Genomic DNA, 72,089 nt, shown 5'->3' with positions numbered 1-72,089 from the left:
AGCTTTCGACCAAATTACTGAAAAATGGACTAGAGGTAGCTGGAAGTAGCTGACGAGTTGAGAAGACCAAAGCTAACTGAGTTCATCAAGCTATAACTCACCTAGTTAGCTACCAAGACACTCACCTAGCTTACCTTGAAACTAGTTCATCTCTAGGCTGCCCAATGGATGCCATGTCACCTAGATGCATGTTGGAAGCTAATTCACGCCTAGTTGTTGCCTATCTTCATTCCATGGACTTCAAGACATCATCCTATGGTTGCAACCTCATCAAAGCATAGCAGAAGACCCATGTGCATTCATAGGCTGCCATTTGCATCATTCAAGCATGTGCACTCCATGTGACAACAAATTGGTGCCAAAACACCAAGGGATGTTCCTATTCGGCCAAAGACTCTTTCCTCTTTATTTTGGCGCCAAATAACTTCCAAATGCATTCAAATCATCCTTAGGGCCGAACCAACACATAACCATTCGGCCAAGAGCATGTATTTTCATTAAAGTCTTGTTTTTTCATTAAAAATCATGTCATTTTAGGAAGGTACAAGGGCTGGCCGAACCAACATGTACCTATTCGGCCAAGTTCCTTCAAAACTATAAATAGGCCATTATATTTCAATTGTAATCAGACCTTTTATTTTAATTGAAGTGAGATTTTTCTCTTTCTTAAGTCCTGGTGACTTTTTATCGACTTATCAAGTATTTTACTTGTGGCGTCAACCCTCTTCTTTCATCTTGATACTTATGGTTCCTAGTTCATATAACTAGTGGGTCAAAGTACTTATCACCACCCCTTGAAGAAACAATATAAAGATTGGGTCTTTGCTCTCTATAGCATTGGTTCTTCTTTGAGCATTCTTCAAGATACTATCCTCACAACCATCCTTTTTTGTTTCATCACCATAACCATAACCATTTCAATCATCTTCCACTCCCATCTCATTTATTAAATAGCCTACCTATTAAACCATACGTTTACCACCCTTACCCATTCTGTTTTTGAGCCATTCACTTGTGCAGGTTATTTTGCTTCCTTCCTAGATCCACAATCAAATGAGAAGGTAGAATTACCTTACATCAAGCGGTAATCAGAGTTTTGGTGGAAGAAAGCAACGTGCAACAACAGCAACAACAAAAATACAAAAAAAAGTGGAAGTGAAGTGCAAAGTCAAAGAAATAAAAAAAAATCAGAAAAGGAATTAAGCACTCCAAAAGAAGAATTTCCAGCACTCAAAAAGAAGAAAAGCAAGAAAAGGAAAGAAAGAAAGTTGAAGCACTCATCAAACAACTTTATCACCAAGCCATTTCAAGTAAGCCTTTAAATTGATTGTGGTGATAGAAGGTTGTAAAATGACTTTGTGTAAGTAACCCCTTTTGTTCTCTTCTTTCTATTTCTAAGAAACCCTTTCATTATATTTTTTTTCCATTCCTACTAACCCTTTTGCAGCCAATGCCAAACAAGTAAAAATTTACTTGATACGATTTTGAGTAAAGTTCTCTAGAACTTGAGACAAGAGAATTGAGAGGAAAAAGGCTGAAGAGTGTGTGAGATCAGAAGAGGACAAGTAAAAGTCATTAAGTCCTAGAGTTGCAAACACGAGCGGATTGAGTGACATTCAAGTTTCCTTGGAGTGACTCGTGAGGCTTTGTGAGAGTATATTTTGTAAGGTCCACACACATTTTTTTCCTTATTGTTAACATGTCTCTTCCATCCAACATCTTTGTAGTCAAAAGGTCTTTGAACATTCAAAATCAAGAGGATGAACAAAGAGAGAACATCTTCCATACCAAATGTCACATGGGAGATAAAATTTGCGTGGTGATCATTGATGGAGGAAGTTGTACAAACGTAGCAAGTACTCACATGGTGGAAAAGTTGGGTCTCAAGACTTCCAAGCATCCTCATCCATACAAAACTTCAGTAGCTCAACGATGTGGGTGAAGCCAAGGTAACCAAACAAGTTGTTGTACATTTCAATTGGAAGATACAAGATGAAGTCCTTTGTGATGTGTTACCCATGACTGCAAGAAACTTATACTAGGACGTCCTTGGCAATTTGACAAGAAGGCTACTCATGATGGATTTTTCAACAAGTATTCTTTCCAACATCAAGGAAAGAAAATCATATTGGCGCCTCTACTTCCAAGTCAAGTTCATGAATGCCAAATGACCCTTAAGTCACGCATAAAAGAATGGGAGAAAAAGAAAGCCATGAAAAGAACAAAGGGAGAATGGAGAGCATGATTCACCTAATAACTCTTTCCTCCATTATTACTTTTGTTTTACAGGATAATCCAAGAGACATATCACTTCAAATTGAAGACTCAAAGAACATGTCTTTTAAAGAATCAATAGCGTGACTGTGGTGATCCACAAGAAATGTCCTTTGAGGTTCCAACAATTATGTCTCTAGAAGTTCAAAAAGATGTTCAAAAATTATGTCTCTAGAAGTTCAAAAAGATGTGTCACTTGAAGTGCCACAAGTTGTGATCATAAGGCTCCAAGTACTTTACAACTGTTGAAGATTTTCAGCAACCAATGGAATTTTCATCATCAAGCAACCAACACCCATTAAACATCCTCCATGGTTTGCTATTTCCATTCATATTGTTAATAGTTTTTCATTTACTAACTTTGATTTGTGTTGCAGCAACTTGTTTTATCCTTATGATGAAATACTACCAACCTTAAAGGCAATCATTCGAAGAGGCACAAAGGTGAAAGGAGACATTCAAAGAACAATTATTTTCGCCAAGCGACATGGTGACTCCAATCAAGAGACAAACCTTTACCAACAGTATGGTGAATTAAAAGGACGAATTGAAGAGATAGAGGTCATTTCCAAGCATTGTGATGGTTCAAAGAATAAAGTAAAAGGATCAAGTTGTTTCGTGAAGGGATATGCCTTTTCCATTCAAAGGACATGTGATGGTTCCCAAACATTGTGTCCTCCCATCAAAGGATGTGAAGTTACCAGATTTGAAGCCAAGATGTTGAACATATCGTGTGAATCATCTATTGGAGGAAACATAGGGAATCGCCTTCCTACAATCAGAAGGTCTTCAATTAGAAACTACTTCGATTTGAGGACAAATCGCCTAAAAGAAGGGGAGGTGATACGATCCAAACTAGCTCCAACTTTCTCCATGACTGAACACACCATGATGTTCTTCAAAGTTGTTTCTAAGGTAGTTCTCATTACCGTATCTTTATTATATCATTTATACATTCTATTCTATCATAAGCATTTTCACATGTTAGTATAAATTATATTATTATTTCATCCCATGTTTACTTAATCATGTCTTTCATATCATCAAATATATGTTATGATTACATATCATTCTTAGGATATTATTATTACATGTTTCCATTTATCATTTATGAATACCATGTTATATGATATTCATGCATAACAACATATTCACATCTTTATAATGATGCACAATGTTATTTCAAGTATGTTATATTAGTCATGCTTTCATTTAAGCATGATTCAATTCATTCGTGAAATGGCAGAATGCTTAATCATTCATTTGTTAGCTCACGTGCATTCATTTTAGCTCCTAGGTCTTAGACATTAGCTTACATATGTTATATCATTATATACTTAGCTCATGACATGCATTCATAGCTCATATCACTCAAAGACCTCACGACAGCATTCATTTTACCTTAAATGAGCTCACACATTGCTTATTTTATTTGTTTGGTGATTCCTATAGGTGAAACACAAAACAAGGCATATTATGGTAGCTTGGCTAGCTAAAAGGACAAGCACAACAGCTCACACTAGCTCATGAACATTATGGCAGCTCATTTCATCACATAAGGAGCTTAAACTTAGCTGGAGGAGCTAGCATGTAGCTGAACGTAGCTGGAGGAGAGCTTTGGACCAAATTACTGAAAAATGGACTAGAGGTAGCTGGAAGTAGCTGACGAGTTGAGAAGACCAAAGCTAACTAGCTTGAGTTCATCAAGCTATAACTCACCTAGTTAGCTACCAAGACACTCACCTAGCTTACCTTGAAGCTAGTTCATATCTAGGCTGCCCAATGGATGCCATGTCACCTAGATGCATGTTGGAAGCTAATTCACGCCTAGTTGTTGCCTATCTTCATTCCATGGACTTCAAGACATCATCCTATGGTTGCAACATCATCAAAGCATAGCAAGAAGACCCATGTGCATTCATGTAGGCTGTCATTTGCATCATTCAAGCATGTGCACTCCATGTGACAACAAATTGGCGCCAAAAACCAAGGGATGTTTCCTATTCGGCCAAAGACTCTTCCTCTTCATTTTGGCGCCCAAATAACTTCCAAATGCATTCAAATCATCCTTAGGGCCGAACCAACACATAACCATCGGCCAAGAGCATGTATTTTCATTAAAGTCTTGTTTTTTCAAAAAATCATGTCATTTTAGGAAGGTACAACGGGCTGGCCGAACCAACATGTATCTATTCGGCCAAGTCCCTTCAAAAACTATAAATAGGCCATTATATTTCAATTGTATCAGACCTTTTTTTTAATTGAAGTGATATTTTTCTCTTTCTTAAGTCCTGGTAACTTTTTATCGACTTATCAAGTATTTATACTTGTGGCGTCAACCCTCTTCTTTCATCTTGATACTTCTGGTTCCTAGTTCATATAACTAGTGGTTCAAAGTACTTATCACACCCCTTGAAGAAACAATATAAAGATTGGGTCTTTGCTCTCTATAGCATCGGTTCTTCTTTTGAGCATTCTTCAAGATACTATCCTCAAACCATCCTTTTTTGTTTCATCACCATAACCATAACCATTTCAATCATCTTCCGCTCCCATCTCTCATTTATTAAATAGCCTACCTATTAAACCATACGTTTACCACCCTTACCCATTCTGTTTTTGAGCCATTCACTTGTGCAGGTTGTTTTGCTTCCTTCCTAGATCCACAATCAAACGAGAAGGTAGAATTACCTTACATCACATGCTCTTCATACAATCTTATGTACATAATAAAGTAATATATAATACAAGTAAAATAAATATTTAAAACATAAAACACTTTAATGATACAAATAAACAATATACATATGAATCACTCATAACATAGTGACAAAATAAATATAAAGTAACATGGGTATTATAAACATTAATAAAACAAATATTATAGCATGAAACAAGTAAAATCACAATAGAAACACCATAATCGTAATAAAACCATAAATATAGGACTAAAATGGAATAACATAAATATCAGTAGCCAATTTCGAACAAATTGCATTATTATATTAGCCATGGCATCATGTGTTACATTGGAATGTTACTTATTACTTATTAATTACCTTGATCATTGTAACTTATATACATTTTGTATTTAGTACAAGGTACATTCAAGGCAATCCAATGGACAAATTCAAGTCACTCTTAGAGATCGCCATTTTTTAACATATTCCAAGAATCTTTGGGTGATTAAGTCTTCTTAACATTTAATTCCCTATCTCTTAGCTTTCCAACGCACTTTGAATTATATCAATCCAATATTGGGAACTCAAGATATGCCCAGATTAATTAAGATAGTGCAGGCTGGAAATAAGTACGGGATTTACACCAAATAAAGAGCCATGTTCACACCTGATGCATTTCCACCTTCATGAATCCATTTATGGCGCGTACAATCATACAAGGAGGCTAAAAGACTTGTTCACATTCAAGGGAGATGGATGCATTATTTTCAAACTCATTCACCAAATCCAAGTGCATGAAGGGAGCCTATGAGTCACATTCACACTTGGTGTATGCATTCCAAAGGGGGCCGAAAATATAATGAAACATTCCTCCAAATTCATGCAAGGAAATGAACCAACATGTTCACATAAAGAGATGATGAATTCGGCTATGAAGATGTATTCACTTAAATGGATGAACATTCATTTATTTTATAAGTCCATGAACTTGCATAGGGGACGTACATTGTATCTACTTAAGGATGAACATTCATCCATGAATGTTTAATCATTAAATCTTGTATGTGCATGATAGACATCTCTTAGGCCTATAAATAGCTTTCCATTTCATTTGTAAGAGGCAATTCACTTTGTTTAATCAAATATTTGTGAGAGTTTCTCTCTTTAGTTCTTAAGTGAACTTTATCGACTTATCAAGCTTATGCTTGTGGCGTCACCCCTATCTATTTCACCCTGATACTTCTGATTCCTATCTCTTTATATATAGTAGGTCAAAGTCCTTATTTACATCCCTTAAAGAAGTAATATAAAGTCTTGGTCTTTTTTCTTTAACATTGGTTCTTCTTTGAGTCTTATTTGAGATACTACTTTTCATATACATCTCCATCACCTTTATTCTACTTCCATTACCATACTTCATCATTTCCTTTAAACATATCACCATCTTATATATATTTTCCGCTGTTATATTTAGCTTTCCATTTCATTACTTCCATTTAACTATTTTTTTAGCTTTCGTGTTTGTGCAGGATCCTTGTTGCTTTCCTAGATTGAAATAATCAAAGGTACAACCTTGATTTCACCATCCATCCAAGTGAGGCTAGGTTAAACTATATCATATGGTATCAGAGCTAAGGTGGATTGCAACAAGAACAAATAAAAGCAACATCCTACCATTCAATAAAAGAAAATCAAAAAGAGAAGTGCAAAAAAATCAGCAAGTTAATCCAAACATCATCAAGGGATTCCACATGAAGAAAAACTAAAGAATGGAAGCAAAGAAAGCAAAATGCAAAGAAGTGCCAAAGGTGACAAGCAACATCATCATTCCAACCGATCCTAAAGAAGTCTTCAAGACCTTTGATTGTTTTTTCTAGGAAGATGGTGAGTATCCTTGCATAATAAGTGAACCTTTCTTTCTTTTTCTTCATTTTATAAGACCACCCTTCATTATTTAATCTTTCTACCTCTCTATATTTTTTCCTCTACACTAACGAATTTTTCAGCCGACGTCCATAGCACTTGAAAGGTCTTGAGTTAGTTCTTTTAAGAACTTTACAAGAGAGGAACAGGTGGAAAAAGGCTAATCGAGTGTGTGAGATCAGAAGGGGAATTAAAAAAGCCAATTTATATTCCTGAGTGCAAACACGAGTGTTGAGTGGAGCATCATCATTTTTTTTGGAGTAATCGTGAGGATTTGTGAGTGATTATTGGTAAGGTCCTTTCATCTTATTCAACTATTAATTTTTCACTAACAATTCTCTCATCTTTCGAATGGAATACAGACAGCAAAGGAGGAATCCATTTCATACTCGTTTTCATGTGAATGATAAAGTATGCCTTGTAGCCATTGATGGTGGAAGTTGTGCAAATCTTGCAAGCACATACATGGCCGAGAAGTTGAGGCTTATAACGTTCAAACATCCTAGTCTGTATGTTTTGCAAGGACTAAATGAAGATGAAGAGTTAGAACTCATAGAGCAAGTACTTGTGTCAATTTCAATTGGGAGATATGAAGATGAGGTCTTGTGTGATATTGTTTCCATGAATTCAAGCCATCTTCTCCTCAGACGTCCTTGGCAGTTTGATAAACGAGCATTGTATGATGGGTTCTCCAACAAATATTCATTCAAACACCAAGGGAGAAAGATCGCGTTGGTTCTAATGTGCCCAAATCAAGTCCATGAATGCCAAGTTATCATTAAATCACGTATGGAAGAATGGAATAAAACTAAAGCCATGAAGAAAGTTGAAAGAGAAGTTTCACGTGAGAAACAAATAACAGTGGAGGGAGATAAGAATGAAAATGAGAAAATTGATGTGAGAAATGTTGGAGTTAAAAATGAGAAAGTTGAAAAGATTGAATTTGGGAGCAATGGGGGAAGTGTGTGTAGAAGAGAAAATGAAAAGATTCTAAGTGAGGTTGTGGTTAAAAGATATGGTGGAGTTGAACATGCACAAATCAAAGAAGAACATTGTGAGAAAACCATGACATTTGGAGTTGAAAATGAGAGTGTGATTTTGCATGAGAAAGCCATTGGAGTATTGAAAATGAGAGTAAGAGTAATGAGAGTGAAGATGATGTGTTGAAAAACATGAGCATGAAAGAAAAGAATGTGAGGAGAAGGAAGTTTTGTTTTATACTAATCAATTTTTTCTTTTATTCATTCTTTGAATTTGCAGGTTATTCCAAGGGACATTCAAGATTATTCAAGCATCATTTCTTTTGAAATTCCAAAAGATGTGTCACTTGAAATTATAAAGAACACGTTCATTAACCTTCAAAGTACATTCACCTCATACTCAAGATCGAATGAACCTTATGAAAGGGAAGATTCAATGAACAGAACCATGGAGAACATTAAGAGTCCAAACTCATTCATTCATGAATTTAATAATTTCCTTTTCTTTGATTCTAAGTTATCTACTTCTAACTTTGTTTTATTTTTCAGGTTGTTGATTCAAAACAAAAGACTTAAACATGTGAAGCATTTTGAGCAAAGAAAATGGTGCAAGATGAGAATGAAAGAATTTCCATTTAAACGAAGATCAAAGTTGTTCCCTTATGTACCAAGCATCAATTTGGGGACAAATTACCTTAAAGAAGGGGGGAATGATGTGATCCTACCGACCACCAAGTTCAAAAAAAACTTGCTCACAACTTTGAAGTTCTTCCAAGATGATTCTAAGGGAGTTCTTCCATATTTTATTATTTATTTACTCATTTATGCTTTATATGTGTTATAAGCATGTTTTTACATTCTAAACTATGCTTGAATATATTGTCCTATCTTTGCATCCTATATGATATTCATGCATGTCACATCTTTAATTAGCTTGTTTCATGCATATGTTACACATTCCTTACTTATGTTATCATATAAATTGCATTATTATATTAACCATAGCATCATGTGTTACATTGGAATGTTACTTATTACTTATTCATTACCTTGAGCATTGTAACTTATATACATTTTGTATTTAGCATAAGGTACATTCAAGGTAATCCAATGGACAGATTCATGTCACTCACAGAGATCGCCATTTTTGAACATGTTTCAAGCATCTTTGGATAATAAGTACGGGATTTACACCAAATAAAGAGCCATGTTCACACCTGATGCATTTCCACCTTCATGAATCCATTTATGGCGTGTACAATCATACAAGGAGGCTAAAGGATATGTTCACATTCAAGGGAGATGGATGCATTATTTTCAAACTCATTCACCAAATCCAATTGCATGAAGGGAGCCTATGAGTCATATTCACACTTGGTGTATGCATTCCAAAGGGACTGAACACACAATGAAACATTCCTCCAAATTCATGCAAGGAAATGAACCAACATGATGTAAGGCTCTTATGTTGCCTTAACAATTGATTGTGGATCTAGGAAGGAAGCAAACAACCTGCACAAGTGAATGGCTCAAAAGAGAGGGTTAAGGTAGTAAACGTATGGGTGAAATAGGTGGGTTGTTTTAAAATGAGAGATAGAAGCGGAAGATGGTTGATATGGCTATGGTTTATGAAACAAAGGGATGGTTGTGAGGATAGTATCTTAAAGAAGACTCAAAGAAGAACCAATGCTATATAGAGCAAAGACCCAGACTTTATATTGCTTATTTAAGGGGTGGTATGAAGTACTTTGACCCACTAGTTATAAAGAACTAGGAACCAAAAGTATCAAGGTGAAAATAGAAGGGGTTGACTCCACAAGTATAAATTATACTTGATAAGTCGATAAAAAGTCACCAGGACTTATGGAAGAGAATAATCTCACTTTAATTAAAACAAAGGTCTGATTACAAATGATGAATGCTTTCCTATTTATAGGAAATGGAGAGACATGGCCGAATAATTACAAGGAGATTCCGCCAGCCTTGTGCCTTCCTATAGAGACATAATTTAATGCTAAATAAAGATGATGGTTCAGTTTAAATGGAGGGTAATAACCCTAGGCCGAATAGTTCTTGTGTCACTTCATGTTGGCGCCAATTTGGATGGTAGTTGATGTTTGGCCGAATAGGGAGAGAACTCTTCATCTTGGCACCTAAATGAACCACATGCAAGGCATATGGGGGCTGATCACATGGAAAACACATGGGTGTTCTAGGAAGCCTTGTGGTGCAGCCTTGTGCATGGAATGATGGTTGGTCATGTGCTCTCTCTTGGGCGTGCATGTGTCTCCTTCAAGCTAGCTTGAGTTGTGGAGCTAGCTTGCAAACATGGGCTGTTTGTGAACAAGCTTCCTATCTAAGTCCTTGTGAGCTCCTTAACATTATGTTCAGCTACATTTAGCTACCTTTGACATCACTTTTGGCAACTCAGCTCCAAATAGTCCAACTAGCTAAGTTTAGCTAGCCTTAAGCTCCTCCAGCTGAATCGAGCTTCCCTTAGTGTTCCATGAGCTGCCTTGTACTTTGTAAGCTGTTTGTGAGCTGCATATGACGTCCAAATCATTCACCAAGCTACCTCAACGTGCATCATGCTCTAATGTACCTACATGTGAAAGGAAACAAGGTAATTCCAAGGTATTGAGCTGATATGAGCTAAATACCTTGCTGCCATGTTTGTTTATGGTAATGTGAGCTAAGTTTGAAGGCCATGAGCTAATTATATCATCTCATAATATGTATAAGATTGTGCATGAGGCTTAAGAGCTAATATGAATGCATATAAACTAACGAAATGCATTATAAATATGCTGCCTTGATGTATAAATAATAATCATGCTTAATATGATTATAAAGCTATCCTAACATGCTTGATGTAAGGCGAATCTACACGTTTTGGGATAAGAGAGTAGATAGCCTTATTGTGTCCAGATCTAGGATTGGCAAGTACTGATGTCCTTGAATTATAAGCTTGGGCTGCAAATAAGATAAGAAATAAATATGTTTAGTAATGGAAGGATAAATGGAATAATAAGATAAGAAATGAGTTTAAAAGAATGGTATAGAGATGGCTACGGAATTGATGGTCTTGTTGGATGATGTTGATGGTGTTGATGGTGCAATGGAGATGGTGATGTTGTATCTCAAGCACGCCAATTGACAAATTGAATCATCATGATGGTTTGTGGAGAGTCTTAACCTTTGAAACTTCTTGAAATGCTCATGCACCAATCAAGCTTATAACGACAAATGATCTTGTCATTAACGTTTGGTAAGATAATACCATGTACATAACTCAAATTCCTTCAAAGTAAATCAAAGTTATATAAGAAATTATTAACAAGATGAATGGAAACATCAAACCAGGTGGATGTTTAATAGGGGTTGGTTGCTGAATTCTTTTCGCGATTGGCAATGCACTTGGAATGTCAATGAACACAACTCTTGGCACTTCAAATGACGTTTCTTTTGGAACTTCAAATGGCATCATCTTTGAAACATCAAGAGACATGTTTTGTGGATCAAAAGTAACAACTATATGTTCTTCAAAAGTCACATCTTTTAGTCCTCCAAAAGACATGATTCTTGAATCATCTCCTTGAAAAGATATGTCTCTTGAATTGTCCTGCAAAAAAAAAAGGAAGAATAGGAGAAAAAGTAATGTTAGATAAAATTTGTTCTTTACTCTCCTCTTTATCTCCAAATTCATCTCTTTCAATTCTCTTATTTGCAATCCCAACTTTTTCATCATTTGAATTTTCCTCCAAATGTTCTCCTTCAATTGCATTGTCTTTAAGTTGCTCGTTCATTGCTTCAATGTTCTTCTTCAAGGGTTTTGATCTTCATTTACTCGGCTAGGAGATAGTGAAGTCAAGATGATTTTCCTTTCATTGTGAAAGAAGGAGTATCGGTTTGTGAAACCATCATGAACAGCACACTTGTCAAATTGCCATGGCCTCCCAAAGAGTAAATGACTCATATTCATATGTACCACGTCACATAGAATCTCTTCTTTGTAACTTCCAAGTGAGAATGGAACAAATACTTGTTCAGTAACCTTCAATTCTTCATTGCCATGCAACCATTGCAATTCATATGGGATGGAATGTTTAATCGTTATAAGCCCCAATTTGTTCACCATGTATGTACTTGCAATGTTTGTACAACTTCCTCCATCAATAGCTACAAGACACACTTTACCATTTACATGGCAACAAATGTGAAATGTGTTTGTTCTTTGCTGTTCGTTCTCCATTGTTTGGAAAGATGAAAGATCATAAGACATTGTTAGTAGAAAGAAAGAAAAAAAATTAAAAACCCTACTAGCACACTCTCAAAGCCTCACAATCTTCACTCCAAAGAAAATTAAGAGATCACTCCACTCAACACTCGTGTGTACTCTCGAGAATATAATTTCGCTTTTAACAATTCCCCTTCTGATCTCACTCTCTCAGTTAGCCTTTTTCCACTCAATTTCTCTTGTTAAGTCCTTTGAGGAACTTACTCAAGATTATAACAAGTTAATTCCTTCCTTGTGTGCGTCGGCTACAAATAGGTTATGGTAGAAAGAGTAGAAAAAAATGGAAAGGTAGAAGAAAGGATTCAAAGGTATTAAAATAAAGAAATGGTTGAAGACAAGGAAAATGAAAGGATAGAAAATGGAAGAAGTGACTTACAATTCAAGAAACAACACTTACTGCAACCTTTCTCAAGAAACAATAAGGTTATCTTCTCATAGTGTAGATGGCCTCTTTGATGTACTTGCAATGGTAGAACACACTTTCCTTGGCTTTGCTTCTTTTTGAAATTCCTTTTTTTCTTCTATTTTGATTTTTTTCTTTTTGTCTTTTATTTCTTTTTGCATTCCAATTTTGATGTAGGAGTCTTTTTTTCTTTTGCTTTGCACGACAATGACACTTTTGTTGTCAATCCAACTATGCTCTGATTACCGCTTGATGTAAGGCGAATCTACACGCTTTGGGAGAAGAGAGTAGATAGCCTTGTTGTGTCCCGATCTAGGATTGACAAGTACTGATGTCCTTGAATTATAAGCTTGGGTTGCAAATAAGATAAGAAATAAATATGTTTAATAATGGAAGGATAAATGGAATAATAAGATAAGAAATGAATTTAAAAGAATGGTATAGAGATGGCTGCAGAATTGATGGTCTTGTTGGATGATGTTGATGGTGCAATGGAGATGGTGATGTTGTATCTCAAGCACGCCAAAGAGGAAACAATGCTAAGAAGCACAATCCCGTTCTTCACAAACTTACTTGAGGGGTGGTGATAGTGTCTTCAACCCACTAGATATCAATCTAGGAATTTTGGAATCAAGATGGAAAGAATGATGCCACAAGTATATGAATTATACTTGCTTAATCCATAAAGTTCACAAAGAACTTTGAAGAGAAATAACTCACAAAAGTATGTTTTATATAAGAGATGAGATGATTACAAATGAAATGCGCTAGCCTATTTATAGTTTTTCAAAGGGTTTAGGCTGAATAGGTACATGATGGTTCGGCTATGCATGAAACCCCTTTGAAAATACATGATTTTTAAATGAAAATACATGATTTTAATGAAGATACATGCTTGTGGCTGAATAGCAAGGTGTTGGTTCGGCCTAAGGATGTTTTGAATGCTTTTGGAAGTCATTTGGGCGCCAAAATGGAGAGGAATAAGTCTTTGGCCGAATAAGAAGCATCCCTTGGTGTTTTGGCGCCTATTTGATGTCACATGGAGTGCACATGCTTGAATGATGCACATGGCAGCCTACTTGAACGCACATGGGTCTTCTTGCAAGGCTTTGGTGAGGTTGCAACCATAGGATAATGTCTTGAAGTCCATGGAATGAAGATGGCAGCAACTAGGTGTGACTTGGCTTCCAACATGCATCTAGGTGCCATGGTCTTCAATGGGCAGCAACTTGTCATGAAAGGTCACATTTGTGGAAGGTAACCTTTCATCATTTGAGCTACTTCCCATGTGTATGAGCTGAAGATGAGCTGGCCATAGGTGAATTACATGAAGATGAGTCTTTGGCCAGCTCCTTGTGAAAAGGCACCTCTGGGAATGGAAACTCTTCAAGAAAAGGTACGAATCCACAAAAATTGTCTTAGACCATATTTGAAGTACTCTGTGTGGTGGTGGTGATGGTGCAACTCTCCAGCTGAAATGAGGTCTCTAGCTAGCTCAAAAGTCCAACTCAAGTGAGCTATTGATGTGATCCTGTTTAGCACCAACTTTCTGCATGACATACTCACATCATTAAGAACCATCAAACTCAATATAAGGGAGTTCTACCATACTTTTTATTATATTTACTTATTTATGCACTATATATATTATTATGAGCATACATTTGCATATTAGACTATACTTTAATTATCATAGTATGTGCATTCATTCATTATAACCTATGGTTTGTATCATTGATTAATATTCATGTATATAATCTATATTATAATATTAATATTCATTCATTATCATATGATGCATGAGTTATTATTATAACATATAGTTCACATCTTATGCACATCATTATATTATATGCATTATATAATTTATATACTTAGTTTATTTCTTTATGTTATGCATGTAGGAATATTCGGCCAACACTTGGGAGCTACATTTGAGCTTAACTAAGGATAAGGAGCTAGGAAAACTTACATAGAATGTCTCGGGAGATCATAAAGAACAAATGGTGAAAAGTTATCAGCTGACCTCCGAGCTCATAGTTCACTTGAGCTGGACCTTTGAGCTAGCTAGAGACCTCATTTCAACTGGAGAGTTGCACCATCATCACCACCACATAGAGTACTTCAAATATGGTCTAAGTTAATTTTTGTGGATTCGTACCTTTTCGCGAAGAGTTGCCATTCCAAGAGGTGCCTTTTCACAAGTAGTTGGCCAAAGACTCATCTTCATGTAATTCACCTATGACCAGCTCATCTTCAGCTCAGACTCATGGGAAGTAGCTCAAATGATGAAAGGTTACCTTCCACAAATGTGACTTTTCATGACAAGTTGCTGCCCATTGAAGACCATGACACCTAGATGCATGTTGGAAGCCAAGTCACGCCTAGTTACTGCCATCTTTATTCCATGGACTTCAAGACATTATCCTATGGTTGTAACTTCACCAAAGCCTTGCAAGAAGACCCATGTGCGTTGAAGTAGGCTGCCATGTGCATCATTCAAGCATGTGCACTCCATGTGACATCAAATAGGCGCCAAAACACCAAGGGATGCTTCCTATTCGGCCAAAGACTTATTCCTCTCCATTTTGGCGCCCAAATAACTTCCAAATGTATTAAAAACATCCTTAGGCCGAACCAACACCTTACCATTCGGACAAGAGCATGTATCTTCATTAAAACAACATGTATTTCCATTAAAAGTCATGTATCTATCCGAATGGACACATAACTATTCGGCCAAACCTTTGCAAGCCTATAAATAGGGCTTTGGCATTTCATTTGTAGAGGATCTCATCTCTTATATAAAACATACTCTTGTGAGTTATTTCTCTTAAAAGTTCTTTGTGAACTTTATCGATTAAGCAAGTATAATTCATATACTTGTGGCGTCATTCTTTCCATCTTGATTCCAAAATTCCTAGATTGATATCTAGTGGGTTGAAGACATTATCACCACCCCTCAAGCAAGTTTGTGAAGACCAGGATTGTGCTTCATAGCATAGTTTCCTCTTTGGCGTGTTTGAGATACAACATCACTACCATTGCCATTTCATCATCACCTTCATCCATCTTTTCCATCAATTCCGCAGCCATCTCTATCATTTCTTTATTTCATTTTATTTCATTCTTATTATTTATTTTCATTTTCTTTATTATATATTCATTTCTTAAGACCATTATTAATATCATTTCTTTCTTATATTTATTGCAGGCAAGCTTATAATTCAAGGACATCAGTACTTGTCAATCCTAGATCGGGACACAATAAGGCTATATACTCTCTTCTCCCAAAGCGTGTAGATTCGCCTTACATCAAGCGGTAATCAGAGCATAGTTGGATTGACAACAAAAGTGTCATTGGCGTGCAAAGCAAAAGAAAAAAAAAGACTCCTACATTAAAATTTGAGTGCAAAAAGAAAGAAAAGACAAAAAGAAGAGAAAAATCAGATAAGAAGAAAAGAAAAGAAAAAGAGAAAGCAAGCCAAGGAAAGTGCTCTACCATTACAAGTACATCAAAGAGGCCATCTACACTAAGAGAAGATAACGTTATTGTTTCTTGAGAAAGGTTGCTGTAAGTGTTGTTTCTTGAATTGTAAGTCACCTCTTTCTTTTCCATAATTTCATTTTCCTTGTCTTCAACCATTTCTTTCTATTAATACCTTAAAACCTTTCTTCTACCTTTCCATTTCTTCTATTCTTTCTACCCTAACCTATTTGCAGCCGACGCACACAAGGGGAATTGTTAAAAGCCAAGATATATTCCCGAGAGTAAACACGAGTGTTGAGTGGAGTGAACTTGTGAGACTTTGTGAGTGTGCTAGTAAGGTTTTAATTTTTTTTTTTTTGCTAACAAATGTCTTGTGATTTTTCATCTTCCCAAACCTTGGAGGACGAACAGCAAAGAACAAATACATTTCACACTCGTTGCCATGTAAATGGTAAAGTGTGTCTTGTAGCTATTGACGGAGGGAGTTTTACAAACATTGCAAGCACATACATGGTGAATAAATTGGGGCTTACAATAATTAAACATTCCAGCCCATATGACTTGCAATGGTTGGACGACGAGGAAGAGTTAAGGGTCACTGAACAAGTACTTGTGCCATTATCACTTGGAAGTTACAAAGACGAGATTCCATGTGATGTGGTGCCTATGAATACGAGTCATTTACTCTTAGGGAGGCCATGGAAAATTGACAAGCGGGTTGTCCATGATAGATTCACAAATCAGTATTCGTTCATCCACAATGAACGAAAAGTCATATGGACTCCATTATCTCTTAGCCGAGTATTGAAGATCAAAACACCTTGAGGAAAAATATTGAAGCAATGAAAGAGCAAATTAAAGACAAGCAACTTGAAGAAGACATTGGAGTTGAAAATGAGAGGAGTGAAATTGGATCCAAAGAGGAGAGTAAAGAACAAATTTTATCTAACATTACTTTTTCTCCTATTCTTTTTTTTGTTTTACATGACAATTCAAGAGACATATGTTTTCAAGGAGATGATTCAAGAATCATGTATTTTGGAGGACTAAAAGATGTGACTTTTGAAGAACATATAGTTGTTACTTTTGATCAACAAAACATGTCTCTTGATGTTTCAAAGATGATGCCATTTGAAGTTCCAAAAGAAACGTCATTTCAAGTGCCAAGAGTTGTGTTCGTTGACATTCCAAGTGCATTGCCAATCGCGAAAAGAATTCAGCAACCAACTCCTATTAAACATCCATCTTGGTTTGATGTTTCCATTCATCTTGTCAATAATTTCTTATATTTTAAATTTGATTTACTTTGCAGGAATTTGAGTTATGTACATGGTATTATCCTACCAACCAATAATGGCAAGATCCTTTGTGGTTATAAGCTTGATTGGTGCATTGAACTCAAGTATTTCAAGAAGTTTCAAAGGTTAAGACTCTCCAAAAACCATCATGATGATTCAAAGAGTGGAGTTGAAGATATACATATTCTTTTTAACGAATATGATGTGTCGGATCAAGGAGATATTCCAAATGATGCAATTTGTCAAATGGAGGAACCAAAAGGCGTGATCTTTGGAAGCTTAAGAGAATTATCTTCTCCAGTGCTAGAAGATATGACTTTTCATTCAAAGGACGTGATCTTTGGGAAACCAAAGAATATGTCTTTTAGAGTGCGAAAAGAAGTGATCATTCAAAACAACATGTCTTGTGATTCAAATGACATAACTTTTGGCTATTCAAAACATGAGAACAAGGAGTACAATTTTCACTTGTTCATAATTAACAATTCTCTCACTTATGAAAGTTTTTTATCTTTTCAGGTCATGGACATTCAAGGAACCTATTCAAGGGATATGACTCTTGATAAGAATCCTTTCATAAAGATGATCCATGGAAGCAAACCAGCAACGATTGAATGGGCGTACAATTTGGAGAAGTCATCTTTCTATTTGAGGAAAAATCGCCCAAAAGAAGGGGAGGATGATGTGATCCTGTTTAGCACCAACTTTCTGCATGACATACTCACGTCATTAAAGAACCATCAAACTCAATATAAGGGAGTTCTACCTTACTTTATATTATATTTACTTATTTATGCACTATATATATTATTATGAGCATACATTTGCATATTAGACTATACTTTAATTATCATAGTATGTGCATTCTTTCATTATATCCTATGGTTGTATCATTGATTGATATTCATGTATATAATCTATAGTTATAATATTAATATTCATTCATTATCATATGATGCATGAGTTATTATTATAACCCTATAGTTCACATCTTATGTACATCATTATATTATATGCATTATATAGTTTATATACTTAGTATATTTCTTTATGTTATGCATGTAGGAATATTCGGCCAACACTTGGGAGCTACATTTGAGCTTAACTAAGGATAAGGAGCTAGGAAAACTTACATAGAATGACTCAGGAGATCATAAAGAACAAATGGTGAAAAGTTATCGGTTGACCTCCGAGCTCATAGCTCACTTGAGCTGGACCTTTGAGCTAGCTAGAGACCTCATTTCAGTTGGAGAGTTGCACCATCATCACCACCACACAGAGTACTTCAAATATGGTCTAAGTTAATTTTTGTGGATTCGTACCTTTTCGCGAAGAGTTGTCATTCCAAGAGGTGCCTTTTCACAAGGAGCTGGCCAAAGACTCATCTTCATGTAATTCACCTATGACCAGCTCATCTTCAGCTCATACACATGGGAAGTAGCTCAAATGATGAAAGGTTACCTTCCAAAAATGTGACTTTTCATGACAAGTTGCTGCCCATTGAAGACCATGACACCTAGATGCATGTTGGAAGCCAAGTCACGCCTAGTTGCTGCCATCTTCATTCCATGGACTTCAAGACATTATCCTATGGTTGCAACCTCACCAAAGCCTTGCAAGAAGACCCATGTGTGTTCAAGTAGGCTGCCATGTGCATCATTCAAGCATGTACACTCCATGTGACATCAAATAGGCGCCAAAACACCAAGGGATGCTTCCTATTCGGCCAAAGAGTTATTCCTCTCCATTTTGGTGCCCAAATAACTTCCAAATGCATTAAAAACATCCTTAGGCCGAACCAACACCTTACCATTCGGCCAAGAGGATGTATCTTCATTAAAACAACATGTATTTCCATTAAAAGTCATGTATCTAGCCAAATGGACACATAACTATTCGGCCAAACCTTTGCAAGACTATAAATAGGGCTTTGGCATTTCATTTGTAGAGGATCTCATCTCTTATATAAAACATACTCTTGTGAGTTATTTCTCTTCAAAGTTCTTTGTGAACTTTATCGATTAAGAAAGTATAATTTATATACTTGTGGCGTCATTCTTTCCATCTTGATTCCAAAATTCCTAGATTGATATCTAGTGGGTTGAAGACACTATCACAACCCCTCAAGAAAGTTTGTGAAGACCGGGATTGTGCTTCATAGCATAGTTTCATCTTTGGCGTGTTTGAGATACAACATCACCACCATTGCCATTTCATCATCACCTTCATCCATCTCTTCCATCAATTCCGCAGCCATCTCTATCCTTTCTTTATTTCATTTCATTCTTATTATTTATTTTCATTTCCTTTATTATATATTCATTTCTTAAGACCATTATTAATATCATTTATTTCTTATATTTATTGCAGCCAAGCTTATAATTCAAGGACATCAATACTTGTCAATTCTAGATCAGGACACAATAAGGCTATCTACTCTCTTCTCCCAAAGCGTGTAGATTCGCCTTACATCAGCTATGAGCTCGGGGGTCAGCTGACAACTTTTCATCATTTGTTCTTCATGATCTCCCGAGTCATCCTATGAAAGTTTTCCTAGCTCCTTATCATTAGTTAAGCTCAAATATAGCTCCCAAGTGTTGGCTGAATATGCCTACATGCATAACATAAAGAAATAAACTAAGTATATAAACTATATAATGCATATAATATAATGATGTGCATATTATAAAGATGTGAACTATAGGTTATAATAATAATTCATGCATCATATGATAATGAATGAATATTAATATTATAACTATAGATTATATACATGAATATCAATCAATGATGCAAACCATAGGATATAATGAATGAATGCACATACTATGATAATTCAAGTATAGTCTAATATGCAAATGTATGCTCATAATAATATATATAGTGCATAAATAAGAAAATATAATATAAAGTATGGTAGAACTCCCTTATATTGAGTTTGATGGTTCTTCAATGATGTGAGTATGTCATACAGAAAGTTGGTGCTAAACAGGATCACATCAATGCTTATCATATTAAAATAACAATGTGCAAGATGTATTCATACTAAGTTATTCTTTAACTTCATAACTAATATCCTAAGCATGATATGTATTATAATAGTATATATTATAAGCTAGTACAAAGTGAATGCATTATAAGGATGTTCAAGAATACTCCCTTTATAGTTGAAAACGTGCTTGTATCATCCCCCCTTCTTTAGGGCGATTTGTCATCAAATTGAGTTCATTTTGTCCTTGCATAGCGTCACGTCTTTTTGCTAAAAGAAAACATCCTTTGAACGATTGTGTTTTTCCATTAGATTCCCTTTCGTAAGATTTCCCTTTAGGTCTTTCTTTGGAATATGATTTACCAACATGTACCTTTTGGGAATGATCTTTATCTAGGGATATTCGTTTTGGAAGTGACCTTTCACCTGATTTGTCCTGAAAAGTGAGGAGAGAAAAGGTTTCATATGAAAGGGTACTTACCTTTTGAAGATTAAAACCATTGGTGAAGAGTTGTGACTTTAAGTCCCAATCATCACCACTTTTCGTAGGAGACCCTTCATTTTCCAGAATTGAACCATCATGTTTCTTTATAAAGAAGTTTGGTTTCTTGTTTAGTTTCTCTTTATTTTTCGTTGGGGTTTTGTCTTTGTGCCATGCTTGTACACTCTTTCGCATATGCAATTGATCTTGTTGTATTTCTTTAGGCGTTAAAGGCATCAAGGTCACCTTGCATCCATCATGCTTAAAAGTGTATTGATTGTGAAAACAATCATGAATGGCCCTTTTGTCATACTGCCATGGTCTCCCAATTAGAATGTCGCTAGCATGCATAGGGACAATGTCACAAAGCACCTCGTCCTTGTACCTACCAACTGAAAAAGGAATTAGAACTTGTTCGGTAACATTTAACTCACCTCCTTCATTAAGCCATTGGAGTTTATATGGCGTAGGATGCTTTGACGTTGCCAATCCAAGTTTTTTAACCATAAGAGTGATGGCTACGTTTGTGCAACTTCCTCCATCGATGATCATTGTGCAAACCTTATCCTTGACATGGCACCTTGTATGAAAGATATTGTTTTTTTGAATATCATCTTGGGATGTTTGTGATTGTAGGCACCTCTTTGAAACAAGCATCTCACCATGATCTGCATTTTCTTCCGCTTCTTCTTCTTGTATTGTTTCAGGTTCCTCGTCAAAAATAGGCTCATCAGAATCTGATACAATATCTCCATTGTCAAGCAACATCATGGCATTTCGGTTGGGACATTGACTAGCAACATGCCCTTTTCCAAAACACTTGAAACATTTGATATCTCTTTGATGTAAGGGTGAATCTACACGCTATGGTGGAAGAGAGTAGATAGCCTTATTGTGTCCCGATCTAGGATTGACAAGTATTGATGTCCTTGAATTATAAGCTTGGGCTGCAAATAGGATAAGAAATGAATTTAAAAGAATGGTATAGAAATGGCTGCGGAATTGATGGTCTTGTTGGTTGATGTTGATGGTATTGATGGTGCAATGGAGATGGTGATGTTGTATCTCAAGCACGCCAAAGAGGAAACAATGCTAAGAAGCACAATCCCATTCTTCACAAACTTACTTGAGGGGTGGTGATAGTGTCTTCAACCCACTAGATATCAATCTAGGAATTTTGGAATCAAAATAGAAGGAATGACACCACAAGTATAGAAACTATACTTGTTTAATATATAAAGTTCACAAAGAACTTTGAAGAGAAATAACTCACAAGAGTATATTTTATATAAGAGATGAGATGGGTACAAATGAAGGCAAGCTACTCTATTTATAGGAAATGAGAGGGCTTGGGCGAATGGTTACAAGTTGTTTCGGCTAGATACATGTCTCTAGAAAAATACATAATGCTTGAGATGAATGAATAAGTCCTTTGGGCTTATGATGGTTCGGCTAACTCTTCATGAAAGTCCTTAATGATTTAGTCAAAGGGTGGAGAGACATCTCCCTTGGCCGAATAGTGCATGCTTGTTCATCTTGGCGCCAATTTCCTCTCCTTGGCCAAATAGTCATGTGCCTTATCATGTTTGGCACCAAAGCTTCCATGTGCAAGGCATGTGGTGTGACCGAATAGGCTTGGAGCTCTATCTCATGTCTCTTGGTGATTTAAGCTTCCAATGCTAGCAATTCCATCACCAACATGCTCCTAGATGAAAAGGCATCTTCATTGGCAGCATCATTCATGAAAGGTCACAATGTTTGAGAAAGGTGTCCCTTCATGTTTGAGCTGCTTATGGTGTGAATGAGCTAAAGGTGAGCTGGCCATAGATGACTTGTGACATGGTGGACGTTTGGGCAGCTCCTTGTGAAAAGGTACCTCTTGAGGTGGCAACTATTCGTGAAAAGGTACGATTTCACAAATTTTGACTTAGGACATATTTGAAGTGTCCTAAGTGGTGATGATGATGGTGCAACTCCCCAGCTGAAATAAGGTCATCTTGTAGCTCAAATATTCAGCTCAATCTAGCTATGAGCTCACGGCCTCCGGACAACTTTTCACCAATTGTTCCTTATGCTCTCTTAATCGATCCCATATAAGTTTCCTTGCTGTTACATGCTCCATTTAGCTCTAATGCAGCTCCCAAGTGTTGGCAGAATGTGCCTACATGCATAACATAAAGAAATAAACTAAGTATATAAGCTTATATAATGTGTATATTATAATATTATAACTATAGTATATGATAATAACTTGTATCTCATATATAAATGGATAACTTATTATCATAATAACTATAGGTATAATATATATATCAAAATAACTATCTTATAACATATGAAATAAGCATCTATAGGTATTAAGATAGAAAGTTTCTTCCCTGGAGAGGTTGGAATAGCCATGGTAAATATGATGCTGGATTGGATCACATCATCCTCCCCTTCTTTTAATTGATTTGTCCTCAAATCGAATGATTGTCTTTTCCTAGTGTCCTTCCATTCATTCTTTACAAAAAAGTTCATATCCGTTGAAAGACTACTTTGGAAGTTCTTAACCTGAAAAGAAAGAAAAATTTCATTAGAAAAAATGTGATCAAACATAACTAAAGTTAAGAAATACTTCCTGTAAATTGTATGTTCAAAGTTCATGTCTATTGAAGTCATTTTGCTTTGAACCTTTGCGCCCTTTTGTATTCCAAAAATCATGTCCTTTTGTTTTTCAATAAATGTTTGCATTGATTCGTGAAAGATGATGACTCTTGGAATGGTGATGTTCTCATAAGTCACGCCCCTTGGTTGAAAAATCGCTTCCCTTTGATTTTCATTAGGCATAACTCTTGATTCTTGAAGGATCACGTCCTTTGGATAAAGAATTACCACTCTTTGCTTTTCAAAAATCGCACCTTTTGGCTCTTGAAAGGTCACGTCCTTTAATTTCCCAAATCGATGGATTGTGTTACTTGGATCATCCTGCAAATCAAAGGAAATTCCTGCATTGTCAAAGTTAGAAAAATCTTCATTGACCTTGCGCCTCTTCAGTAAACATCTTTGTAACAAGCACTTAGATGTATAAGCACTTGTTTTTTGAATGTTTTCTTCCTAGATTAACTTCGATTTTCCTTTCCTTATGGCCTCAACACTTTGTTTCATCTTGATTTGCTCAACTTGGACTTGTTTAGGCGTCAAGGGTGTTAGGATAATCTTCTTTCCTCCATGGTTGAATGAATATTGATTGGTAAAATAATCATGAATGGTCCTCCTATCATATTGCCATGGTCTTCCAAGGAGTAAATGGCTAGAATGCATAGGAACAACATCGCACATAACCTCGTCCTTGTACTTACCAATTGAAAAAGGGACCATCACCTGTTTGTTGACATTAAGTTCACCTCGTTCATTGAGCCATTGTAGTTTGTAGGGATTTAGATGTTTCAACGTTTTCAATCCCAATTTCTCCACCATGATGGTACTGGCAACATTAGTACAACTCCCTCCGTCTATAATAATGAAACACACTTTTTCATTCACATGGCAGCGGGTATGAAAGATTTTTTCCCGTTGTGCATCGTCTTCTACTACTTGGGTACTTAGACTTCTCTTGACCACTAGGGCTTCACCTTCCACAGGAGCACCAATTTCGGCTTCTTCCTCCACTTCTGTTAGTGGTGCTTCTTCTTCTTCATGGTCAGATTCAATCTCACCATTTAAAACAACAGATGTCTCTTATTCGTTCAGGGATCTCTTTTCCTCGATTCTCCTTACCAAGTTGGGATGCATTTGATGATTCGGATTTTTCCTTGATAGGAGTAGGAGTAGACTTCTTCAAATTGTTAGGACTCCATCTCGAAGGCATGGTAGTGCGAGATATAGATCTCCTTCGTAATTGCCTCTCTATTTTCATAGCCATTTGCACCATTTCATCAAGTTTGATATAATGATACAATTCTAGTGTGTTAACAATCTCAAGATTGAGTCCAGCAAGAAATCTAGCCATGGTTGCTTCACGATCCTCCTCAATATTGACTCGGATCATTTCCACTTCCATTTCTTTATAATAATCCTCCATACTCCGTTGGCCTTGTTTCAAATTCTGTAATTTCTGAAACATGTCTCGGTGATAATGAGTATGAATGAAACGTTTACGTATGATACCTTTCATTTCGAGCCATGTTGAAATTGGTCTCTCTCAATTCCTTCTTCGAGTAATAGTAATTTGATCCCACCATATCAAAGCATAATCAACAAACTCCATGGCTGCCAATCTTACTTTCTTGAGTCTGGAATAGTTATGGCAACTAAACACATGTTCCACCTTGCTTTCCCATTCAAGATAGGCTTCTGGATCAGTTTTCCCTTGGAATTGAGGAATTTTGATTTTGATGTTGCTCATATTATCATCAACATTGGCATGCCTAGGTCCTTGTATCAATACTGGTTCTTCTTCATCATAAGGAATTGGGACATCATCTTCTGGAAGAGGTTGTTATCTCCGAGGAGTATTATTATTTCTAATTTGTGGTTGATCTTGTCTTTGGTCTAGTTTCTCATGGAGAGCATCAAATTCTATTCGAAACATTCTCATCATTTCTCCAATCAATGCTTGCATTTGCAAATTGGGTTGACCTGCATTTCCTTTAGGACTTTGAGACATGGTTAATAAATAAAACAAAAAAAAATAAACCTTGCCAGCACACTCACAAAGTCTCACAATTTCACTCCAAAGAAAAGATAAGATCACTCCACTCAACACTCGTGTTTACTCTCGAGAATATATATTTGGCTTTTAACAATTCCCCTTCTGATGTCACTCTCTCAATAGCCTTTTTCCACTCAATTTCTCTTGCTAATTCCTTTGAAGAACTTACTCAAGATTAAAGCAAGTTAACTATTTCCTTGTGTGCGTCGGCTGCAAATAGGTTAAGGTTGAAAAGAATAGAAGAAATGTGATGTGAGTACACCAACGCCACCTTCAAAGGATATGGAAGTAATGCCACAAGGACCAATAACTTGATCAAGGGCCAAACTTTTCAGGGAAGCTCTTACTACCAAATGCATTAAAACCTTTGAATCATTTAGAAATGCATCCCCAAATAATAGATTATATAATATGTTTTATGTTGACATATAATATAATCTATGAACCACATATTTATATCTTATATTACTTAGCTTATAAATGCTTTCTTTTGTAGGTACATGTTCGGCCACATCATGGGAGCTGATTTAAAGCTAGAATTGGAGTCAATGAGCTAGGAAATCTTACATAAGATGACTTGGGAGATCATGAAGAACAAATGATGAAAAGTTGTCAGCTGACCTCCGAGCTCATAGCTCACTTGAGCTGGACTTTTGAGCTAGCTAGAGACTTCATTTCAGCTGGAGAGTTGCACCATCATCTTCACCACATAGAGCACTACAAATATGATCTAGGTCGAATTTTATGAATTCGTACCTTTTCGCGAAGAGTTGCCATTCCGAGAAGTGCCTTTTCACAAAGAGCTGCCATATGACTTGTACACATGTCCTTCATCTATGTCCAGCTCAATTTCAGCTCAAATTCATGGGAAGTGGCTCAAATGATGAAAGGTTGTTTCACACAAATGTGACCTTTCATAATTAGTTGCTGCCCCATTGATGCCATGTCACCTAGACACATGTTTGATGCCAAGTCACGCCTAAGTTGTTGTTCATCTTCACACCATGGAAGAGTCCACGCCTTAAGCATTCTACACCATCCATGTGAGTGCCACATGACCAGCCACTCATGTGCTTTGCATGTGAATGAATTAGGCGCCAAGATGAAAAGGCTTCTCTCTATTCAGCCTAAACATCATCATGCTTCAAATTGGCGCCAAGATGAAGAGTTATGGGAAACATTCGGCCAAAGACATCTCCCCTTATCCAAGCATCATTTATTTTCGTTTTAAGACATGTACTTTGCCGAAAAGGCATCTATTTATTCGGCCAAGCCTTTACAAAACTATAAATAGGCTTTGGCATTCATTTGTAAACTAAACCCTTTGATAATTAAAATCCTTTTGTGAGATTATTCTCTCTTCAAGTTCTTTTTAGAACTATATCGATTAAGCAAGCCTTTCTAAAGCTTGTGGCTTCATTCCTATCCCTTGATACTTCTGGTTCCTAGTTTAAATAACTAGAGGGTCAAAGTCCTTTCATACCATCCCTTGTAGAACTTATAAGAAACGGGTCTTTGCTCCTTTATAGCATTGGTTCCTTCTTAGTTTTATAAGATACTATTTTCATCACCATAATCCATCTCCATTATCACGCCTATATCATCACCATAGTCCATCACCATTATCACGCCTATATCATCACCATATTCCATCACCATATCACGCCAATAACATCATCCTTCCATTACCATTTCATCACCATTAAATCATCCTTCATTCATCAACAAGGCATACTTCATCACAACCATTGGAGGCCGAAGTCAACATCACTTGAAGGAGATTTATTCAACACTTCCGCATCCCATCTTTGATAACTATTCTATCCCTTTCAAATCTTTCCATTTCTATTTACTTTTCATTTCTTAATTATCATATTACTTAATCAATTCTTCTTCTTTTTGTGCAGATTACTTTCAATCCAAGGTGTAGCATTTGGTGTCTCTCCTAGATCGGGAAACAACAAGGTTGCCAACTTCTCCATTATTGAAGAAGCCTGGTTAGCCTTACATCAAGTGGTAATCAGAGCTTTGGTGGATTGATAATCAAAGTGCTACAACAAAAAGCAACAAGAAAGAAGAAAAGAAAAGAGAAAAGAAAAGACTCCAACAAATTTGGAGTGCAAAAGAAAGAAAAGAAAAGAAGAAAATTCAAAGCAAAAGAAAAAGTGAAGCAAAGTTTCAAAATACACTCAAAGAGAAGCATATTACAATCTGTCCAACATCAAACTTGAAGGAGGTATCCTTGTTGTTTCTTGTGAAGGAATATAGTAAGTGTTGCAACTTGAGTTGTAAGTTATCTTCACTTATTTACTATTTCATTTCCTTTTCTTTCATCTTTTCTTATTCCATTACCTTATCATCTTTCTTAACCTTTTCTAGCCTATCCTTTATCATATACCCTAACCATTTCTAAACCGACGCACAAACTAAAGAAACTTGCTCAATCTTGAGTTAGTTCTTAAAAAGGACATACAAGAGAGAATCGAGCGGTAAAAGGCAAACGAGAGGGTAAGATCAGAAGGGGGATAAAAAAAAAAGCCAAGGATCATATCCCCGAGTGCAAACACGAGAGTGAGTGGAGTGCAATCTAAATTTTCTTGGAGAGATCACGTGAGGTTTTTGTGAGTGTGCTGGTAAGGTTTTAATTTATTCATTTATTTTACTAACCATGTCACAAGAATTGTTTGATTTCCATTCAGTTTCAAGACAAGCTTTTGTCATCAAAAAGGCTTTAAGCACTCAAATCATAGAAGATGACCAAAGAGAAAACATCTTCCATACTCGTTGTCATGTAAACAACAAAGTTTGTTTTATGATCATCGATGGAGGAAGTTGTACGAATGTTGCAAGCACTCTTATGGTGGAAAAACTTGGCTTGAAGACTTCTAAGCATCCAAATCCATATAAACTTCAATGGTTAAATGATGGTGGGGAAGTAAGAATCACAAAGCAAGTTGTCATTCCATTCTCAATTGGAAAATATCAAGATGAAGTCCTTTGTGATGTTATACCAATGGATGCTGGACATATACTTTTGGGAAGACCATGGCAATTCGACCGACGAGCAATCCATGATGGTTTTACCAACATATATACTATCATTCATAATGATAAGAAATTCACTTTGACGCCACTATCTCCTAGTCAAGTGAATGAAGATCAAATTCATTTGAAGAAAAGCATGGAGTCAATCAAAAACAATGAAAAAGAAACGACTAAAGCATTGAACATATATGCTGGAAGAAAGGAGATTCGGAAACATTTGCTGTCACATAAGGCTTTAATTGTACTAATGTACAAGGAAATTCTACTTTTAACTAATCTCCAAGAAGGTTTGCTTTCTTCTGTTGTTTCTCTTTTACAGGAATTCGAAGCCATGTTTCCAGAAGATATACCAAGAGGACTTCCACCTCTTCGGGGAATTGAACATCAAATGATTTCATTCCTGGTGCCACCATACCAAACAAACCGGCCTATAGAAGTAATCCGGAGGAAATAAAGGAACTTCAAAAACAAGTTGGTGAGTTAATGGAAAAGGGGTACATTCGAGAAAGCCTAAGTCCATGTGCTGTTCCTGTTTTGCTTGTACCAAAGAAGGATGGTTCATGGAGAATGTGTGTAGATTGCCGAGCAGTTAATCAGATCACTGTCAAATACCGACATCCAATTCCAAGGCTTGACGATATGCTGGATGAACTAAGTGGTGCCACCATCTTCTCCAAAATTGATCTTAAAAGTGGATATCATCAGATTAGGATGCGAGAAGGAGATGAATGGAAAACTACTTTCAAAACAAAGCAAGGATTGTACGAATGGTTGGTTATGCCCTTTGGACTAACCAATGCACCTAGTACTTTCATGAGGTTAATGAACCATGTACTTCGGGCTTTTATTGGTAAGTTTTGTGTGGTATATTTCGATGATATTTTGATTTATAGACATACTTTGGATGATCATGTGCAACATTTGAGGTCAGTACTTGAAACTCTCCAAAAAGAGGAACTTTATGCTAACCTTCAAAAATGTTCTTTTTGCACTAACAAGCTTACATTCTTAGGATTTATTGTAAGTTCACAGGGACTTGAAGTAGATCCAGAAAAGATTAAAGCAATTCAGGACTGGCCAAGACCTACATCAATAAGCCAAGTCAGAAGTTTTCATGGACTTTTTTACCAGAAATTTGTGCCCAATTTTAGTTCTATTGCCTCTCCCTTAACTGGGGTAATTAAAAAGAATTCTACCTTTGAATGGGGCAAAGAACAAGAAGAAGCATTCACGGCCATCAAGGAATGCTTGACTAAAGCACCGCTTCTGGTACTTCCTAATTTCGATAAAACTTTTGAAATAGAATGTGATGCTTCTGGAATTGGTATAGGTGTTGTTTTGACTCAAGAGGGACGACCAGTTGCATACTTTAGTGAAAAGTTAAGTGGTGATTCACTAAACTACCCTATTTATGAAAAAGAGATGTATTCTCTTATAAGGGCATTAGAGACGTGGCAACACTATCTATGGCCCAAGGAATTTGTCATTCATACTGATACAAGGCATTGAAGCATATTAAAAGCCAACACAAACTCAACAAACGACATGCCAAGTGGATAGAATTTCTTGAGTCCTTCCCATACGTCATTCACTACAAGAAAGGTAAAGAGAATGTTGTTGCAGATGCCCTTTCACGAAGGTATGTTCTTCTTAACACCTTAAACTCTAAGTTACTTGGTTTTTCTTTCCTTAAATATTACTATGGTAATGATCATGATTTTGGAGAGAAATACAAGTCTTGTGAAAAGGGTGCAGTGGAGAAATTCTATAGACATGATGGGTACCTATTCAAGGAAGAAAGGCTATGTATTCCACAAGGTTCCTTTCGAGAAGTATTGGTACGAGAAGCACATGAAGGAGGGCTCATGGGACATTTTGGAATTGGTAAGACATTGGAAATCTTGAAAGAACATCTCTATTGGCCTAAGATGAAAAGGGATGTTGAACGGGTTTGTGATAGATGCATCGTTTGCAAAAAGGCTAAGTCAAAGGTCATGCCTCATGGACTTTACACACCTCTTCCCATTCCTATAGCACCATGGGTTGATATTTCCATGGATTTTGTGACGGGTCTTCCAAAAACAAGAAATGGGTGAGATTCTATATTTGTGGTGGTTGATCGGTTTTCCAAAATGGCCCATTTCATACCATGTCACAAAAACGATGATGCAACCCATGTGGCTAATCTATTCTTCAAAGAAGTTGTGAGATTGCATGGTATACCAAGGACCATTGTTTCTGACCGAGATGTCAAATTCCTTAGCCATTTTTGGAGAACATTATGGAACAAACTTGGAACTAAATTATTGTTTTCAACAACTTGTCACCCCAAACTGATGGGCAAACGGAGGTAGTCAACAGAGTATTATCAATATTGTTGAGAGCCATCATCAAGAATAATATAAAGACTTAGGAAGAATGCCTTCCACATGTGGAATTTGCTTGCAATCGGTCAGTTCATTCAGCCATAAAAACTTCACCATTCGAGGTAGTGTATGGATTCAATCCCTTAACTCCTTTGGATCTTCTTCCTCTACCTCGAGAATAATTGGTTAACAAGGATGGTAAGAACAAGGCCGAGTTCATCAAGAGTTACATGAACAGATTCGGCACAATATTGAGAGAAAAACAAAGCAGTACGAACAACAAGCCAATAAGGGACGCAAACCACTCTATTTGGAAGTTGGAGATTGGGTATGGGTGCATTTGCGTAAGGAAAGGTTTCCAACTAAAAGGAAGTCTAAGCTGCTACCAAGAGGTGATGATCCCTTTCAAATTATCGAGAAGATTAATGACAATGCATACAAATTGGGCCATCATCAAGAAAAACATAAAGACTTGGGAAGATTGCCTACCACATTTGAATTTGCTTACAACCGGTCAGTTCATTCGGCCATAAAAATTTCACCATTCGAGGTAGTGTATGGATTCAATCCCTTAACTCCTTTGGACCTTCTTCCTCTACCTCAAGAACAAATGGTTCACAAGGATGGAAAGAACAAGGCTGAGTTCATCAAGAAGTTACATGAACAAGTTCGGCACAATATTGAGAGAAGAACAAATCAGTATGAGCAACAAGCCAATAAGGGACGTAAACCACTCCATTTGGAAGTTGGAGATTTGGTATGGGTGCATTTGTGAAAGGAAAGGTTTCCTACTAAAAGGAAATCTAAGCTTTTACCAAGAGGAGATGGTCCCTTTCAAATCATTGAGAAGATTAATGACAATGCATACAAGTTAGATCTTCCCGGAGAATACAATGTAAGTGCCACCTTCAATATAACAGATCTATCTCCAATCAAGGATGATGACAATTTGGGGACAAATCGCATAAAAGAAGGGGGGGATGATGTGAGTACACCAACGCCACCTTCAAAGGATATGGAAGTAATGCCACAAGGACCAATAACTCGATCAAGGGCCAAACTTTTCAGGGAAGCTCTTACTACCAAATGCATTAAAACCTTTGAATTATGTTTTATGTTGACATATAATATAATCTATGAACCACATATTTATATCTTATATTACTTAGCTTATAAATGCTTTCTTTTGTAGGTACATGTTCGGCCACATCATGGGAGCTGATTTAAAGCTAGAATTGGAGTCAATGAGCTAAGAAATCTTACATAAGATGACTTAGGAGATCATGAAGAACAAATGATAAAAAGTTGTCAGCTGACCTCCGAGCTCATAGCTCACTTGAGCTGGACTTTTGAGCTAGCTAGAGACTTCATTTCAGCTGAAGAGTTGCACCATCATCTTCACCACATAGAGCACTACAAATATGATCTAGGTCGAATTTTATGAATTCGTACCTTTTCGCGAAGAGTTGCCATTCCGAGAAGTTTCTTTTCACAAGGAGCTGCCCTATGACTTGTACACATGTCCTTCATCTATGTCCAGCTCAATTTCAGCTCAAACTCATGAGAAGTGGCTCAAATGATGAAAGGTTGTTTCACACAAATGTGACCTTTCATAATTAGTTGCTGCCCCATTGATGCCATGTCACCTAGACATATGTTTGATGCCAAGTCATGCCTAAGTTGCTGTTCATCTTTACACCATGGAAGAGTCCACGCCTTAAGCATTATACACCATCCATGTGAGTGCCACATGACCAGCCACTCATGTGCTTTGCATGTGAATGAATTAGGCGCCAAGATGAAAAGGCTTCTCTCTATTCGGCCTAAACATCATCATGCTTCAAATTGGCGCCAAGATGAAGAGTTATGGGAACCATTCGGCCAAAGACATCTCCCCTCATCCAAGCATCATTTATTTTCGTTTTAAGACATGTTACCGAAAAGGCATCTATTTATTCGGCCAAGCCTTTACAAAACTATAATAGGCTTTGGCATTCATTTGTAAACTAAACCCTTGATAATTAAAATCCTTTTGTGAGATTATTCTCTCTTCAAGTTCTTTTTAGAACTATATCGATTAAGCAAGCCTTTCTAAAGCTTGTGGCGTCATTCCTATCCCTTGATACTTTTGGTTCCTAGTTTAAATAACTAGAGGGTCAAAGTCCTTTCATACCATCCCTTATAGAACTTATAAGAAACGTGTCTTTGCTCCTTTATAGCATTGGTTCCTTCTTAGTTTTGTAAGATACTATTTTCATCACCATAATCCATCTCCATTATCACGCCTATATCATCACCATAGTCCATCACCATTATCACGCCTATATCATCACCATATTCCATCACCATATCACGCCAATAACATCATCCTTCCATTACCATTTCATCACCATTAAATCATCCTTCATTCATCAATAAGGCATACTTCATCACAACCATTGGAGGCCGAAGTCAACATCACTTGAAGGAGATTTATTCAACACTTCCGCAGCCCATCTTTGATAACTATTCTATCCCTTTCAAATCTTTCCATTTCTATTTACTTTTCATTTCTTAATTATCATATTACTTAATCAATTCTTCTTCTTTTTGTGCAGATTACTTTCAATCCAAGGTGTAGCATTTGGTGTCTCTCCTAGATCGGGAAACAACAAGGTTGCCAACTTCTCCATTATTGAAGAAGCCTGGTTAGCCTTACATCAAAATGGAAAGGTAGAAGAAATGTTTTAAGGTATTTAAAAGAAAGAAATGGTTGAAGACAAAGAAAATGAAATTATGGAAAAGAAAGAGGTGACTTACAATTCAAGAAACAACACTTACTGCAACCTTTCTCAAGAAACAATAAGGTTATCTTCTCTTAGTGTAGACTCTTTTTTTTTCTTCTTCTTTTCTGAATGTTCTTCTTTTTTGTATTTTGAACTACTTTTGTTGATTGTAGGAGTCTTTTTTTTCTTTTCGAACTTCTTTTTCTTTTTGTTTTTTTTGCTTTGCACGCCAATGACACTTTTGTTTTCAATCCAACTATGCTTTGATTACCGCTTGATGTAAGGTGAATCTACACGCTATGCTGGAAGAGAGTATATAGCCTTATTGTGTCCCGATCTAGGATTGACAAGTACTGATGTCCTTGAATTATAAACTTGGGTTGCAAATAAGATAAGAAATGAATTTAAAAGAATGGTATAGAGATGGCTGCGAAATTGATGGTCTTGTTGGTTGATGTTGATGGTATTGATGGTGCAATGGAGATGGTGATGTTGTATCTCAAGCATGCCAAAGAGAAAACAATGCTAAGAAGCACAATCCCGTTCTTCACAAACTTACTTGAGGGGTGGTGATAGTGTCTTCAACCCACTAGATATCAATCTAGGAATTTTGGAATCAAAATGGAAGGAGTGACGCCACAAGTATAGAAACTATACTTGTTTAATCAATCTAGGAACCACATATTTATATCTTATATTACTTAGCTTATAAATGCTTCATTTTATAGGTACATGTTCGGCCACATCATGGGAGCTGATTTAAAGCTAGAATTGGAGTCAATAAGCTTGTAAATCTTACATAAGATGACTCGGGAGATCATGAAGAACAAATGATGAAAAGTTGTCAGCTGACCTCCGAGCTCATAGCTCACTTGAGCTGGACTTTTGAGCTAGCTAGAGACTTCATTTCAGCTGGAGAGTTGCACCATCATCTTCACCACATAGAGCACTACAAATATGATCTAGGTCGAATTTTATGAATTCGTACCTTTTCGCGAAGAGTTGCCATTCCGAGAAGTTTCTTTTCACAAGGAGCTGCCCTATGACTTGTACACATGTCCTTCATCTATGTCCAGCTCAATTTCAGCTCAAACTCATGAGAAGTGGCTCAAATGATGAAAGGTTGTTTCACACAAATGTGACCTTTCATAATTAGTTGCTGCCCCATTGATGCCATGTCACCTAGACATATGTTTGATGCCAAGTCATGCCTAAGTTGCTGTTCATCTTTACACCATGGAAGAGTCCACGCCTTAAGCATTATACACCATCCATGTGAGTGCCACATGACCAGCCACTCATGTGCTTTGCATGTGAATGAATTAGGCGCCAAGATGAAAAGGCTTCTCTCTATTCGGCCTAAACATCATCATGCTTCAAATTGGCGCCAAGATGAAGAGTTATGGGAACCATTCGGCCAAAGACATCTCCCCTCATCCAAGCATCATTTATTTTCGTTTTAAGACATGTTACCGAAAAGGCATCTATTTATTCGGCCAAGCCTTTACAAAACTATAAATAGGCTTTGGCATTCATTTGTAAACTAAACCCTTTGATAATTAAAATCCTTTTGTGAGATTATTCTCTCTTCAAGTTCTTTTTAGAACTATATCGATTAAGCAAGCCTTTCTAAAGCTTGTGGCGTCATTCCTATCCCTTGATACTTTTGGTTCCTAGTTTAAATAACTAGAGGGTCAAAGTCCTTTCATACCATCCCTTATAGAACTTATAAGAAACGTGTCTTTGCTCCTTTATAGCATTGGTTCCTTCTTAGTTTTGTAAGATACTATTTTCATCACCATAATCCATCTCCATTATCACGCCTATATCATCACCATAGTCCATCACCATTATCACGCCTATATCATCACCATATTCCATCACCATATCACGCCAATAACATCATCCTTCCATTACCATTTCATCACCATTAAATCATCCTTCATTCATCAATAAGGCATACTTCATCACAACCATTGGAGGCCGAAGTCAACATCACTTGAAGGAGATTTATTCAACACTTCCGCAGCCCATCTTTGATAACTATTCTATCCCTTTCAAATCTTTCCATTTCTATTTACTTTTCATTTCTTAATTATCATATTACTTAATCAATTCTTCTTCTTTTTGTGCAGATTACTTTCAATCCAAGGTGTAGCATTTGGTGTCTCTCCTAGATCGGGAAATAACAAGGTTGCCAACTTCTCCATTATTGAAGAAGCCTGGTTAGCCTTACATCAAAATGGAAAGGTAGAAGAAATGTTTTAAGGTATTTAAAAGAAAGAAATGGTTGAAGACAAAGAAAATGAAATTATGGAAAAGAAAGAGGTGACTTACAATTCAAGAAACAACACTTACTGCAACCTTTCTCAAGAAACAATAAGGTTATCTTCTCTTAGTGTAGACTCTTTTTTTTTCTTCTTCTTTTCTGAATGTTCTTCTTTTTTGTATTTTGAACTACTTTTGTTGATTGTAGGAGTCTTTTTTTTCTTTTCGAACTTCTTTTTCTTTTTGTTTTTTTTGCTTTGCACGCCAATGACACTTTTGTTTTCAATCCAACTATGCTTTGATTACCGCTTGATGTAAGGTGAATCTACACGCTATGCTGGAAGAGAGTATATAGCCTTATTGTGTCCCGATCTAGGATTGACAAGTACTGATGTCCTTGAATTATAAACTTGGGTTGCAAATAAGATAAGAAATGAATTTAAAAGAATGGTATAGAGATGGCTGCGAAATTGATGGTCTTGTTGGTTGATGTTGATGGTATTGATGGTGCAATGGAGATGGTGATGTTGTATCTCAAGCATGCCAAAGAGAAAACAATGCTAAGAAGCACAATCCCGTTCTTCACAAACTTACTTGAGGGGTGGTGATAGTGTCTTCAACCCACTAGATATCAATCTAGGAATTTTGGAATCAAAATGGAAGGAGTGACGCCACAAGTATAGAAACTATACTTGTTTAATCAATCTAGGAACCACATATTTATATCTTATATTACTTAGCTTATAAATGCTTCATTTTATAGGTACATGTTCGGCCACATCATGGGAGCTGATTTAAAGCTAGAATTGGAGTCAATAAGCTTGTAAATCTTACATAAGATGACTCGGGAGATCATGAAGAACAAATGATGAAAAGTTGTCAGCTGACCTCCGAGCTCATAGCTCACTTGAGCTGGACTTTTGAGCTAGCTAGAGACTTCATTTCAGCTGGAGAGTTGCACCATCATCTTCACCACATAGAGCACTACAAATATGGTCTAGGTCGAATTTTATGAATTCGTACATTTCCGCGAAGAGTTGCCATTCCGAGAAGTGCCTTTTCACAAGGAGCTGTCCTATGACTTGTACACATTTCCTTCATCTATGGCCAGCTCAACTTCAGCTCAAACTCATGGGAAGTAGCTCAAATGATGAAAGGTTGTTTCACACAAATGTGACCTTTCATAATTAGTTGCTGCCCCATTGATGCCATGTCACCTAGACACATGTTTGATGAAAAGTCACGCCTAAGTTGCTGTTTATCTTCACGCCATGAAGGAGTCCACGCCTTAAGGATTCTACACCATCCATGTGAGTGCCACATGATCAGCCACCCATGTGCTTTCCTGTGAATGAATTAGGCGCCAAAATGAAAAGGCTTCTCTCTATTCGGCCTAAACATCATCATGCTTCAAGTTGGCGCCAAGATGAAGAGTTATGGGAACCATTCGGCCAAAGTCATCTCCCCTCATCCAAGCATCATTCATTTTCGTTTTAAGACATGTATTTTGCCGAAAAGACATGTATTTATTCGGCCAATCCTTTATAAATCTATAAATAGGCTTTGGCATTCATTTGTAAAAGGAACCCTTTTGATATTAAAAATCCTTTGTGAGATTATTCTCTCTTCAAGTTCTTTTTAGAACTATATCGATTAAGCAAGCCTTTTCTAAAGCTTGTGGCATCATTCCCTCCTTGATACTTCTGGTTCCTAGTTCTTATAACTACAGGGTCAAAGTCCTTTCTTACCATCCCTTGTAAGACTTATAAGAAACGGGTCTTTGCTCTTTATAGCATTGGTTCTTTCTTAGTTTTATAAGATACAATCTGTCCATCATCATTATCACGCCTTTATCATCACCATAGTCCATCTCCATTATCACGCCTATATAATCACCATATTCCACCACCATATCACGCCTATATTCTCACCCACTTATAAATTTCCATTTCTTCATCTTTGAATTATCCTTCATCCTCAACAAGGCATTCGTCCATCATCATCATTGGAGGCTGAATCCATCATCACTTGAAGGATCACTCTACAACACTTCCGCAGCCCTTCTTTGATAACTATTCTATCCATTTTAAATCTTTCCATTTCAATTTACTTTTCATTTCTTAATTATCATATTACTTAATCAATTCTTCTTCTTTTTGTGCAGATTACTTTCAATCCAAGGTGTAGCATTTGGTGTCTCTCCTAGATCGGGAAACAACAAGGTTGCCAACTTCTCCATTATTGAAGAAGCCTGGTTAGCCTTACATCAAGCGGTAATCAGAGCTTTGGTGGATTGACATACAAAGTGCTAAAAAAAAAGCAACAAGAAAGAAGAAAACAAAAGAGAAAAGAAAAGACTCCTACAACAAATTTGGAGTGCAAAAGAAAGAAAAGAAAATAAGAAAATTCAAAGCAAAAGAAAAAGTGAAGCAAAGTTGCAAAGTACACTCAAAGAGAAGCATATTACCATCTGCCCAACATCAAACTAGAAGGAGGTATCCTTGTTGTTTCTTGTGAAGGAAGATAGTAAGTGTTGCAACTTGAGTTGTAAGTTATCTTCACTTTCTTACTATTTCATTTCCTTTTCTTTCATCTTTTCTTATTTCATTACTTTATCCTTTTCTTAACCTTTTCTATCCTACCTTTACCATAACCATTTCTATACCCTAACCATATTATTTTAAGCCGATGCACAAACTAAAGAAACTTGCTCAATCTTGAGTTAGTTCTTAAAAAGGACCTACAAGAGAGAATCGAGCGGTAAAAGGCAAACGAGAGGGTAATATCAGAAGGGGGATCAGAAAAAGCCAAGGATCATATCCCCCAGTGCAAACACGAGAGTGAGTGGAGTGCAATCTGAATTTTCTTGGAGAGATCACGTGAGGTTTTTGTGAGTGTGCTGGTAAGGTTTTAAATTACTTTATTTCACTAACCATGTCTCAAAGTTCCCGAGGAAATGCAGGAACACAAAACTTACAAATACAGGCACTCATTGGTGAAATGATGAGAATGTTTCGCGAAGAGTTCGATGCTCTTCGTGAAACGATAGATCAACACCATGATCTACCACAAACCCGTAATAATGGAGCCAATAGAAGACAACAACAACCACCCCCTCCAGAAGAAGTTGTTCAAGAAAATTTTGATGAGGGTGAACAAGCAGCATTCCAAGGCCCTAGACGTGCTATTGTTGATGACAATTTGAGCAACATTAAGATCAAAATTCCTCAATTCCAAGGAAAGACTGATCCTGAAGCCTATCTTGAATGGGAAAGCAAAGTGGAACATGTTTTTAGTTGCCACAACTATTCCGAGATGAAGAAAGTGAGATCGGCAGCCATGGAGTTCATAGACTATGCCTTAATATGGTAGGATCAACTTACCCTTAATCGAAGGAGGAATGGAGAACGACCAGTCTCAACTTGGCTTGAAATGAAAGGTATTATGAGAAAACGATTCATTCCTGTTCACTATCTCCGTGACTTGTTTCAAAAATTACAGAATCTTAAACAAGGCCATAAGAGAGTGGAGGACTACTACAAAGAGATGGAAGTGGCCATGATCCGAGTCAACATTGAGGAGGATCGTGAAGCAACTATGGCAAGATTCCTTGCTGGACTTAATCCCGAAATTGCCAATACCTTAGAGTTGTATCATTACATTGAACTAGATGAGATGGTGCAAATGGCAATGAAGATTGAAAGACAACTGAAGAGGAGACATACATCTCGCAATGTTGCGCCCACACCATCAAGATGGAATCCAAACATAAAGAAACCTACTCCTCCTCCTGTTAAAGAACAAGCCGAATCTTCGAAGACTCAACAAGTAAGTAAAGACCACAATCGAGGAAAGCAAACTACTGAACGTTCAGCAGACATTAGGTGCTTTAAATGTCTTGGGAGGGGCCATATAGCTACACAATGTCCTAACCGGAATACCATGCTCTTACTTGGAAATGGTGAAATAGAATCAAAACCTGAAGAAGAAGAAGAGGCACCCATTGAAGTCAATGAAGAAATAACTCTTGCAGATCCCGTTGATCAAGGAGAAGCCTTGGTAATTAGAAGAAGTTTGAATCTTCAAGTTGCGGAAGATAATGCACAGCGAGAAAACATATTCCATACCCGATGCCATGTGAATTGAAAGGTATGTTTTGTTATTATAGACGGTGGAAGTTGTACTAATGTGGCCAGTACAATATTGGTGGAAATGCTTGGTTTGAAAACAATGAAGCACCCAAATCCATATAAGTTACAGTGGCTCAATGAACGAGGAGAACTCAACGTTAGCAAACAGGTGATAGTTCCTTTTTCCATTGGCAAATACAAAGATGAGGTTATGTGTGATGTTGTCCCTATGCACGCTAGCCATCTACTTCTTGGAAGGCCATGGCAATACGATAAAAGGACTATTCATGATTATTTTACCAATCAATACTCGTTCAACCATAAAGGAAAGAAGATTATCCTAACTCCTTTAACGCCTAAACAAGTTCAGAATGATCAAGTCAGAATGAAACAGAGTATTGAGGCTATGAGGAAAGGAAAAGCAACAACCGTGGAAGAAACTGATCCAAAAACAAGTGCTTATTCTTCAAAGTGTTTGATTCGAGAATGCCTATTGACAAAATGTAAGGTTAAAGATGATTATTCTAACTTTGAACATGCAGATTTTTTCTTTGACTTGCAGGATTTACCAAGAGGCACCATTTGCCAAAAGGAAGATTTAAGAGACGTGACCTTTGGGAATCCAAAAGATGTGTCCATTGAAAAGAAAAAGGACATCAATTTTCATTCAAAGAATGTGTCTTTAGAAGAACCAATGGACGTGACCTATGAGAATTCAATGATCATGTCTATTGGAGTATTAAGAAACACCACTTTTGGGATATCAAGGGACCTAAATATTCAGAGCAAATTTACATGGGCATATCTCACTCAAGAACCTAAAGAAGGGATCCCAATTTCTGACGAAACAACAACTATGGAATGGAGGAACGTTGAAAAGAAACCACCCTTCAATTTAAGGACAAATTGCTTTAAAGAAGAGGGGATGATGTGATCCGATTCAGCGTCACAAATGGACTTGCATCTCCAACCTTTCTCAATATTCAAAGGGGGATTTTTCTTAACTTGATCTTTCTTTATACCATAGTTATGATAATAGCTTACATACATTATAATTATAGGTATGATGATGATATTATGAATGTATGAAGTTATGTTATGAACCACATATTTATATCTTATATTACTTAGCTTATAAATGCTTCATTTTGTAGGTACATGTTCGGCCACATCATGGGAGCTGATTTAAAGCTAGAATTGGAGTCAATAAGCTTGGAAATCTTACATAAGATGACTCAGGAGATCATGAAGAACAAATGATGAAAAATTGTCAGCTGACCTCCGAGCTCATAGCTCACTTGAGCTGGACTTTTGAGCTAGCTAGAGACTTCATTTCAGCTGGAGAGTTGCACCATCATCTTCACCACATAGAGCACTACAAATATGGTCTAGGTCGAATTTTATGAATTCGTACCTTTCCGCGAAGAGTTGCCATTCTGAGAAGTGCCTTTTCACAAGGAGCTGTCCTATGACTTTTACACATGTCCTTCATCTATGGCCAGCTCAACTTCAGCTCAAACTCATGGGAAGTAGCTCAAATATGAAAGGTTGTTTCACACAAATGTGACCTTTCATAATTAGTTGCTGCCCCATTGTGCCATGTCACCTAAACACATGTTTGATGAAAAGTCACGCCTAAGTTGCTGTTTATCTTCACGCCATGAAGGAGTCCACGCCTTAAGCATTCTACACCATCCATGTGAGTGCCACATGATCAGCCACCCATGTGCTTTGCATGTGAATGAATTAGGCACCAAAATGAAAAGGCTTCTCTCTATTCGGCCTAAACATCATCATGCTTCAAGTTGGCGCCAATATGAAGAGTTATGGGAACCATTCGGCCAAAGACATCTCCCCTCATCCAAGCATCATTTATTTTCGTTTTAAGACATGTATTTTGCCGAAAAGACATGTATTTATTCGGCCAAGCCTTTACAAATCTATAAATAGGCTTTGGCATTCATTTGTAAAAGGAACCCTTTTGATATTAAAAATCCTTTGTGATATTATTCTCTCTTCAAGTTCTTTTTAGAACTATATCGATTAAGCAAGCCTTTTCTAAAGCTTGTGGCGTCATTCCCTCCTTGATACTTCTGGTTCCTAGTTCTTATAACTACAGGGTCAAAGTCCTTTCTTACCATCCCTTGTAAGACTTATAAGAAACGGGTCTTTGCTCTTTATAGCATTGGTTCTTTCTTAGTTTTATAAGATACAATCTGTCCATCATCATTATCACGCCTTTATCATCACCATAGTCCATCTCCATTATCACGCCTATATAATCACCATATTCCACCACCATATCATGCCTATATTCTCACCCACTTATAAATTTCCATTTATTCATCTTTGAATTATCCTTCATCCTCAACAAGGCATTCGTCCATCATCATCATTGGAGGCCGAATCCATCATCACTTGAAGGATCACTCTACAACACTTCCGCAGCCCTTCTTTGATAACTATTCTATCCATTTTAAATCTTTCCATTTCAATTTACTTTTCATTTCTTAATTATCATTATTACTTAATCAATTCTTCTTCTTTTTGTGCAGATTACTTTCAATCCAAGGTGTAGCATTTGGTGTCTCTCCTAGATCGGGAAACAACAAGGTTGCCAACTTCTCCATTATTGAAGAAGCCTGGTTAGCCTTACATCAGTTTTCTTCCTAGATTAACTTCGATTTTCCTTTCCTTATGGCCTCAACACTTTGTTTCATCTTGATTTGCTCAACTTGGACTTGTTTAGGCGTCAAGGGTGTTAGGATGATCTTCTTTCCTCCATGTTTGAATGAATACTGATTGGTAAAATAATCATTAATGGTCCTCCTATCATATTGCCATGGTCTTCCAAGGAGTAAATGGCTAGCATGCATAGGAACAACATCGCACATAACCTCATCCTTGTACTTACCAATTGAAAAAGGGACCATCACCTATTTGTTGACATTAAGTTCACCTCGTTCATTAAGCCATTGTAGTTTGTAGGGATTTGGATGTTTCAACATTTGCAATCCCAATTTCTCCACCATGATGGTACTGGTAACATTAGTACAACTCCCTCCGTCTATAATCATGAAACACACTTTTTCATTCACACGACAGCGGGAATGAAAGATTTTTTCCCATTGTGCATCGTCTTCTACTACATGGGTACTTAGACTTCTCTTGACCACTAGGGCTTCACCTACCACAGGAGCACCAATTTTGGCTTCTTCCTCCACTTCTGTTGGTGGTGCTTCTTCTTCTTCATGGTCAGATTCAATCTCACCATTTCTAAGTAATAACATGGTGTTTCTATTGGGACATTGTGTGGATATATGCCCCCTCCCAAGACATTTAAAACAACGAATGTCTCTTGTTCATTCAGGGATCTCTTTTCCTCGATTCTCCTTACCAAGTTGGGATGCATTTGATGATTTGGCTTTTTCCTTGATAGGAGTAGGAGTAGACTTCTTCAAATTGTTAGGACTCCATCTATAAGGCATGGTAGTGCGAGATATAGATCTCCTTCGTAATTGCCTCTCTATTTTCATAGCCATTTGCACCATTTCATCAAGTTCGATATAATGATACAATTCTAGTGTGTTGGCAATCTCAAGATTGAGTCCAGCAAGAAATCTAGCCATGGTTGCTTCACGATCCTCCTCAATATTGAATCGGATCATTGCCACTTCCATTACTTTATAATAATCCTCCACACTCTGTTGGCCTTGTTTCAAATTCTGCAATTTCTGAAACATGTCTCGGTGATAATGAGTAGGAATGAAACGTTTATGCATGATACCTTTCATTTCGAGCCATGTTGAAATTGGTCTCTCTCCATTCATTCTTCGAGTAATAGTAAGTTGATCCCACCATATCAAAGCATAATCAAAAAACTCCATGGCTGCCAATCTTACTTTCTTGAGTTCGGAATAGTTATGGCAACTAAACACATGTTCCACCTTGCTTTTCCATTCAAGATAGGCTTCTGGATCAGTCTTCCCTTGGAATTGAGGAATTTTGATTTTGATGTTGCTCATATTATCATCAACATTGGCACTCCTAGGTCCTTGTATCAATGCTGGTTCTTCTTCATCATAAGGATTTGGGATATCATCTTTTGGAAGAGGTTGTTGTCTCCGAGGAGTATTATTATTTCTAATTTGTGGTTGATTTTGTCTTTGGTCTAGTTTCTCATGGAGAGCATCTGATGCAAGGCTAACCAGGCTTCTTCAATTATGGAGAAGTTGGCAACCTTGTTGTTTCCCGATCTAGGAAAGACACCAAATGCTACACCTTGAATTGGAAATCAATCTGCACAAAAGAAGAATTATTGGTTAAATAAATGAATAATAAAGAAAGGAAATAGAAATGGAAAGAATTGAAATGGATAGAATAGTTATCAAAGAAGGGCTGTGAAAGTGTTGTAGAATGATCCTTCAAGTGATGATGGATTCGGCCTCTAATGGTGATGATGGACGAATGCCTTGTTGATGATGAAGGATAATTCAAAGATGAAGAATTGGAAATTTGAGAATTTGGTGATGATATAGGCGTGATATGGTGATGGACTATGGTGATGATATAGGCGTGATAATGGAAGATGGATTATGGTGATGGAAATAGTATCTTATAAAACTAAGAAATAACCAATGCTATAAAGAGAAAAGACTCGTTTCTTATAAGTCTTACAAGGGGTGGTAAGAAAGGACTTTGACCCTCTAGTTATAAGAACTAGAAACCAGAAGTATCAATAAGGGAATGACGCCACAAGCTTTAGAAAAGGCTTGCTTAATCGATATAGTTCTAAAAAGAACTTAAAGAGAGAATAATCTCAAAAAAAGAGTTTATATTATCAAAGGCAATGCACTTGGAATTTCAACAAACACAACTCTTGGCAGTTCAAGTGACGCTTCTCTTGGAACTTCAAACGACGTTATCTTTGAAACATCAAGAGATATGTTTCGTTGACCACCAAAAGTAACAACTGTTTGTTCTTCAAAAGTCACATCTTTTAGTCCTCCAAAAGCCATGATTCTTGAATCATCACCTTGAAAAGATACGTCTCTGAAATTGCCCTGTAAAACATAAAGAAGGATAGGAGAAGAAAGGTTAGATAAAATTTGTTCTTCACTCTCCTCTTTTTCTCCAAATTTATCTTTCTCATTTTCAACTCCAATGTTTTCTTCATCTACTCTTTGATTCTCATTAATTTCAACGTTTTTGAATTATTCCGTTCTTTTCTTCAAATGGTGCTGCTCTTCATTCACTTGACTAGGAGAAAGTGGCGTCAAAGTGAATTTCTTGACATTATGGGTTATAGAAAATCTGTTTGTAAACCCATCATGGATTGCTCGTCTATCGAATTGCCACGGTCTTCCCAAAAGTATATGTCCAGCATTCATTGGTACAACATCACAAAGAACTTCATCTTGATATTTACCGATTGAAAACGGGATGACAACTTGCTTTGTGACTTTTAACTCTTCATATTCATTTAATCCTTGCAAAACATATGGACTGGGATGTTTGAATGTTGTAAGTCCCAACTTCGTGACCATGTATGTGCTTGCAAGATTTGCACAACTTCCTCCGTCAATAGCTACAAGACACACTTTACCATCTACATGGCAACGAGTGTGAAATGCATTCATTCTTTGCTGTTCATACTTCATTGAAAAGTTGAAAAATTATCAGTGCAATAAAGAATGAAAATGTGTAAAAGGACCTTACCAAGAACACTCTCATAAAACCTCACAGTAACACTCCAAAGAAATTAAAATGTCACTCCACTCACACTCGTGTTTGCACTCAGGGATATATTCTTGGCTTTTTCTGATCCCCCTTCTGATCTCACCCTCTCGTTTGCCTTTTACCGCTCAATTCTCTCTTGTGGGTCCTTTTTAAGAACTAACTCAAGATTAAGCAAGTTTCTTTCGTTTGTACGTCGGTTTAGAATGGTTAGGAATAGAAAATGGTTATGATAAGGGTAGTATAGAAAAAGGTTTAGAAAAAAATATGGTAATGAAATAAGAAAAAGATGAAAGAATAAAGAAATGAAATGATAAAAAAATGAAGATAACTTACAACTCAAGTTACAACACTTACTATCTTCCTTCATAAGAAACAAAAAGGATACCTCCTTCAAGTTTGATGTTGGGCAGATTGTATGGTGCTTCTCTTTGATTGTACTTTGCAACTTGCTTTACTTTTCTTTTGCTTTGAATTTTCTCATTTTCTTTTCTTTCTTTTGCACTCCAAATTTGTTGTAGGAGTCTTGTTTTTTTTATTCTTTCTCGTTGCTTTTTGTTGTAGCACTTTGAATGTCAATCCACCAAAGCTCTGATACCACTTGATGTAAGGCTAACCAGGCTTCTTCAATTATGGAGAAGTTGGCAACCTTGTTGTTTCCCGATCTAGGAAAGACACCAAATGCTACACCTTGAGTTGGAAATCAATCTGCACAAAAGAAGAATTATTGGTTAAATAAATGAATAATAAAGAAAGGAAATAGAAATAGAAAGAATTGAAATGGATAGAATAGTTATCAAAGAAGGGCTGCGGAAGTGTTGTAGAATGATCCTTCAAGTGATGATGGATTCGGCCTCTAATGGTGATGATGGACGAATGCCTTGTTGATGATGAAGGATAATTCAAAGATGAAGAATTAGAAATTTGAGAATTTGGTGATGATATAGGCGTGATATGGTGATGGACTATGGTGATGATATAGGCGTGATAATGGAAGATGGATTATGGTGATGGAAATAGTATCTTATAAAACTAAGAAAGAACCAATGCTATAAAGAGCAAAGACCCGTTTCTTATAAGTCTTACAAGGGATGGTAAGAAAGGACTTTGACCCTCTAGTTATAAGAACAAGGAACCAGAAGTATCAATGAGGGAATGACGCCACAAGCTTTAGAAAAGGCTTGCTTAATCGATATAGTTCTAAAAAGAACTTGAAGAGAGAATAATCTCAAAAAAAGAGTTTATATTATCAAAGGGTTGTGATACAAATGAAATGCAATAGCCTATTTATAGTTTTCAAAGGGTTTAGGCCGAATAGATACTTGATGAAAATACTTTGATGATTTTTGATGAAAATACATGATTTAAATGCCGAAAGTGTTGGTTCGGCCCTAAGGTTGAAATGGATTTGGAAGTTATTTGGGTACCAAAATGAAGGAAAGAGTCTTTGGCCGAATAGGAAGCATCCCTTGGTGTTTTGGCGCCAATTTGATGTCACATGGAGTGCACATGCTTGAATGATGCACATGGTAGCCTACTTGAACGCACATGGGTATTCTTGCAAGGCTTTGGTTATGTTACAACCATAGGATGGTGTCTTGAAGTCCATGGAATGAATATGGCAGCAACTAGGCGTGACTTGGCTTCCAACATGCATCTAGGTGTCATGGCCTTCAATGTGCAGCAACTTGTCATGAAAGGTCACATTATGTGGAAGGTAACCTTTCATCATTTGAGCTACTTTACAAGTGTTTGAGCTGAAGATGAGCTGGCCATAGATGAATTACATGAAGATGAGTCATAGGTCAGCTCCTTGTGAAAAGGCACCTTTTGGAATGATAATTATTCGCGAAAAGGTACGAATCCACAAAAATTGACATAGACCATATTTGAAGTGTTATGTGTGGTGAAGATGATGGTGTAACTCTCCAACTGAAATGAGGTCTCTAGCTAGCTCAAAAGTCCATCTCAAGTGAGCTATGAGCTCGGGGGTCAGCTGGCAACTTTGTCCCAAAATGTTCTTGAGCTGTCCCGGAGTTGTCCTAGTTAAGTTTCCATAGCTCTTGGACTCCAATGCTAGCTTTAAGTCAGCTCCCATCATATGGCCGAACATGCACCTACAAAAGAAAGCATAATATAAACTAAGTATATTAATTATTATAAAGTAATAAGAATGTGCATATTATAAAGATATGAACTATAGGTTATAATAATAACTCATGCATCATACGATAATGAATGAATATTATTATTACAACTATAGATTATATGCATGAATATCAATCAATGATGCAAACCATAGGACATAATGAATGAATGCACATGTAATGATAATTCAAGCATAGTCTAATATGAAATTGTATGCTTATAATAATATATAGTGCATAAATAAGTAAATATAAGATAAAGTAAGGTAGAACTCCCTTAGAACCAGATTTGAATAACCTCCATGGTGTGATCAAATCATGGAGAAATTTGGAGCTAGACAGGATCACATCAGCTTCAAATTCTGTTCGAAACATTCTCATCATTTCTCCAATCAGTGCTTGCATTTGCAAATTGGGTTGACCTGCATTTCCTTTAGGACTTTGGGACATGGTTAGTAAATAAAACAAAAAAAAAATAAACCTTACCAGCACACTCACAAAGTCTCACAATTTCACTCCAAAGAAAAGATAAGATCACTCCACTCAATACTCGTGTTTACTCTCGGGAATATATATTTGGCTTTTAATAATTCCCCTTCTGATGTCACTCTCTCAATATCCTTTTTCCAATCAATTTCTCTTGCTAGGTCCTTTGAAGAACTTACTCAAGATTAAAGCAAGTTAACTCTTTCCTTGTGTGCGTCGGCTGCAAATAGGTTAAGGTTGAAAAGAATAGAAGAAATGGAAAGGTAGAAGAAAGGTTTTAAGGTATTTAAAAGAAAGAAATGCTTGAAGACAAAGAAAACGAAATTATGGAAAAGAAAGAGGTGACTTACAATTCAAGAAACAACACTTACTGCAACCTTTCTCAAGAAACAATAAGGTTATCTTCTCTTAGTGTAGATGGCCTCTTTGATGTACTTTACAATGGTAGAGAACTTTCCTTGGCTTGTTTTCTCTCTTTTTTTTTCTTCTTCTTTTCTAAATGTTCTTCTTCTTTTTGTATTTTGAACTCCTTTTGTTGATTGTAGGAGTCTATTTTTTTTCTTTTCTAACTTCTTTTTCTTTTTGCTTTTTTTGCTTTGCACGCCAATGACACTTTTGTTTTCAATCCAACTATGCTCTGATTACCGCTTGATGTAAGGCGAATCTACACGCTATGGTGGAAGAGAGTATATAGCCTTATTGTGTCCCGATCTAGGATTGACAAGTACTGATGTCCTTGAATTATAAGCTTGGGTTGCAAATAAGATAAGAAATGAATTTAAAAGAATGGTATAGAGATGGCTTCGAAATTGATGGTCTTGTTGGTTGATGTTGATGGTGTTGATGGTGCAATGGAGATGGTGATGTTGTATCTCAAGCATGCCAAATAGGAAACAATGCTAAGAAGCACAATCCCGTTCTTCACAAACTTACTTGAGGGGTGGTGATAGTGTCTTCAACCCACTAGATATCAATCTAGGAATTTTGGAATCAAAATGGAAGGAATGACGCCACAAGTATAGAAACTATACTTGTTTAATCGATAAAGTTCACAAAGAACTTTGAAGAGAAATAACTCACAAGAGTATATTTTATATAAGAGATGAGATGGGTACAAATGAAGGCAAGCCACTCTATTTATAGGAAATGAGAGGGCTTGGCCGAATGGTTACAAGTTGTTTCAGTTAGATACATGTCTCTAGAAAAATACATAATACTTGAGATGAATGAATAAGTCCTTTGGGCTTGTGATGGTTCGGCTAACTCTTCATGAAAGGCCTTAATGATTCAGTCAAAGGGTGGAGAGACATCTCCCTTGGTCGAATGGTGCATGCTTGTTCATCTTGGTGCCAATTTCCTCTCCTTGGCCGAATAGTTATGTGCCTTATCATGTTTGGCGCCAAAGCTTCCATGTGCAAGGCATGTGGTGTGATCGAATAGGCTTGGAGCTCTATCTCATGTCTCTTGGTGATTTAAGCTTCCAATGCTAGCAATTCCTTCACCAACGTGCTCCTAGATGAAAAGGCATCTTCATGGGCAGCATCATTCATGAAAGGTCACAATGTTTGAGAAAAGTGTCCCTTCATGTTTGAACTGCTTATGGTGTGAATGAGCTAAAGGTGAGCTGGCCATAGATGACTTGTGACATGGTGGACGTTTGGGCAGCTCCTTGTGAAAAGGTACCTCTTGAGGTGGCAACTATTCGCGAAAAGGTACGATTTCATAAATTTTAACTTAGGACATATTTGAAGTGTCCTAATTGGTGATGATGATGGTGCAAATCCCCAGCTGAAATAAGGTCATCTTGTAGCTCAAAACTTCAGCTCAATCTAGCTATGAGCTCACGGCCTCCGGACAACTTTTCACCAATTGTTCATTGTGCTCTCCTAATCGATCCCATGTAAGTTTTCTTGTTGTTTGTTACATGCTCCATTTAGCTCTAATGCAGCTCCCAAGTGTTGGCCGAATGTGCCTACATGCATAACATAAAGAAATAAACTAAGTATATAAGCTTATATAATGTGTATATTATAATATTATGACTATAGTATATGATAATAACTTATATCTCATATATAAATGGATAACTTATTATCATAATAACTATAGGTATAATATATATATATATATAAATAACTATCTTATAACATATGAAATAAGCATCTATAGGTATAAAGATAGAAAGTTTCTTCCCTGGAGATGTTGGAATAGCCATGGTAAATATGATGCTGGATTGGATCACATCATCCTCCCCTTCTTTTAATCGATTTGTCCTCAAATCGAATGATCGTCTTTTCCTAGTGTCATTCCATTCAATCTTTACAAAAAGGTTCATATCCATTGAAAGACTGCTTTGGAAGTTCTTAACCTGAAAAGAAAGAAAACTTTCATTAGAAAAAATGTGATCAAACATAACTAAAGTTAAGAAATACTTCCTGTAAATTGTATGTTCAAAGTTAATGTCTATTGAAGTCATTTTGCTTTGAACCTTTTGCGCCCTTTTGCATTCCAAAAATCATGTCCTTTTGTTCTTCAATAGATGTTTGCATTGATTCGTGAAAGATGATGACTCTTGGATTGGTGATGTTCTCATAAGTCACGCCCCTTGGTTGAAAAATCGCTTCTCTTTGATTTTCATTAGGTATAACTCTTGATTCTTGAAGGATCGCGTCCTTTGGATGAAGAATTACCACTCTTTGCTTTTCAAAAATCGCACCTTTTGGCTCTTGAAAGGTCACATCCTTTAATTTCCCAAATCGATGGATTGTGTTACTTGGATCATCCTGCAAATCAAAGGAAATTCTTGCATTGTCAAAGTTAGAAAAATCTTCATTGACCTTGCGCCTCGTCAGTAAACATCTTTGTAACAAGCACTTAGATGTATAAGCACTTGTTTTTGGAATGTTTTCTTCCTGGATTAACTTCGATTTTCCTTTCCTTATGGCCTCAACACTTTGTTTCATCTTGATTTGCTCAACTTGGACTTGTTTAGGCGTCAAGGGTGTTAGGATGATCTTCTTTCCTCCATGGTTGAATGAATACTGATTGGTAAAACAATCATGAATGGTCTTCTAAGGAGTAAATGGCTAGCATGCATAGGAACAACATCGCACATAACCTCGTCCTCGTACTTACCAATTGAAAAAGGGACCATCACCTGTTTGTTGACATTAAGTTCACCTCGTTCATTGAGCCATTGTAGTTTGTAGGGATTTGGATGTTTCAACGTTTGCAATCCCAATTTCTCCACCATGATTGTACTGGCAACATTAGTACAACTCCCTCCGTCTATAATCATGAAACACACTTTTTTCATTCACATGGCAGCGGATATGAAAGATGTTTTCCCGTTGTGCATCATCTTCTACTACTTGGGTACTTAGACTTCTCTTGACCACTAGGGCTTCACCTTCCACAGGAGCACCAATTTCGGCTTCTTCCTCCACTTCTGTTGGTGGTGCTTCCTCTTCTTCATGGTTAGATTCAATCTCACCATTTCCAATTTCGGGTATGAAAGATGTCTCTTGTTCATTCAGGGATATCTTTTCCTCGATTCTCCTTACCAAGTTGGGATGCATTTGATGATTCGGCTTTTTCCTTGATAGGAGTAGGAGTAGACTTCTTCAAATTGTTAGGACTCCATCTCGAAGGCATGGTAGTGCGAGATATAGATCTCCTTCGTAATTGCGTCTCTATTTTCATAGCCATTTGCACCATTTCATCAAGTTCGATATAATGATACAATTCTAGTGTGTTGGCAATCTCAGGATTGAGTCCAGAAAAAAATCTAGCCATGGTTGCTTCACGATCCTCCTCAATATTGACTCGGATCATTGTCACTTCCATTTCTTTATAATAATCATCCACACTCCGTTGGGCTTGTTTCAAATTCTGTAATTTCTGAAACATGTCTCTGTGATAATGAGTAGGAATGAAACGTTTATGCATGATACCTTTCATTTCGAGCCATGTTGAAATTGGTTTCTCTCCATTCCTTCTTCGAGTAATAGTAAGTTGATCCCACCATATCAAAGCATAATTAACAAACTTCATGGCTGCTAATCTTACTTTCTTGAGTTCGGAATAGTTATGGCAACTAAACACATGTTCCACCTTGCTTTCCCATTCAAGATAGGCTTCTGGATCAGTCTTCCCTTGGAATTGAGGAATTTTGATTTTGATGTTGCTCATATTATCATCAACAGTGGCACGCCTAGGTCCTTGTATCATTGCTGGTTCTTCTTCATCATAAGGATTTGGGACATCATCTTCTGGAAGAGGTTGTTGTCTCCGAGGAGTATTATTATTTCTAATTTGTGGTTGATCTTGTCTTTGGTCTAGTTTCTCATGGAGAGCATCAAATTCTGTTTGAAACATTCTCATCATTTCTCCAATCAGTGCTTGCATTTTCAAATTGGGTTGACTTGTATATCTTTTAGGACTTTGAGACATGGTTAGTAAATAAAACAAAAAAAATAAACCTTACCAGCACACTCACAAAGTCTCACAATTTCACTCCAAAGAAAAGATAAGATCACTCCACTCAACACTCGCGTTTACTCTCGGGAATATATATTTGGCTTTTAACAATTCCCCTTCTGATGTCACTCTCTCAATAGCCTTTTTCCACTCAATTTCTCTTGCTAAGTCCTTTGAAGAACTTACTTAAGATTAAAGCAAGTTAACTCTTTCCTTGTGTGCATCGGCTGCAAATAGGTTAAGGTTGAAAAGAATAGAAGAAATGTAAAGGTAGATGAAAGGTTTTAAGGTATTTAAAAGAAAGAAATGGTTGAAGACAAAGAAAATGAAATTATAGAAAAGAAAGAGGTGACTTACAATTCAAGAAACAACACTTACTGCAACCTTTCTCAAGAAACAATAAGGTTATCTTCTCTTAGTGTAGATGGCCTCTTTGATGTACTTTGCAATGGTAGAGCACTTTCCTTGGCTTGCTTTTTCTCTTTTTTTTTCTTCTTCTTTTCTGAATGTTCTTCTTTTTGTATTTTGAACTCCTTTTGTTGATTGTAGGAGTCTTTTTTTTCTTTTCAAACTTCTTTTTCTTTATTCTTTTTTTGCTTTGCACGCCAATGACACTTTTGTTTTCAATCCAACTATGCTCTGATTACCGCTTGATGTAGGGCGAATCTACACGCTATGGTGGAGGAGAGTAGATAGCCATATTGTGTCCCAATCTAGGATTGATAAGTACTGATGTCCTTGAATTATAAGCTTGGGCTGCAAATAAGATAAGAAATTAATTTAAAAGAATGGTATAGAGATGGCTGCGGAATTGATGGTCTTGTTGGTTGATGTTGATGATGTTGATGGTGCAATGGAGATGGTGATGTTGTATCTCAAGCACGCAAAAGAGGAAACAATGCTAAGAAGCACAATCCCATTCTTCACAAACTTACTTGAAGGGTGGTGATAGTGTCTTTAACCCACTAGATATCAATCTAGGAATTTTAGAATCAAAATGGAAGGAGTGACGCCACAAGTATAGAAACTATACTTGTTTAATCGATAAAGTTCACAAAGAACTTTGAAGAGAAATAACTCACAAGAGTATATTTTATATAAGAGATGAGATGGGTATAAATAAAGGCAAGCCACTCTATTTATAGGAAATGAGAGGGCTTGGCCGAATGGTTACAAGTTGTTTCGGTTAGATACATGTCTCTAGAAAAATACATAATGCTTGAGATGAATGAATAAGTCCTTTGGGCTTGTGATGGTTCGGCTAACTCTTCATGAAAGGCCTTAATGATTCAGTCAAAGGGTGGAGAGACATCTCCCTTGGCCGAATGGTGCATGCTTGTTCATCTTGGCGCCAATTTCCTCTCCTTGGCCGAATAGTCATGTGCCTTATCATGTTTGGCGCCAAAGCTTCCATGTGCAAGGCATGTGGTGTGCCTTATCATGTTGGTGCCAATTTCCTCTCCTTCACCAACGTGCTCCTAGATGAAAAGGCATCTTCATGGGCAGCATCATTCATGAAAGGTCACAATGTTTGAGAAAGGTGTCCCTTCATGTTTGAGCTGCTTATGGTGTGAATGAGCTAAAGGTGAGCTGGCCATAGATGACTTGTGACATGGTGGACGTTTGGGCAGCTCCTTGTGAAAAGGTACCTCTTGAGGTTGTAACTATTCGCGAAAAGGTACGATTTCACAAATTTTAACTTAGGACATATTTGAAGTGTCCTAAGTGGTGATGATGATGGTGCAACTCCCCAGCTGAAATAAGGTCATCTTGTAGCTCAAATCTTCAGCTCAATCTAGCTATGAGCTCACGGCCTTCGGACAACTTTTCACCAATTGTTCCTTGTGCTCTCCTAATCGATCCCATGTAAGTTTCCTTGCTGTTACATGCTCCATTTAGCTCTAATGCAGCTCCCAAGTGTTGGACAAATGTGCCTACATGCATAACATAAAGAAATAAACTAAGTATATAAGCTTATATAATGTGTATATTATAATATTATGACTATAGTATATGATAATAACTTGTATCTCATATATAAATGGATAACTTATTATCATAATAACTATAGGTATGATATATATATATATGAAAATAACTATCTTATAACATATTAAATAAGCATCTATACGTATAAAGATAGAAAGTTTCTTCCCCGGAGAGGTTGGAATAGCCATGGTAAATATGATGCTGGATTGGATCACATCACTCTTGATCTCTCGAAAGTGCTTGTTTTCTTTTCTTTACCTTTGCTAGATTCGCCCATTTGTATAATTTTGGGTACCTCTGTACGATCCTTTGATTGGACTGGAGTTTGTTTCAGGAAGGTAATAGGCTCTTGCTTCCATTTGGTGGTCGAATTTGGACTGCTCCGATTGTAGGTTTTCCTCTTAAGTTGTCGTTCAATTTTCATGGCTACATGCACCATCTCTTTAATCTCTACATAATGTTGAAGTTCAACAAGGTTAGCAATATCAAGATTTAGGCCAGATAAGAACCTTACCATTGTTGCTTCTCTATCTTCATCCACATTAGCTCGGATCATGGCTATCTCCATTTCTTTGAAATAATCTTCAACGCTCTTGCTTCCTTATTTCAAGTTTTGTAGTTTATGATAAAGATCTCGGTGATAGTGAGTAGGCATGAACCTTTTCCTCATAATGGCTTTCATTTTTTCCCATGTAGTGATGGGGCATTCACCATTTCGTCTTCTTGAACTTACCAATTGATCCCACCAAACTAAGGCATAATCCACGAATTCCATAGCAGCAAGCCTGACCTTCTTTTACTCCGTATTATTTTGGCATTCAAAAATGTGTTCAATTTTGATTACCCAATCAAGATAGGCTTCTGGATCAGTTCATCCTTGAAATGGAGGAATGGTCACTTTAATGTTGCTGAAGTTGTCATTTTAATTTCAATGAACATCTCTTCTTGCTACTGATGTTACTTCAGCCTCCTCCTCTTCGATTTCTTCTTCTATTCTAGGGTGATTTACTCTTCGGTTGCCTAAGGATGCTTCAAATTGGTCCATACGATCATGCAAAGGATTGTTTGATTTTGCAAATTAGGGGCATCTCTTTTAGGGGTTCGTCCTGGACTTCGAGACATTTAATGCATGATTGTTTGAGTTTGCAAATTAGGGGCATCTCTTTTAGGGGTTCGTCCTGGACTTCGAGACATGGTTAGTGAAATAAGAAAAGAGTAAGATGTGTAAAAGACCTTACTAAAATGTACTCTCACAAAGCCTCACAAGTCACTCCAAGGATACTTGAATGTCACTCAATCTACTCGTGTTTACAACTCTAGGACTTTAATGGCTTTTACTTGTCCTCTTCTGATCTCACACACTCTCCAGCCTTTTTCCTCTCGATTCTCTTGTCTCAAGTTCTAGAGACCTTTACTCAAGACTATATCAAGTAAATTTTACTTGTCTGGCGTCGACTGCAAAAGGGTTAGTAGGAAGGGAAAAAAACAAATATAATGAAAGGGTGGCTTAGAAATAGAAAGAAGAGAAACAAAAGGGTTACTTACACAAGTCACTTCACAACCTTCTATCGCCATAATCAATTTAAACGGCTTACTTGAATTTCTTGGTGATGATAATTTTTTATGAGTACTTCAACTTCTTTCTTTTCTTTTCTTTGCTTTTCTTCTTTTTGAGTGCTGGATTTTCTTTCTTTCTTTTGGAGTGCTTCAATTTGCACTTCTTTTTGTATTTTTCTTCTTTGTTGTTGTTGCACGTTGCTTTCTTCCACCAAAGCTCTGATTATCGCTTGATGTAAGGCTCTTCTGATGCCTTAACAATTGATTGTGGATCTAGGAAAGAAGCAAACAACCTGCACAAGTGAATGGCTCAAAAGAGAGGGTTAAGGTAGTAAACGTATGGGTGAAATAGGTGGGCTGTTTTAAAATGAGAGATGAAAGCGGGAGATGGTTGATATGGCTATGGTTATGATTTATGAAACAAAGGGATGGTTGTGAGGATAGTATCTTAAAGAAGACTCAAAGAAGAACCAATGCTATATAGAGCAAAGACCCAGTGATGTAAGGCTAACCAGGCTTCTTAAATAATGGAGAAGTTGGCAGCCTTGTTGTTTCCCGAACTAGGAGAGACACCAAATGCTATACATTGAAATGGAAGTAATCTGAAAAAATTAAAGAAAGAAATGATTAAAATAGAATATGAAAGAAGAAAGGAAATGATAAGAAAAGGAAATGGATAGAAATGTTATCAAAGATGGCTGCGGAAGTATTATAGAAGAATACTTCAAGAATTGATGAATTCGGCCTCCAAATAATGTTGATGGACGAATTCCTTGATGATGATTGAAGGATAATTTAATGGTGAAAATATGAAGATGGCAATTGAATGGTAATGGAATTGGCGTGAAGGTGGTGGACTATAGTGATGTTATAGGCGTGAAAATGGTGATGGAAGATGGTGATGAACATATTGTATCTTATAAAACTAAGAAGGAACCAATGCTATAAAGAAGCAAAGACCCGTTTCTTATAAGTGTTATAAGGGATGGTAGTAAGGACTTTGACCCTCTAATTATAAGAACTAGGAACCACAAGTATCAAGGGAAGGGGTTTGACGCCACAAACTATTAAAGTTTGCTTAATCTATATAGTTCTAAAAAGAACTTGAAGAGAGAAATATCTCACAAAGAGTTTTTAATTGATCAAAGGGTTGTTTTTACAAATGAATGCCAAACCTATTTATAGATTTGTAAAGGCTTGGCCGAATGGATATATGCCTTTTCGGTAAAGTACATGTCTTAAAACGAAAATAAATGATGCTTGGATGAGGGGAGATGTCTTTGGCCGAATGGTTCCCTTGTCTCTTCATCTTGGCGCCAATTTGAAACAAGATGATGCTTTGGCCGAATGGTTAGAAGCCTCTTCATTTTGGCACCCATTTCATCCACATGCATGGCACATGTGTGGGCTGTTCATGAGGCACTCACATGGGTGACATAGGGGTTTATGGTGTGGCTTCTTCTTGGCGTGAATTTGAGCAGCAACTTAGGTGTGACTTGGCATCAAACTTGCATCTAGGTGACATGGCATCAATGGGGCAGCAACTAATTATGAAAGGTCACATTTGTGTGAGACAACCTTTCATCATTTGAGCTACTTCCCATGAGTTTGAGCTGAAGTTGAGCTGGCTATAGATGCAATACATGACAATGAGTCCTAGGACAACTCCTTGTGAAAGGGCACTTCCTTGATTGGCAACTCTTCGCGAAAAGGTACAAATTCACAAAATTCACCCCAGACCATATTTGTAGTGCTCTGTGTGGTGAAGATGATGGTGCAACTCTCCAGCTGAAAAGAGGTCTCTAGCTAGCTCAAAAGTCCAGCTCAAGTGAGTTATGAGCTCAGAGGTCAGCTGGCAACTTTATCTCAGAATGTCCTTGAGCTGTCCTGGAGTTGTCCTAGTCACATTTTCTTAGCTTGTTGACTCCAATGCTAGCTTTAAGTAAGCTCCCATCATGTGGTCGAACATGTACCTATAAAAGAAAGCATTTATAAGCTAAATAATATAAGATATAAATATATAAATATGTGGTTCATAACAATAACTTCATACATTCATAATATCATCATCATAACTATAAATATAATGTATGTAAGCTGTTATCATAACTATGGTATAAAGAAAGATTAAGTTAAAGAAAATCCCCCTTTGATTATTGAGAAAGGTTGGAGATGCAAGTCCATTTTTGACACTGAATCAGATCACATCATCCCCCCTTCTTTTAAGCGATTTGTCCTCAAATCGAAGGGTGGTCTCTTTTCAACGTTCCCCCATTCCATAGTTGCTGTTTCATCAGAAATTGGGATCCCTTCTTTAGGCTCTTGAATGAGATATGCCCATGTAATTTTGCTTTGAATGTTTAGGTCCCTTGATATCCCAAAAGTGGTGTCTCTTAATACTCTAATAGGCATGATCATTGAATCCTCATAGGTCACGTCCATTGGTTCTTCTAAAGATACGTCCCTTGAATGAAGAATGGTGTTCTTTTGCTGCTCAATGGATACATCTTTTGTATTCCCAAAGATCACTTCTCCTAAACATTCCTCTTGGAAAATGGTGTCTCTTGATACAACCTGCAAGTCAAAGAAACAATCTATATATTTCAAAGTTAGAATAATCATCTTCAACCTTGCATTATGTCAATAGGCATTCTCGAATCAAGCACTTTGAGGAATAAGCACTTGTTCTCGGATTAGTTTCCTCCATGGTTGTTGCCTTTCCTTTCCTTATAGCCTCAACACTTTGCTTCATTTTGGCTTGATCATTCTGGACTTGTTTAGGCGTTAAAGGAGTAAGGATAATCTTATTCCCTTTATGGCTGAACGAGTATTGATTGGTAAAACAATCATGAATAGTCTTTTTGTCGTATTGCCATGGCCTTCCAAGAAGTAGATGGCTAGCGTGCATAGGGACAACATCACACATAACCTCATCTTTGTATTTTCCAATGGAAAAAGGAATTATCACCTGTTTGCTAACATCGAGTTCTCCTCGTTCATTGAGCCACTGCAACTTATATGGATTCCGGTGCTTCATCATTTTCAAACTAAGCTTTTCCACCATTATTGTACTTGCCACATTAGTACAACTTCCACCATCTATAATAACAAAGCATACCTTTTCATTCACATGGTATCAGGTATGGAATATGTTTTCTCGCTGTGCATTGTCTTCCGCAACTTGAAGATTCAAACTTCTTCTAATTACCAAGGTTTCTCCTCCATCAACGGGATCTGCAAGAGTTATTTCTTTATTGACTTCAGTAGGTACCTCTTCTTCTTCTTCAGATTCAGATTCTATTTCACCATTTCCATGTAAGAGCATGGTATTCCTGTTAGGACATTGTGTAGCTACGTGGCCCCTCCAAAGGCATTTAAAGCATCTAATGTCTCTTGTACGTTCAGTGATTTGCTTTCCTCGGTTGGGGTCTTTACTTACTTGATGCGTCTTTGAAGATTCGGCTTGTTCTTTAACAGTATGAGGAGTAGGTTTCTTTATGTTTGGACTCCATTTTGATGGTGTGGGTGCAATATTGCGAGATGTATGTCTCCTCTTTAGTTGTCTTTTAATCTTCATTTCCATTTGCACCATTTCATTTAATTCTATGTAATGATACAATTCTAAGGTATTGGCGATTTCGGGATTAAGTCCAGCAAGGAATCTCGCCATAGTTGCTTCACGATCCTCCTCAATGTTAACTCGGATCATTGCCACTTCCATCTCTTTGTAGTAGTCCTCCACACTCCTATGGCCTTATTTAAGATTATGTAACCTTTGAAACAAGTCACGGTGATAGTGAACAAGAATGAATCATTTTCGTATAAAATCTTTCATTTCAAGCCAAGTTGAGACCGGTCGTTCTCCATTCATCCTTCGGTTCAAGGTAAGTTGATCCCACCATATTAAAGCATAGTCTATGAACTCCATGGCTGTTAATCTCACTTTCTTCATTTTGGAATAGTTGTGGCAACTAAAAACATGTTCCATTTTGCTTTCCCATTCGATATAAGCTTCAGGATCAGTGTTTCCTTGAAATTGAGGAATTTTGATCTTGATATTACTAAGATTGTCATCAACAATGGCACGTCTAGGGCCTTGGAATGCTACTTGTCCTCCCTCGTCAAAATTTTCTTGAACATCTTCTTCTGGAGGTGGTGGTGGTTGTTGTCTTCTAAGGACTCCATTATTACGGCCTGGTGGTAGATCCTGGCGTTGATCTATATTTTCATGAAGAGCATCAAACTCTTCACGAAACATTCTCATCATTTCACCAATGAGTGCCTGCATTTGTAAGTTTGGTGTTACTGCATTTTCTCTAGGGCTTTGAGACATGGTTAGTGCAAATAAAATGAATTGAAAACCTTACCAGTACACTCACAAAACCTCACTTGATCTCTCCAAGAAAATTCATATTGCACTCCACTCACTCTCGTGTTTGCACTCGGGGATATGATCCTTGGCTTTTTCTTGATCCCCCTTCTGATCTCACCCTCTCGTTTGCCTTTTTCCGCTCGATTTCTCTCTTGTGGGTCCTTTTTAAGAACTAACTCAAGATTGAGCAAGTCTCTTAGTTTGTGCATCGGTTTTAAACAAATGGTTAGGGTATAGAAATGGTTATGGTATAAGGGTAGGATAGAAAAGGATAAGGTAATGAAAATGATAGGGAAGGGGTGGCGGATTGATGAACGTTGCTCTTGTTGAAGAATCAAACCTAGAAAAGCTCTAGACTCGATGAAGAACAATAAGGAATGAATGAGGAAGGTGGCGACAATAGCTAGGGTTCTTTAGGGTTTCTTTTAGTGCTAGAAACAAGAAAAGAAACAAGATTAAAATAAGATAAACAAGAGATAAAGGAATTAAAAATAGAGAAAATAACCAAGAAATCAAAGATCTCCCTTATGAAAGTGAACGGTAAAGATGATTGATGGCGTGGATGGATGTGGAAAATCGATGGATAATGTCCTATCGAGCCCTCCTAGTCGCAATGAAAAGGCAAACACGATAATATGGCTCTCTAACCAACCCTCCTAGTCGCGATGAAAGGCAAATTGGAGTGTGAAGATTAATCTCCCTCACAAGAACTTGAAAGAACTCCAGGAGAAGAAGCTTCGAAGGCACAAGACAATCAGCACTTGCAAAAACAAACTCTTGTTGTATTATTGATCAAAGAAATCTGATTTACAAAGTTGAATGAAGCCTCCTTTATATAGGGGCTGAATTCTAAAGGTCCTAAATAACTAAAGAATAAAATATTAATAAACTAAACATGTTTTAACTCTAATTCCTAATAAAATAATAATAACTAAAAATATTGTTTTAACCCAACCTTAATTCCTAATAAAATAATAAATATGATCCTAAAAGATAATTAATCATCCTATATTAAATTATATTACAAATAATCAATATAAATATTGAAAATTCGTAATATTTACAAAATAACGTATTAATCCCGTATAAGATTTCCTGCATGCACCATCTTCAGTAAAATGACCATATCTTGAGTTGCCGATATCGGATTGATGCGATTCAAGAACTGTTGGAAATATAAGAAACAGACGGTTGTATCTTCAGAAGACATGTCGACCGGATAACAACTGGATCCCCTTCAAAACTTTGTTGTAAATATGCTGCTATTAGACCCTTCCGGATGAATGCTTGAACTGCGATTTGAAGCTTGTCTTTAAGAAGTTTGGTCCGGCCTCGTGTGATAGGGCTAAGTGGTATAGTAAATTTATCATCCTTAGCTTTAGGGCATGTGGTGCATGTATCAGAAAATGATAAGAATAAAAGAAAGAATAAGAAAATGAAATAGAGAGAAAATGAAGATAACTTACAACTCAAGTTGCAAAACTTACTATCTTCCTTCACAAAAAACAACAAGGATACCTCCTTCAAGTTTGATGTCAGGGCAGATTGTATGGTGCTTCTCTTTGAGTGTAATATTCAACTTGCTTCACTTTTTCTTTTTCTTTGAATTTTCTTCTTTTTGTTTTCTTTCTTTTGCACTCCAAATTTGATGTAGGAGTCTTTTTCTTTTCTTTTTCTTTTTCTTCTTTTTCTTCTTTTTGTTGCTTTTGTTGCAACACTTGATTGTCAATCCACTAAAGCTCTTATTACCGCTTGATGTAAGGCTAACCAGGCTTCTTTAATAATGGAGAAGTTGGCAACCTTATTGTTTCCCGATCTAGGAGAGACACCAAATGCTACACATTGAATTGGAAGTAATCTGCAAAAATTAAAGAAAGAAATGATTAAAATAGAATATGAAAGAAGAAAATAAATGATAAGAAAAGAAAATGGATAGAAATGTTATCAAAGATGGCTGCGGAAGTATTATAGAAGAATCCTTCAAGAATTGATGAATTCGGCCTCCAAATAATGTTGATGGACGAATGCCTTGATGATGTTTGAAGGATAATTTAATGGTGAAAAGATGAAGATGGCAATGGAATGGTAATGGAATTGGCGAGAAGTTGGTGGACTATAGTGATGTTATAGGCGTGAAAATGGCGATGGAAGATGGTGATGAACAGATTGTATCTTATTAAACTAAGAAGGAACCAATGCTATAAAGAAGCAAAGACCCGTTTCTTAAAAGTGTTATAAGGGATGGTAGTAAGGACTTTGACCCTCTAGTTATAAGAACTAGGAACCAGAAGTATCAAGGGAAGGGGTTTGACGCCACAAACTATGAAAGTTTGCTTAATCGATATAGTTCTAAAAAGAACTTGAAGAGAGAAATATCTCACAAAGAGTTTTTAATTGATCAAAGGGTTGTTTTTACAATTGAATGCCAAAGCCTATTTCTAGATTTGAAAAGGCTTGGCCGAATGGATATATGCCTTTTTAGCAAAGTACATGTCTTAAAATGAAAATAAATGATGCTTGGATGAGGGGAGATGTCTTTGGCCGAATGGTTCCCTTCTCTCTTCATCTTGGCAACAATTTGAAAGAAGATGATGCTTTGGCCGAATGGTTAGAAGCCTCTTCATTTTGGCACCCATTTCATCCACATGCATGGCACATATGTGGGCTCTTCAGGAGGCACTTCTCGGATTGGCAACTCTTCGCCGAAAAGGTACGAATTCACAAAATTCGACCTAGACCATATTTGTAGTGCTCTGTGTGGTGAAGATGATGGTGCAACTCTCCAACTGAAAAGAGGTGTCTAGCTAGCTCAAAAGTCCAGCTCAAGTGAGCTATGAGCTCGGAGGTCAGCTGGCAACTTTATCTCAAAATGTCGTTGAGCTATCCTGGAGTTGTCCTAGTCACTTTTCCTTAGCTTGTTGACTCCAATGCTAGCTTTAAGTCAGCTCCCATCATGTGGCCGAACATGTAACTATAAAAGAAAGCATTTATAAGCTAAATAATATAAGATATAAATATATAAATATGTGGTTCATAACAATAACTTCATACATTCATAATATCATCATCATAACTATAAATATAACGTATGTAAGCTGTTATCATAACTATGGTATAAAAAAAGATTATGTTAAAGAAAATCCCTCTTTGATTATTGAGAAAGGTTGGAGACGCAAGTCCATTTTTTACGCTGAATCGGATCATATCACCCAGACTTTATATTGCTTCTTTAAGGGGTGGTATGAAGTACTTTGACCCACTAGTTATAAAGTACAATGAACCAAAAGTATCAAGGTGAAAATAGAAGGGGTTGACGCCACAAGTATAAATTATACTCGATAAGTCGATAAAAAGTCACCCAGACTTAAGGAAGTGAATAATCTCACTTTAATTAAAACAAAGGTCTGATTAAAATGATGAATGCTTTCCTATATTTATAGGAAATGGAGAGACATGGCTGAATAATTACAAGGAGATTCGGCCAGCCTTGTGCCTTCCTATATAGACATAATTTAATGCTAAATAGAGATGACTGTTCAGTTTAAATGGAGGGTAATAACCCTTGGCCGAATAGTTCTTGTGTAACTTCATGTTGGCGCCAATTTGGTTGGTAGTTGATGTTTGGCCGAATAGGGAGAGAACTCTTCATCTTGGTTCCTAAATGAACCACATGCAAGGAACATGGGGGCTGATCACATGCAAAACACACGGGTGTTCTAGGAAGCCTTGTGGTGTAGCCTTGTGCATGGAATGATGGCTGGTCATGTGCTTTCTCTTGGGTGTGCATGTGTCTCCTTCAAGCTAGCTTGAGTTATGGAGCTAGCTAGCAAACATGGGCTGTTTTTGAACAAGCTTCCTAGCTAAGTCCTTGTGAGCTCCTTAACATTATGTTCAGCTACATTCAGCTACCTTTGACATCACTTTTGGCAACTCAGCTCCAAATAGTCCAACTAGATAAGTTTAGCTAGCCTTAAGCTCCTCCAGCTGAATCAAGCTTCCCTTAGTGTTCCATAAGCTGCCTTGTACTTTGTAAGCTGTTTGTGAGCTGCATATGACGTCCAAATCATTCACCAAGCTACCTCAACGTGTATCATTCCTCCAATGTACCTACATGTGCAAGGAAACAAGGTAATTCCATGGTATTGAGCTGATATGAGCTAAATACCTTGCTGCCATGTTTGTTTATGGTAATGTGAGCTAAGTTTGAAGGCCATGAGCTAATTATATCATCTCATAATATGTATAAGATTATGCATGAGGCTTAAGAGCTAATATGAATGCATATGAACTAACGAAATGCATTATAAGTATGCTGCCTTGATGTATAAATAATAATCATGCTTAATATGATTATAAAGCTATCCTAACATGCTTATCATATTAAAATAACAATGTGCAAGATGTATTCATACTAAGTTATTCTTTAACTTCATAACTAATATCCTAAGCATGCTATGTATTATAATAGTATATATTATAAGGCTAATACAAAGTGAATGCATTATAAAGCTATCCTAAGCTTGCATTATAAAATGTGCTTGCATTCATCCATGAATGTTCAATCATTAAATCTTGTATGTGTATCCTAGACATCTCTTAGGCCTATAAATAGCTTTCCATTTCATTTGTAAGAGGCAATTCACTTTGTTTAATCAAATATTTGTGAGAGTTTCTCTCTTTAGTTCTTAAGTAAACTTTATCGACTTATCATGTTTATGCTTGTGGTGTCACCCCTATCTATTTCACCCTGATACTTCTGGTTCCTATCTCTTTATAGATAGTGGGTCAAAGTCCTTCTTTACCATCTGATGCAAGCACGTTTTCACCTATAAAGGGAGTACTCTTGAACATCTTTATATTGAATTTACTATATATATTAAGCATGTTAGGATAGTCTTATAATAATATTAAGCATGATTATCTTATATACATCAAGGCAGCATCATTATAATTCATTTCATTAGTTCATATGCATTCATATTAGCTCTTAAGCTTCATGCATTATCTTACACATAATATGATATGATATAATTAGCTCATGACCTTCAAACATAGCTCACATTACCATATTCTTACATGGCAGCAAGGTATTTAGCTCATAACAGCCCAATATCATGGACTTACCTTGTTTCCTTAGGTACATTGGAGTGTGATGCACGATGAGGTAGCTTGGTGGATGATTTGGACGTCATATGTAACTCAAAAACAGCTCACAAAGTACAAGGCAGCTCATGGAACACTAAGGAAAGCTCGATTCAGCTGGAGGAGCTTAAGGCTAACTAAAATCAGCTAGTTGGACTATTTGGAGCTGAGTTGCCAAAAGTGATGACAAAGGTAGCTGAATGTAGTTAAACATGTTGTTATGGAGCTCACAAGGATTCCGCTAAGAAGCTTGTTCACACAAACAGTCCATGCTTGCTTGCTAGCTCCACACTCAAGCTAGCTTGGAAGTAGACACATGCACACCCAAGATGGAGCACATGACCAGCCATCATTCTATGCACAAGGCTTTACCACAAGGTTCCCTAGAACACCCATGTGTGTGCCATATGACCAGCCCCCATGTACCTTGCATGTGGTCTAATTTAGGCACCAAGATGAAGAGCCCTCTCCCTATTCGGCCAAGCATCATCTCCCATCCAATTTGGCGCCAATATGAAAGAACACAAGAGCTATTCGGCCAAGGGTTATTACCCTCCATTTAAAATGAAGCATCATCTCTATTTGTAATTAAATTATGTTTTTATAGGAAGGCACAAGGTTGGCTGAATCCCCTTGTAACCATTCGGCCATGCCTCTCTATTTCATATAAATAGGAAAGCATACGTCATTTGTAATCAGACCTTTTTGATTAATATAAGTGAGATTATTCTCTTCCTTAAGTCCTGGTGACTTTTATCGACTTATCAAGTATTTTATACTTGTGGCGTCAACCCCTTTTTCACCTTGATACTTCTGGTTCCTAGTTCTTATAACTAGTGGGTCAAAGTCCTTAACACCATCCCCTTGAAGAAGCAATATAAAGTATGGGTCTTTGCTCTCTATAACATTGGTTCTTCTTTGAGACTTCTTCAAGATACTATCCTCACTTTCATCCCTTTGTTTCATCGCCATAACCATAGCCATATCAACCTTCTTCCGCTTCCATCATTCATTATTTAAATAGCCTACCTATTCACCCATACGTTTACCAACTTAACCATTTCTTTGAGTCATTCACTTCTGCAAGTTGTTTGCTTTATTCATAGATCCACAATCAATTTGTTAAGGTACAAATGCCTTGCATCAAGCGGTAATCAGAGATTTGGTGGAAGAAAGCAACGTGCAACAACAACAAAAAGAAAAATACAAAAAGAAGTGCAAAGTCAAAGAAAAAGAAAAGAAAGAAAAGAAAAGAAAGAAAAATCCAGCACTCATCAATAATTATCATCACTAAGCAATTCAAGTAAGCCATTTAAATTGATTATGGTGATAGAAAGTTGTGAAGTGATTTGTGTAAGTAACCCCTTTTGTTCTCTTCTTTCTATTTCTAAGCCACCCTTTCATTATATTAGTTTTTCCATTCTTACTAACCCTTTTGCAGCTGATGCCAAACAAGTAGAAATTTATTTGATACGGTCTTGAGTAAAGTTCTCTAGAACTTGGGACAAGAGAATTGAGAGGAAAAAGGCTGGAGCGTGTGTGAGATCAGAAGAGGACAAGTAAAAGTCATTAAGTCCTAGAGTGCAAACACGAGCGGATTGAGTGAGATACAAGTTTCCTTGGAGTGACTCGCGAGGTTTTGTGAGAGTATATTCTGGTAAGGTCCTTTACACATCTTATTTGTTTCTTATTTCACTAACCATGTCTCGAAGTCTAGGATGAACCCCTAAAAAAGAACCCCCTAATTTGCAAACTCAAGCAATCATGCATGAAATGGCCAGATTGTTGAAATTAGAATTGGAACCTTTGCGTGATCGTATGGACCAATTTGAAGCATCCCTAGGCAACCGAAGAGTAAATCGCCCTAGAATGGAAGAAGAAATCAAATAAGAGAAGGCTGAAGTAACATCAGTACCAAGAAGAGATGTTCATCGAAATCAGAATGATAACTTCAGCAACATCAAAGTGACCATTCCTCCATTTCAAGGACGAACTGATCCAGAAGCCTATTTTGATTGGGTAATCAAGATTGAACACATTTTTTAATGCCAAAATTATACGGAGCAAAGGAAGGTCAGGCTTGCTGCTTTGGAATTCATGGACTATGCCTTAGTTTGGTGGGACCATTTGGTGAGTTCAAGAAGGCAAAATGGTGAACGCCCCATCAATACGTGGGAAGAAATGAAGGCCATTATGAGGGAAAAGGTTCGTGCCTACTCACTATCATCGAGATCTTTACCATAAATTACAAAATCTGAAACAAGGAAGCAAGAGCGTTGAAGATTATTTCAAAGAAATGGAGATAGCAATGATCCAAGCCAATGTTGATGAAGACAGAGAAGCAACCATGGCAAGGTTTTTATCTGGCCTAAATCCTGATATTGTTAACCTTGTTGAACTTCAACATTATGTAGAGATTGAAGAGATGGTACATGTGGCCATGAAAATTGAAAGACAACTTAAAAGGAAATCCTACACTAGGAGCAGTCCAAGTTCGACCACCAAATGGAAGCAAGAGCCTATCACCTTCAGGAAACCAATTCCAACACAAGCAAATGATCATATAGAAGTTTCTAAAGCAAAATAAGTGGGAGAATCTAGTAAGGGTAAAGAAAAGCAAACCGGTACTTTCGAGAGATCCAGAGACATCAAATGTTTCAAATGTTTTGGGAAAAGACATGTTGCTAGTCAATGTCCCAACCGAAATTCCATGATGGTACTTGACAATGGAGATATTGTATCGAATTCTGACGAGCCTATTTTTGATGAGGAACCTGAAACAATACAAGATGAAAAAATTGAAATAAATGCATATCACGGTGAGATGCTTGTTTCGAAAAGGTGCCTACAATCACAAACATCCCAAGAGGATATTCAAAGAAATAATATTTTCCATACAAGATGCCATGTCAAGGAAAAGGTTTGCATAATGATCATCGATGGAGGGAGTTGCATAAACGTAGCCAACACCCATGATGTGGTCGCACCTACCCCAGACCCGAAAGTCATGCCACAAGGTCCCATTACTAGGTCAAGGGCCAAACAATTCAGGGAAGTTCTCCTAACTAAGTGTCTTGAAGCTTTTGATTCATTTAATAACTTAACACCTTCCTATGTTATGTTATATAATGTTTTAATAGTCAAAGAATAACTTAGTATGAACATAACATACACATTGATATTTAAGCATATTAGGATAGTTTTATAATCATATTAAGCATGATTACATTATATACATCAAGGCAGCATCATTATAATTCGTTTTATTAGATCATATGCATTCATATTAGCTCTTAAGCTTCATGCATTATCTTATACATATTATGAGATGATATATTTAGCTCATGACCTTCAATCATAGCTCACATTACCATATTCTTACATGGCAGCAAGGTATTTAGCTCGTCTTAGCTAAATATCATGGACTTACCTTATTTCCTTGCACATATAGGTACAATGGAGTGTGATGAATGTTGAGATAGCTTGGTAGATGATTTGGATGTCCTATGAAGCTCACAAATAGCTCACAAAGAACCAGGCAGCTCATGGAACATTAAGGAAAGCTCAATTCAGCTGGAGGAGCTCAAGGCTCGCTAAACTCAGCTAGTTGGACTATTTGGAGCTGAGGTGCCAAAAGTGATATCAATGGTAGCTGAACATGATCTTATGAAGCTCATAAGGATTCGACTAGGAAGCTTCTTCACAAAACAGCCCATGCTTGCTAGCTAGCTTAGAGGAGACACATGCACGCCTAAGAAGGGAACACATGACCAGCCATCATCCCATGCAAAGGGCTGCACCACAAGGCTCCTTAGAACACCCATGTGTTTTGCATATGACCAGTCCCATTTGCCTTGCATGTGGTTCATTTAGGCACCAAGATGAAGAGCTCTCTCCCTATTCGGCCAAGCATCATTTCCCATCCAATTTGGCGCCAACTTGAGGGGACACAAGAACTATTCAGCCAAGGATTATTTCCCTCCATATAGGACCGAAACATTATGTCATTTAGCATTTAATTATGTCATTTTATAGAGGCATAAGGGTTGGCTGAACCACCATGTATCCATTCGGCCATACCCCTCCATTTACTATAAATAGGAAAGCACAATTCATTTGTAATCAGACCTTTTGTTTAATTAAAGTGAGATTATTCTCTTCCTTAAGTCCTGGCGACTTTTATTGACTTATCAAGTATAATTTATAATTGTGGCGTCAACCTCTTCTCTTTTCACCTTGATACTTCTGGCTCCTAGTTCTTTATAACTAGTGGATCAAAGTACTTCATACCACCCCTTAAAGAAGCAATATAAAGTCTGGGTCTTTTCTCTATATAGCATTGGTTATTCTTTTAGTCTTCTTTAAGATACTATCCTCACAACCATCCCTTTGTTTCATAAACCATAACCATAACCATATCAACCATCTTCCACTTCTATCTCTCAATTAAACAGCCCACCTAATCACCCATACGTTTACCACTCTTAACCATTCTGTTTTGAGCCATTCACTTTGTAGGTTGTTTTGCTTCCTTCCTAGATCCACAATCAATTTGTTAGGGCATCAGAAGAGCCTTACATCAAGTGGTAATCAGAGCTTTGGTGGAAGAAAGCAACATGCAACAATAACAAAAAGAAAAATACAAAGAAAGAAATGCAACTAAAGTGTAAAGTCAAAGAAAAAGGTAATCAGAAAAGAAATTAAAGCACTCCAAAAGAAATAAAGAAAATCCAGCACTCAAAATGATGTGAGGCTCTTCTGATGCCATAACAAATTGATTGTGGATCTAGGAAGGAAGCAAACAGCTTGCACAAGTGAATGGCTCAAAAAGAGAGGGTTAAGGGTGGTAGACGTATGGTGAATAGGTGGGCTATTTTAAATGAGAGATGGAAGTGGAAGATGGTTGATATGGCTATGGTTATGGTTTATGAAACAAAGGGATGGTTGTGAGGATAGTATCTTAGAGAAGACTCAAAGAAGAACCAATGCTATATAGAGCAAAGACCCAGACTTTATATTGCTTCTTCAAGGGGTGGTGTTAAGTACTTTGACCCACTAGTTATATGAACTAGGAACCAGAAGTATCAATGTGAAAAGAAAGGGGTTGACGCCACAAGTATAAATTATACTTGATAAGTCGATAAAAGTCACCAGGACTTAAGGAAGAGAATAATCTCACTTTAATTAAACAAAAGGTCTGATTACAAATGAAATAGGAAAGCCTATTTATAGTTTTTGAAGGGACTTGGCCGAATAGGTACATGTTGTTTCGGCCAGCCCTTGTACCTTCCTAAAATGACATGATTTTTAATGAAAAAACAAGACTTTAATGAAAATACATGCTCTTGGCCGAATGGTTATGTGTTGGTTCGGCCCTAAGGATGATTTGAATGCATTTGGAAGTTATTTGGGCGCCAAAATGAAGAGGATAAAGTCTTTGGCTGAATAGGAAGCATCCCTTGGTGTTTTGGCGCCAATTTGATGTCACATGGAGTGCACATGCTTGAATGATGCACATGGAAGCCTACATGAATGCACATGGGTCTTCTTGCTATGCTTTGATGAGGTTGCAACCATAGGATGATGTCTTGAAGTCCATGGAATGAAGATATGCAACAACTAGGCGTGAATTAGCTTCCAACGTGTATCTAGATGACATGGCATCCATTGGGTAGCCTAGAGATGAACTAGTTTCAAGGTAAGCTAGATGAGTGTCTTGGTAGCTAACTAGGTGAGTTATAGCTTGATAAACTCAAGCTAGTTAGCTTTGGTCTTCTCAGCTCCTCAGCTACTCTCCCAGCTACCTTTAGTCCACTTTTCAGCACTTTGGTCCAAAGCTCTCCTCCAGCTAAGTTCAGCTACATGCTAGCTCCTCTAGCTAAGTTGAGCTTTCCTTAGTGTTCCACGAGCTGCCATGATATTTGTGAGCTGTTTGTGAGCTACATATGACGTCCAAATACTCTACCATGCTGCCTTATCGTGCATCACACTCCAATGTACCTATATATATGCAAGGAAACAAGGTAAGTCCATGATATTGAGCTGTTATGAGCTAAATAACTTGTTGTCATGTATGATTATGGTGATGTGAGCTATGT

The sequence above is a fragment of the Hibiscus syriacus genome, unplaced genomic scaffold (genome assembly GCF_006381635.1).
Source record: "Hibiscus syriacus cultivar Baekdansim isolate YM2019G1 unplaced genomic scaffold, ASM638163v2 tig00110151_pilon, whole genome shotgun sequence".
Classification (NCBI taxonomy): domain Eukaryota; kingdom Viridiplantae; phylum Streptophyta; class Magnoliopsida; order Malvales; family Malvaceae; genus Hibiscus; species Hibiscus syriacus.
The sequence above is the reverse complement of the archived record's forward strand: the minus strand, read 5'-3'. Positions refer to the sequence as shown.